The following is a 72089-nucleotide window of genomic DNA, read 5'->3' as shown; positions in this document are numbered from 1 at the left end:
GAGTCCACAGTTTGAAAAGTCAAAAAATAAACTGAAGTGTGACATTTATTCACCAAGCCTTTTTAGAACTTGCGGTTTATAGCTGTTGATTTCAATATCCTGAGCAAGTCTAATGAACTGTAAAGTATAAATCCCACTGACTGCATAAATGCTATGATTTCTTCTGAGAACAAGGAAAACTTAATTCTAAAAATATTTTAGAGTTCAAAAAAATTAAGATAGCAAAGGCATAATATTATTCTAATGTTAGTTAGAAATGAACAGCAGTATTTATGTACAGCCTAAATTCTAGAGCAAGTTTTCCTTCAGCCTGTTACCTAGTTTATGCTTAACCCCATCTGCAAAGCAGTGCCATTATTACTCTTCATAGTATTTTAATTCTGAAATCTTAATGCTGTACTTTGTGCAATCTGTTTTTGCGCACCAACTCCAAACATTTTCTAATACTTTTGCAATGATTATTCCATTGTAATACATATTTTACTATTTTATAACTACTTCCTATTTGCAGATTTGTTGTGTTATTTCATTACACTGATCATCTATTCTTCTGCAGCATTCTGAAACTTTACATTTACTTATCCACCCAATTTTCAGTAACATTACAATGGAATACAGTTACAACAGCTTAACTGATTTATCAAGGAAGACAGTTTCCAGAGCAGTCTTATGCTGCATACTATATAACATTTAGACTTTGATCTCTTTTAAGTTCCATGTAGAAATCCTGTATCATAATTATTGCATTTTACACACACTTTTTTCACTAGTAAATATCTGAAGCAACACGACTGCTGTACTGAAGGCCTCCAAAGCAGTGTGTTTTTATAGCATAAAACTACATGAAACCAAAGGTTTTAATGCATGCTTTGAGATAAACATGAGGCCACATGAAAGATTCAAGGCCTGTTGGCATAGGTTAAAAGAGCGTAGAATCAAAAATCAAATTTGTTAAAGTAAGTTCCAATAATAAGACAATATATTTCACCAAGGAAATTTTCACCTAATTGACTGCATATGACCTCAGCTGGCTAAGCTGTTCAGGAAGACTTCTTTTAACAGTTAACCAGTTCGCTCTTGAATTCCTTCAGATAGGAAGTCTGAGCACCTAACAATGTGCCTGATTAGCATTTTGAAATCTCATCGTTCTGATTTTTCTTCATCACCTTGTCATGTACAAATTCATATGCGGACCTACCAAGTCATCAAAACTTACTTCATTCTCACAAGTCCTTTTTATCTTCTGTTAAAATCATCACCTCCTGTTTTGGCCTGCTTTCCTGTCTCTGCCTGCAACCAATGCAATTGCACTTTCCCTCCTCTGCTGCTCTCCACTATTTTCTTTCACTTTTGAGGCTTTCCTTAACACACCTCATTCCACCCCTATTCTTCTCCACTTTCTCTGGATCGTGTTATTTTAAACAGTGAAAATCTTCTATGTGGTAAGGACCAGAATTCCTCTGTATTCTGTTGCTATGTGGTAAGGAAGAGAATTCCTCCATACAACCATAACTAAGTTCTGCATAGATTATGTTAGGTCTTAAGTAAGGTATCGAGATGCTTCCAGTAAATTTAAGAGGGATTTTGTTTGAGTAAAGACACCAAATTGAAACATCTACTATTGTTACCCTGTTCTTTGAAAGACGTCAGATTACTACTGATTCTCTGACATAATAGTCTTGCTAGATTTTAAACAATTAAAAAAAAAAAAGCAATATTGAAACAGATTAAATTGTTATCTTTAGACTGAAATTCACCCTTGCTTGTAAGGTAAGTGCTTATTTCCACCCCATCTGAATCTCAAGGAAAAAAAATCCATTTTAAAGAACAAAATAAAGTGTAAATTTTAAGGAATTCACTGAATTATATGGGCCTTGCATAGAAATAGGTTCTGAAAGTTAATTGAGCCTTCTTCAGTCTGAAGCCAAGTACAGAAAAGTCTACTAAGTTCTGTAAATAGCGCTTTTTTTTTAATTCTATTAAATTAGATTGCATGAATAATTTTCTTCAGACATGCTAAATAAGTTGTAGAGAATTTTTTATAGAATTTCAGAGAGCTATTTCATAAATATTCAGGATCAATAAGAAGTGTTATATGTTGAAATAATTTTGTACCTTAGTAAATAATTTTGGTTATTACAACTATTTAAAAAAATAGAAGATTAACTAGGCAGTCAAATGAGGAAGGGCTAACTAGATGACCTGAATAATGCAAACCCATACACCATAGTTGCTAACTTCTACCAGCTCATGCTAACGTTTTTTAAAATGACTGCCTTGGACCTTTTAATAACAAGTACTGGGATGAATACATGCATTAATATCATCGTCTACAGTAGTATTCCTTTATTTTCTTATTATTTCTAGATAGCAACATTGCTTGCATGCAAGCTATACGAGGAATTACTTTTTTTTTTTTTTTTTTTTTTACAAATACTCTTAATTGAAAATGTTTGCTAAACTAAACAAACCAAACTACACATATTCTCCAGCTCTTCATTCTCCAGCTCATTAAACAACAGCAAGAGTAGAATTAATTTAACACCTAAAATAAGTTTCCTTGCAGTTTGGGGAGCAGGGCGTAGCAGAGAGGAATGTGACATTCCGTTTGTGCAGAACAGCAGTCCTACTCTCTGGAGTCATGGGACTTTATGATAATCTCAGCCTTTTTAGGAAACAAAACTTTCCAATTCAATTTTGCACAAAAACATTTAAAAGGAAGCACAAGGTCTCTCTCTCTCTTTTTTTTTCTTTTTTTTTTTTTTAAGATGCAACATTTATAATTTAAAATGTCATTTGATGCATTATATTTTGGAGAGGGAAAACAGAAAGCAAGACTGATTTTGCGTTGCTCTAATGTAGTACTATTACATGTTGTACCTCATTCATTTCCAGTTGCTGATATGTTAGAAGAAGAAATCTCTGGTTTTTGAATGGGATAAAGAGTAAAAAAATAAATAAATAAATTCATGCTATCATAATATACACCCAGCCTATGGACAAAGCAAGAACCATTGTTGTAAAGTACAACACCAACTCAAACCCACAGATCTAACCATCAATAAAACACATTTTGAATTCAGTGTCAAGTTAGGCTTTGAGGAAAAAAAGTCACTCACATTTTAAATGAAAAAAGTAACATTAGACCATAGTATTTACCATAGGTACAGAAAAACACATAGGATCCCTTTATAGTCTGCAAGTATGGAATGCTAGATGAATCTGCATTTCTTTATTTGTACAAAATAACATGGCAGGCAATAGCAGAGAAGTTCAATAATTTCATCCTAAATCTTACTTATTAACAGTTATGACAAAATACACAACATCAAACTTTGTGCATATAGGTCTCAGAGTGAAAGACAAAGGTAAATTGGAGATCAAGAATGGACAGAAATCTGGGAAATCAAAGTTCCCAAATCGAGGCAGGATTTTTCCTTTTAGTCAGAATATATTTTTCCTCTAAGGAGTTGAAACCTTGCCTTACTAAGAGAGATTCCTTTTCTTTGCATGCCATCATATGTTTGAATACATGTAGTAAATCGAACTGCTTATTTGCAGTCATCTCCTTCTGCTCATGCATCAGAATTGTATATTTTCAGTATTAACTATTTTACAAGAAAGACATCTTGCTGTTCTCATGTCTTTTCTGCTAGATTAATCTTCTTTTCACCTTTGCAACTGTTATTAGCTGAGAATAAACAGGGAGCTAATTTTACATGAGACATCCAGTTCCAAGGAAAGTCTAAACCATCTGGAATGGATGTGAGAGGATTCTTGACACTCAGTTTTATTAGGCTCCCATATGGTCCTGAATTATTCTTTTTTTGCAGAATAGCAAAGTGACAATATACCACAGCAAGATTTTCTGCATCAAAGCTCATTTCCCCCAGCATTATTGTGTTGTACTATGAGGTACATGACCTACTTTGTTTATTTCACTTTATCTGGTCAGCCTGTTAATGCCACTACAGGATAAATAGGCTACTGCTAAAACAAAATGATGTAGTGTCACTTCCTGCCAGGTAAAAATGAAAATACCTCACACTGGCAGTCTCAGTTTCCCTCAAGAAATAAGGGAAGTCAAATGTAGGTCACTTAAATAAATATCCCATCACAACAAACTAATGCTATTACTATTAAACTACCAAGTCCGATCCATTAGTTCTTTTTAAAGACCTGAATAATTGGGTGGTGGAAGCATCTTCTTCCAGAGTTAACTATTTTTTCTGCTATCATTTGGAGTCACATCTTAAATTATTTTCTTCCAGCCTCTCTGCATCTTGATTTCAGGCTGATCAGTAGTAACAGATGTTTTAAAAGAACATTAGGAACAGGGATACTTTTATCTTCATCTTTTTAGAGCCTAGACTGATCTATAGTTCTACTGTTATGGTCTAGCACAAAGTGATTCAGAAAAATATCTATTAAAAGACCAATCCTCAATCCACACAATATTCTAAAGACATTTGTGTGATAAATTTTCCAAACTAGAGATCAGATATAGTAACGTCATCAGATTGCTATTTTCTTGTCCTTTGCTGTTACAGAACACACCAACCATGACAAATGAAAGCCATTCAATAGTAGAGCAGTATGTCAGGTTCCTGCTTTCCAAAATGTTTGCCATTGGGGGGGGGGGGGGGAGTTGGGGGGGAGAGAATCCTTTTACACTATACTAAAAAAAAAAAATGTGGAAATCATTTCAATGGAAAAAGCAGCTTCACTTCCACATCATCCTATCCTTATATCGCTTAATATTTCATTGCCACACCTGAATGAGCTGTATGTTTACAACAAAGACTGGAGAATTAATTATGCTTTTAGCTGAGAACAGGGAAAAAAAAAAAATGTTACCTGAAACATAATCCTAAGTAAAAGCAAAAGCTTACAAACAATAGCTTTAGTAGTACAACCGGAGATCATAAATTTCATCTCTAATGACCCTTGTTCTTTGTAATTGAGTACTGATGACTACAGGACTTACATGAAGCCCCTTGAAGGCAGAGAAAGGTTTTTCTTTCATGCACTTTAGCTCAAGCTTTTTATGTTTTATAAAAATTAAAAAAGACTGATCAGTGACAGGGCAAAGTAAAAATGGAAAAACGTATCAGACTGAAAACATTTAGAAATCTGAATCCTTCCTGCACTACCAAAAGCATTTTAAAAAGCCTGAACGAAATTCCACCATCACCACTGTGTTGCTTGCAGGAGCAGGCACCTTAACATCATTTACTGCAGGAGCAGGTTGCTCTCCTGATGCTCCCTGTCAGTCTCAAGAACCAGCAGTCTAACTTTCATCAGGATCTTTTCCTATTTAACACATGCTGTTGACACAGAAACCTGAGGGTCTACTACTTTATGTCCCATCTACGTTTTGCTTTGTTCAAGTCAGCTAGCTGCCTGGACACAATGGCTGGCTTTAATAGTACTAGGAAGTCTTGTGGAGTGTCCTCTTTCCTCTCTTATCAAAGTTCTCCCTTTTGCCACTCTGACATTTCAGACACTGTAGTTCTTAAAACTAGGTATCACATAGGACATATTGTACTGATCTCAAAGTCAGATGGCAATTGGAGCTATTACATCACCACAGCAAGCTTTGAAATGTTCTTTTATCAAAATTACAGTTGTCCTTTATGAGTCCTATTGGAACAACATGGCCTAATGGTCCTACAAAACAACGAGAAAAAAAAATTCGTTCTCTCCTGACTGCCTGTTCCTACTCCATCTCCATCTCTTGAGAAGTTTTTACGGATTGTACTCCTTCCCCTTGCTTTTCATTTAAGTTGGTATATGACTGTTCAAAAATCTTTTGTCTTGCATCAAACCTCAGACACTTGCCCCATCGCAGCAACAAGTAATAAGTGACTACATTTCACATAATTCTCCACAGTGTTTCACTCAAACTAGATGTAGAATTCTACAGAATCCAGTAGACAAGACAAAAAAAATACATAGAATTCATTGATTAGACTATGGAAATTCTTGATGAAACATGTACAGTAGTCAATAGGTTCTCTCTCTGCCACATCTATTAACATATTTGTCATAACATGGAATTATTTTGCCTTAAAGTTGAAGGAAGTTCTTGTAGTGGGGAATATATTTTTTTCTGCCAAATACTACACTTTATTTAAAAAAAAAAAATCAGACCCTTTATTGCACATAAGTGACAAACTCTAATGCATACCTTATTAAAGTCAAAGTTTTACTGAAATATAATGAATCAGACCATTAGTCCACTGCATTTTGATCAAAATTAAAGGCTTATTGAAATGGTATTTAATTTTTAGTGGGAATTTTATGCATTTGGCATTTTTGCTCTTTCAAAACTCCCATACTGTATTACCAAATCACTCTTTCTTTCTTCCCAGCATTATATACTTCCTACTACTCCATAAGGTTTCAGCATTTTTTTCATAATACAATACAATTGTATTATGTTTTAATCTATTTTATGTTTATATTAAGGTTGTCTCTAAGGATTAAACAGGGAATCGATATATATTTAGTTGCCTGCTGTATTTCCACTGCTCAATAGATGTCAAAGTACTACAGCTATATTCAATGTAGCTGAAGTTATGTATGATGCACTGAGCAGACTAATATTTCAGTAGAGGTTTTTCTGGGAGTATAAAGGAGAGGATTTTCCTTGTCCAAGGCCTTCACTAATGCATGTTCATATCATCTTATAATAATCTACAAAATCACTACAAAATAATAATGAATAAGACTTAAAACTAGTATATATTATATAATAGCATTCTAGACTTGGGGTTATTCTCATGCTGTTCAAGGTCATAGCTGGCCATTAGCCACCTTTGCAGCAAGGGCACTTTATTGGCCCCAGGTCCTTTTCTACAAGGCTGCTCTCCAGCTGGGCAGCCCCCAGCCTATACTGATGCATGAGGTTATTCCTTTCCAGGTGCACGACTTGGCACTTCCCCCCTTGTTGACTTTCATAAACATAAGGTATCCCTCAGAGGAAGCAGATTCCTTGAGGAACAAAGCTTGGCTGCGGGCAAATGTTGACAAGGGAGAAGGGTGAGTGATTCACCTTAAGGGGGAACCTTAGAAGCATTTGACTGAGTACAGAACACCCACCCCATACCCCAAGACCCTGCAGTAAGTCTCATGCACACCTTTACCATTCTCGGATCTTTAACTAAGTGACTGTTTCTATTGTAGCAAATTCTTTTAAATCATTGTGTTAATTGACTAATACTTAAATACTGACTAAGAGCTGTTAAAAATCATACAATCTGATCTTGTTATTTACCATAAAAGTATATAATAAAGCCTTAATTACTGCTACATTAAAGTTGTGTAAAATCAACAAACTCGAGGGGTAAATTATGTGTGCATTAGATATATGCTGTTCAGCCATGCCTATCTTTTAGTTAGCCTGAATCTGTCGTTTCCCAAGCCCTACTCAACAACACTTTCCCTAAGACTCAAATGCAATTAAAACCTATTTTAGGAAGGAAGAACAACTAATACTTGGCACTCACAAAAGGAATCATAATTTTGGAGGGACTGGAGGGTAAATCTCCAACAAACTTTGTTTTAAGAGCAAAATCTTTATAAAGTCAATTTTAAAATATAAAATCTTTACATTACATTCCTGAATAATCTGCTTAAAAGAATTTGTTGTTTGGTCAGTCATCACAACACAGTTACCACGGCATTTTCCTGCCTACCAAATACAGCTGAAATACCAGATTCTCAGACTAATGTCTAGTTAGACAACCCATGAAGTAGAAGACAAACTGTAAAATTCTGATATCCTGGACTGTTATATGTAAAGAAGAATTTATTATGAAGTGCCAAATTAAACACACTTTCTTGACCCTGCAAGTCCAAAAGGGCTGATATGCAACAATTACTTTGATATAGAGGCCAGAAACATTAAATCAACTCTAAGTACCTACTGGGCAGCAAAATAACTGGTCAGCTGGGAGTAATTCAGCAACTTATATATATATTTGATTAATTCACCTGAAATAATAAAACTTGTATGAGAGCTTTCCTGCATTTCAGAGAGAGTTCTGACCTGAGAGCAGTCATTGGTTTGTTGTTTCTCCACCCACAAATGCACATGCTCACACGTGCACACCAGATCAACCAGTTGACAAAGATCTACACATAAAAAAGAAGAAAGGACTTCTTTTGGCAACTCTTCTGATGCACTGTGTTGTGACACTGCTGCCTTGGAATAAGTCAAGAAGAAGAAATTTGGATGATAAATATACAGTATGGATTTATTTCTGATCTGTGAAGAAGGTGAAAACCTGTAGATTTACAAAGCTATTATGTGTAATACTACTCACAATTTTTCTGGGACTGGATACAATGGACTTGATTTGATCCTGATTTCTCTTCTTTGCTTAAAACAGAACAGGCCAAACATGAAATCACTTGTCTAGTCTTCCAAGCCTTGTTGGGTTCAAACAATTTCATTAAGATAAAATATTAGTGATAGAATAATGTCCCAGGGAAAGATCAAAAGTTCAATGTTCTGGAACTGGCACTGGGATTATGTTGCATCCTTTCATACACTGCATTTAGGCAATTGACAGTTGTGCTTCAAAGATTAAAAGTGATCTCAATTCATTGGCAATTATGCAAAGAACATGGATCAGAAAATGAAACTCTGCTACAGGATAAAAATGAACACATCGATTGAGTTTTGTTTTTTTAGTTAATTTGTTTTGTTTTCTTTTTGTTAATCTGTTTCTATTTTTAGTGTTATTTTCCTCTCTGTTCAATAATGGAGGGGAGGGGAGGGGATGTCAGCATCCAAACTTGAGCCCCTGTATGTAGAACTGACTTTCCATTGCTGCACGTTAGAAAACTGGGTGATAATTTTTTCCAGTTTTATTTAAACTTTGCCATGGGACATCTGTTCTTGTGTGCTGTGTTATATTATTAACAATTTCTGCATACTTTTACAGGACAATCATTTTGAAACAATGTTCCTGCTTTAACTTAAGTATTCTACAACGTGCGTTTTAAAAATCAAAATGCCAGCACAGCCCTCTCCCTTCATTATAGTAACAGCTGGGTTTCTATTTCTAAATTGAGGATGTAAGAAGAAACCAGATGTAGTGCTATTACTAACTGCAGTGACAAACTTAGGTACTTAACGGTCTGTTACACAGAACAAATAGGAAATACTTGCTCCCTGCTAACTCTCTGGAATTGGTGAATGATAAATGGGATCCAGTTCCAAATCATTCCAGATACTTTCTTTTAAGAGCCAAAACCCATTTGCAGCACTCTTTCCTATGGCAAGATCAGCCCTTGTTCTCCATTTTGTACAAAAGGGAGATTGGCCAAGGGTGGAAACAATCATTCCTTTTCCAATCAAATTTCAGTGAGTTTATGTAATTGAGGCTGAACTTTGGAGAGCTTTCATTTGAAGCTTTAAAATTAACACTGTAAAGACAAGCTAATCGTTTAATCCATCATACAGCATTAAGTCAATATAACATTGTATTTGTAGAGCCGGTTGTGAATTTCTAATAAAATATCTTTTCATCTGAAAATGCCATTTGCTGAAACTGAACGTTTTCCCCAGAAGCTATTTTCTGCCAAGAAAGTATCCACAGGCCGACAGCACTATTTGACAGAAGGGAGAGATTAATCCCAAAGGTAAGATTGGTTTATTTAAAGCTGTTCTTTCTGTTGGCAGAAACTTAGGTTGAAGCCTCTACTTTAATGAACATTTCCATTCTGTTTTATTTCACGGTTTAGGGGAGAGAAAAAAAAAATAGAAAGAAAAAATGATGTAAAAAAGTTTCCAGACTAACACAAATTGTGCTAAAATTTAAATCATGGTTAAAAAAAAAAAAAAAAAAAAAAAAAAAGAGCAGCTTAACCAGATTCCTAAATGCTGCTATAAAACTACAAGCATAATTCACTGAGGAAATCTAGAAGAATTGAATTAGTAGCTGAAACCCAAGGTTGTGTGCCAAATTAAATGAAATGTCCTTACCAGAATAACCACTGTAGATTTTAAAGGAAACACAATAAACACTTGAAGCATTTGCACTGTACTGTTGCCATTCATGCCAACTTCAGCACCAGAACCTTGGGCTGCTATCAAAAATACTGACTAGTGGACTAGCGCTTTTTAACACTAATTTGTCATGAGGTAACAAAACATTTGCCATCTGAATGATACTCCGAGGATTAAGAGAAGTCGTAATATTTCAGATTTTATTTTCTGAAAAAGCCTTAATGTTCAGACCAACAGAATGAATAACTGCAGAAGAAACACCATTACACTTTAAAGTAACTTTATTTTTTTTTTCCTCCAGAAAACTGAGTGGAAAATTGACCAATATTCCACTGAATTAGATTACTACCTCTTTGGCAAAAGCTCATCCTTGTTTCATGTGTTGTAATGCCTCAAGACACTATCAATAGTTACCTAAAAATGTAAAAACATACATTTCTACTACTGTGTCAGATATGATAAAAATGTGGCAGTGAAGTCAGCGCAGTATGTTGGCTTAAAGCATACATGGCTTTAAAGCACAACAGCTATTACTAATAAGCAGCCTCTGTAGACACTTATTTTAACACATTTACCAAAATGAATGTTTGGTTTTTTTTGAAGTGTCTAATGTGACTGAAAGAAAATATAGAAAGTTATTTTAAAATGTAAGGAGCAAGAAAACATTAAAGTTTTTTTTTTATTAGTTTCAAACATTTTTAACAAGTGTAAAACTAAGCAATGTACTGTATAATAATGAAATTGACTGAATTAATGCACTGTCTGGGGCTGAAGGAAGAAGAAGAGACCGGAGAACAACTGAGAACTTTGGGCCACGGATGTACAGAATGAGTGCTAATCCTCTCCACCAGATCTCTGGATTGATCAATCCAGTGTAGCAATGATACAGGGAAGGTGAAAAATGGAGTCTGACCCATAAGTCATGGGCTTGGTTATCATTCAAAATAAATTACAACTTTATGACACAAACAGCACATAGAGCTTTCTTGTGACACAAAAAATGCTAATGAGCATTCCTTATTGCACTACTTAGTTTATAGATGATTTGAACTGATTTAAAGTGGATACAGATCTAATGCAATTGAACTTACTTCATCAGAGAATACCTTTGTATTGCTCGTTACCGAAACAGTTTTATTTTAGCAACTAATACTAAAAGCAAAAGCTTGGAAAAAATTGGAAATTCTCTTACACTAAAAAAATTTTTAAAAATAAATAAGTTAAACTGTCAAACCTTACTGGACTTTGTTCACCTCTGCTACCAGTCTGAAGAATTAACATTTCCACTGGGAGACCTTCATCTGGGAGGAAAAAAATAAAGTAATCAGATATACTTTTAAACTTGCTACTATGCCAACAATCCAGCTGTGTTACTATGGCAGACAATGCAATGGGAGTGACATCCCCATCATAATAAACAGCTAAAAGAGAGACAATTTCCTTACAAACTAAAATGAACATTTTGTCAGCTGTTACTATAATACACAAATGCTGAAAATAGGGTCTCACAAATAATGATAAATATTCATTAGGACATCATTACAAGGCTATGAAAAACATGGCTCAAATTGAGCTCGCATTGCTTTCATAGCTGTATTACAAGTCATGTAACCTTCTCTTTAGATGCTAACTCTTAACTGATTCAGATAAATCATTTGCCCTAAACATCAGTAGGCTATGTAGATGTTCAGGATTTCACTGCAGAATGTTAGTGCCTTGCAGAACTGAGCTTTTTTAAAGAGTAACAAAAGGAGAAGAGTACAGGCAGATGGTAGGCAGCCAGGGAAAAGTCATGCTGGGTTGCCTGAGCAGCTAAAAAGAAACAGAGGGAGATAGTCCGGCACACTCATTGTAGAGGAGAAAAGGGGAAAACTTGGGGGGTATCGTGCACAGTTTGCTTCTGTTCCTCCTGTTCCCTGAAGTGCAAGAGGTCAGAACAGAATGAAAGTTGGCAAAGGAAAAAATGGCAGCCCTAGTCCATTCACATACCAACAGCACTTGACACAAACACCTCTTTCCTCGCTGCCGTTGTCACTGCTTGGGCTGTAAGCTTGTCTAAGTTTCTGTACTGAAGTTATTTTAGCCATTCAAGGAGTAAGCAGATAACAAAATAAAGAAGAGAAATTACTAGGCCAAGGGTGCCTTAAGAGATACTGTCTCAACACATCTCCATTTGACCAGGTATAACAATGTTCTTGAAAAGCTGTGCACGACAAGTCAACTTTCATTATAGGAGAACTGCATCTGCTGCTGTACATCTCACGTTCAATTGTTCAAGGAACTAAGACAGCATAGACCTATTCACTTATTTTGGCAAGCTATATTTCTGTCATTTTAGCTGTCTTCACTGGCTCTTGGGAGGAGAGGGTGGGTCAGAATCAGACAGCACAGTGTCAATAAGGACAAAAGCCAAGCTTCAGCATTTACAGAGAGGCAGAGGAGAGGACAGCCAGGCCTGCTTTTTCCAGTGACATGAAGTCAGCTCAGCTCTGTTACCAATCCACATCCTACATGCTGTACATGGAAACCTCATTTATCATGGTGAATTACACTGTTCAGCAGCTACCCAGAATGGAAACAAAAAAGGCCACATACCCTCACATTGTGTCAAGCTTAGCAGATATATTTCTGCTATGGACCCTCTGAGTTGCCATGATGTTAGAAAGAAATGTGGTGTCTCCAACACCCTGACTGTGCAACAACCACTTGGTTTCTAGGGGCTGCTAACGCCACCACCCACAAAGGTTTACAAGTCAACAACGGAGATATAAATCATTGTGAAGAAAACGTAGTCCAAATAATCATAACAAGAACTCTCTTAAAATATCAGTTTTACTTTGTAAATAACACGAAGCATCAAAACTATGAAAACTTTCAGCCGGTTTGTGTCTGCCATGAATTGACAAATTACAGTTTTAAGCAACTAGTACAGCCCTCCACCTGCTGGCTAAACTTAGCGTATGCAGCGTGCAAGGCCAATACAAATTTTAAGTATGAACACTCATTGTCTCAGTTTAGTCCGATTACAAGATAACACACCTTTGCTCATACTTTATTCAAGGAGATTTTTATCAGCTGGTAGATTATAAAAATTAAAGGCTCGAAGTTATAAACAACGCTGCTCCGTATAAGAAAAAAGTGCTGGAAAACTGGATAGACCCACCAATTTAAAAATCAAGACGTAAGGTACTAACAAAACTATTTGCTCTTTTCCCTATATTTTTTACATAAGCACTCTGCATTGTACCCCATTTGGTTACCAGTTTACCAAAGTAGTCTGGCAAGAAAACAAAATGAGAATACCTATTTTGAGAATATGAAATTCATAAAAGGCATATTTCTCTTGAACTGTACCTAAAAAAACACTTTAATAATAACAGGTGAAATCTGAAAAAGAGGTTAGGCAAAAATTCCCCATTATCTTGAGTGGATTAGGGAGTGAGAAAACAAGAGCCAAACAAAAACAGACCACCGCCTACAACAGGAGGTTGAATTTTTAACGATCAAGTATCTGGAATAATTTCAGGATTATTCCAGGAAACGTTACATTTCCCACTCAACCCTGGAACTTCACCTATCTAAGGGCACAGGAAAGGAGAGAATTTCTTCATAAATCAGAAATAAGAGAAACAGTGAATAAAGGCTGAGTCATCATAACCAAAACTTCAGCTTCCACCTACACCTCTTACACATGCACATACACACACAAGATGAACAGCATTGTTTATGAATACTGACACATCTTAATATCAGATGAGTCATTATAGAAGGTATTTCAGGATTCATTTTATCACAGCATGTGACAGGGATATAACAAATGGACTGCTTAAATCCAGCCTACGTATGCTTTGTCCAATGCTTCATAAGGTTACCTTTTTCCTACAGTATATATTTTTCAATAACAAGAAGATATCATTTAAACAAAAGTCCACTTCTGGAACTGAACCTGTTTTCCTAAAGTAAGTTGGACTAGTGTTCAGCGTGATCCTGTTTTCTCTACAGTGGTAATTGTAGATATAAGAAATGCAAGAGTGTATATTTTCACTTCTACCTCTAAAGTCCATCCTTAACTTTGGAAAAAAATTAAAAAGTTACATAACCAGTTAACTAAGGATTGCATCTCCCTACTAGTTCCTGTAGTTCACACCAGGATTTGATTGCAACAGTGCCTCAACTGAACATTTGGATCAGTCCTCATTCCTACTCTGTGATGCTGTGGGGAGGTGACAGCAACACCACAGGCTCCATGCCTCCTTCACAGAGTTAAATGCTGCTCATTAGAACTCCTGCACTCCTAGAACTCGTTAAAACAAAGAATACTTAGTCCTTCAGTAAAAAAACAGGATTAGCCAGGTCCAGCATTACCCCAGATAAAACATTTTTAATTCCAGGACATCATCATCTACTATAGATCCTTCTCTTGAAATTCATACTACCCCATTAGAAGTGCATGTTAGTACCTGACTTTACCAAAGCCCTAAAAAGGTTTAATAGGGACATGTGGTCTCATTAATAGGACTGAGGTTTGTTGTGCATGATTTCTTGGTAACTATGGGGTACAGTCACAGTTCATTGTCCTTTAAAGTGATGTGAATTTTATTCCCTTACCTAATCAACTAGTATGCTTGCTTTGGACACCGATGTTCTCCTGCAACACTGAAGTTTGCAGACCTTTTGATGTCTTTACACTTTCCTTCGTATTCTTTCATTATAGCACCTGTTGTAGCAGTTGATCTGCCCTTAGGCTTGTGATATTCACAATGAATCTACAGTGACTCAACTTGCCACACATTTTAACTGTTGATACAGAGCTGAAGCATTGTTATATAACCAACTCATGGATGCTACCTGAAATGTCATTTTGCTTCTGATCTCAGTAATGAACTGGGTTTCTTAACCTTGCACAGAGAAAGAGGGCTTGGATTTTTACATTCTGAAACACACAGTGATGTCTTGTCTGATTTTGCTCACATGCTGCCAGTCAAATCATACCAGGCCATGAGTGCTCCACATCAGCACTGTTCCTCTGCCAAAGGACAATTCCTTTATGGTATTCAGTGCTTCTGATGAGATGCTGAGCCTCTGCTTCTAGCTGCTTGCCCTAAAGTGGGAAATGTTCAGCCCCTCCTGTGCATGGATCTTTATTTGGTACTCATTTCAGATCCACCAGACACTGTAATTTTAATCTGACAAGATGCTTGGTAGAAAAGTTATAGTAACGGCTGGGTTATCTTTGACTTGAAACTGCCTTGCAGATAATGGAACTCATTCTCCCTTGCTTACAACTTCGTGTCTATTTTTTTCCCCCTCCCCAAAACAGGAGCATAACATGCCCCTCTGACAAACATTACATCCTCTTTTCTGTCTTTAGCATAGACAAAGCTTTGGCATAGTTCTGCTTTGAGTGGGACAATGGAGTGCTTGAGCTCCAGAGGTGCCTTCCAACCTGAAATATCCTATAATCCTAAAATACTTTTCCTATTACAGATTGTTCAGGCTGATTGGCAACCACAGATGCTACAATAGTTAATTGTAACACTGTTGTAATATAATGCATTGTATAAGTGTTTTATAGGTCCTTTTCTTTGTACATCTTTAACAAATTAAGCAGTGAAAGAGTAAAGCAAGCCATCATGCAGTGAAAGCAATTTGAGACTTGAAGCGTATTACAGTTAAGTTTCTGCACTGCAGTTCTGTTTTCAAGCCCCACCTCACTATAGGTCTTTGGCATGGAGCAGTGAGGAAAGCCAGGAATTCAAGGTATTTTCCTTCGCTTCAGAAAGGACATTAGGATTTCTTTGCACTGAAATAGCAGAAACAGCAGTCACGATCTCTTTGTTTCCCTCACACAAATTACACTCATAGCAGCAGATAAGTAACAAACAGTTCTCTTTTCCCCAATCACATCCAGACATGAGCAGCAAAAGAGAACCTACCAAGCAAGACTCAATAGTCAAGATTTCTCTTTCCAAGTATGTGTCAAAACAGCTGATGGCATTCTTCTACTGCCATATGCAAACACTAGTCTTACAATACTTGTTCTAGTCCAATATCCACATCCCAGAGCACTCTCACCTACCGAAGTTGTTTAGAATTCATCAGGTTTTAACCAAATACCATTCCCTAGGATACGCTCTTCCACAGCCACGAGCAAATAAGTTGAGATTAACGCAGCACCCTGCCCTCCCTGCCTCACCTTTGAGCAAAATACACTGGGAGTGTAATGCAGGAAACTCCACATGCTTCTCCACTAGTCATGAGCCAGATGGAGCTGGTAACTGCACACAAGGCCAAAGCAAGAGCGCAGCATTTCTCCCAATCCAAGGGCTTTGCAATGATGTTCCGCACTCAAGGCAGGCTTGATAATAGAAAAAGTACCAGCGAGTCTTTCCTTCCCTGTCGCTTCACCACCACTGGCCTAGGTGACATGGTAATACGACCCAGCAGACCATTAGTTTTTAATCTCAGCTGATCAGATTTCATGAAAACTAAGAGACCCTCTCCCAGTGCACCCACAGATTAATGCATGAAATGTGAGGGAAAGAGGGCTTCAGTTGTCCTACTTGAACAACATGAAGTCATCATCTCTGTGTTGCTTTTACGTCTCTGAAATGAAATGGAGGCCAAGCTGAACTCTCAAAGTGTTCATTCAATGTAGATACCAAGATTTCATCCTTAGAGTGATTCACTGCATGCTGAAAGGCTCTATAGGTCTGCTTTAGAGTTCAAGATTGTTATTTTTTTTCATATTCAAGTCATACTAAAGCACAGACTTTCCATGTCTTATCCAAGTTTTTCCATAAAATCATCTGTTAAGGAAAAATTAGAGTTGTCAGATGAAGAAATGATTCTGCCTAAAAACACATAGCCATCATGATTGCAGGAGCAGCTCTACTTCAAAAAAAAAAAAAAAAAAAAAAAAAAAGAAGGACACAGTGTGATAGGTTTCCTTCGTTTAGGGGTTGCTAAGGGTAAATAGTCTGTTGTTCACTGGGAGACTGGGGGAATTTATCACAGTCCTTTAAATTCTGTTTCCTTCAAGATCCCAGCAGTACCAAAAAGGCCTTTTATGCATATTCTCGAGCCTTCCAGCCCTGCTACCTTAGCTGCAAAGCACAGAGGCCCCAACATCTATAATCCAAAAGTTTAATCATACAAAAGTAAAGGATGCAGGGCTATATATCTACAGGCAAATCAGTACAGTCCAAGTTGAATTCAAGGCATTTGTATATTGTATTTAAGGGTACAGAGTCCCTCAAACGTGTGCAAGAGAAATAATTCACCCGGAAGTGGTCTGGACAGCAAGTTTCTAAGTAATTTCATTCTCTTTACTGGGAATGTTGTAGGACTACATGTAATCTAATTGTCTGTGTTGCATGTTCCTAAGACTACCCATAAAATGCAATATTATGTCTGGGTTGATGATATTTGCTTATTTATAGGTAGGTGGCTAGCAGAATGCCATTTGCCATGCTCTTGGAAATGGTCACGAAGTAATGGCCACACACTCTCAGATGAGGATGTTTCCATACTGTCCTAAAAATTACATCAAGCTCTATAGAAACCATCACTTGTAGCAAATTCCGTGGATTTTAGTGAACTGTTCCACAAAAAAAAAAATAATCCGAAAGGCAATCATAGATGGCAAAATATGATTCCCTTTAGTCCAAAGGGTGCTACAGTGTTTAACAGAAGTTCTGTACCAAGACTGATCTCGGCTGCTGTTTCACTTCTTCACTCACAGGTGTATCACTCCTGAATTGAAGTCCATTCTCTTTCCAATGTCTAAATAAGTCATATGGCTCTAAAACAGGAGTCACAACATCCTGCATAAAGGAGCACCAGATCTAGTCAGCTGCAAAACACTGTATACTTTTCCTAATAATACCTAATTTGAAAAATTCTACTAAATTAAATGTGCAGCTCTTTGTGGGCCTTGGTATTTTCCATTTGTAAGAAAGCATGACCTACCAGATCCTAACAATTTAGGATGTCTAGGCAACACTAGGATGTGAATAAATATTAGCCTTCAAAACACCACAATATGAAGTGTACGATGGGTTGTTTTTTCTGTGTTGGAGAGGAGAAGAAAGAAATACAGAAAAAAAAATACAAAAATAATTTGTTATGCACTTATGTATACCACAAAAGTCATGACTATAAACTACGTGGATATTTGCACAAAGAACAGAACTGGACACATTAATGAAATAACTGATGCTAACTACAAAACCACCCTGAAGAGACAGCATGGTGTAGGTCCGCCTCAGTTTCCTAGCAACAAGATTTTCTCTGCTTTCTCAGAGTATCATGAAGTTGTGGAATCCTCCTCCTACACATAATCTGAAGACAGGGATGACCCATCTTACAGACTAGAAGCTGAAAACACTTTCAAAGCCTACTGAAACACAGCTCAGTAACAAGCAGCATCTGTTGCTGGTTTAGCTCTATTTTACTTGCATCTTAGCCATGGTCAAATACTTAAATGTAGCAATCAGATAATCAGCCCTGGTAAGTAATAACACAATCCAACAAAACATGGAAAGAAAAAGAATGGGACATTAGAATAACTTCATTGACCACCCCAAAAATGAAAAGTAATTAAGTAATTTCCAGATAGAGTAGTAGAGGGGAAAGTGGTTTCAACTGGCAGCTGTCCACTAGCTTTCTCTAGATAGCATCAGAATGAGGTCAAACCCCCCCACCCCCCAAAAAAGTCAAAAAAATTAAAAGCCAATTCCCTCATATATCCTGTACTTTACAGTGACTCCTACAAAAAAAAACATCTTCATTTTCCCAGCGCAGAACAGAGAAAGGAGGAAGAAGATTCATGTTTTGGCTAACTGGTCTTATCCTTTAATATTATTAGAGTCTCACCTGTAATGAAATTTAAAATTACAGGTAAAATAAGCAACTAATTTATTAGAGTTTTAAAATAATAATGCCTCACTCCCTGCTCATTAAAACATGAGAAGATCATGGCCTTACTCATTGAATTTCTACACAATTTCCTCAGAAGAATTTTTCCACCAACAGAATTAATAGGTGCATTGTCACTTCTAGAAGACTGCTTTCATTTCCTCCATTGCTTAGAATTGCAAATTCTTGCATTCATAACATTGTAATCTATAGCAAATTGCATACACAATTTGCCAGCTGGGCATCCTTCTAAGCACAGGACAAATTACTATCCCCAAAAGAGTGGTAAAGTATCTTTAAAATAATAATAATCACTAAAGTAGTACAAGACTACAAAATGCTCAGGCAGTTCTAATTAATGCTCAATATGGAAAACCATATTCTACAAGCAAAATCCTATTTTCTATTTAATGGAGTAGAAAAGTAACACTCTTATGGACAAAGTCTGGACATGAACATTTATGCCATTCAGCTCTGATGGGAGTCTTGTTTCTATAAGGTGAGAGGAAACAGAATAACATATTACTTTAGGGAAGAAGGAGGTAAAAACAAAAAAGACAAAAAGCGGGCACTAATCATGTCGTGCTGGTCTCCTAACCCAAAATATAGATGTTAGTAAGCTTGCCTCCCAACTTAACTACACCTTCTTTGACCGTTGCCTTCTTTGTACTGTGTTGCATCAGCACAATGAGAAAAATACCTATTGCTCCTTCTTTCTCTCTTAGTACAAACAGTCAGAATTTGGATCAGATTTCTTAGTTAGATCAGTTTCTTACTGTTCCCAACAAGCTTTTCTTTGCTAGTTAACCCACAGTCACAGCCTATTTTAAACTGGTTAAAAATACCAACACCTGACAAAACTATCTCTTCTGATAACCTACCAAGAGTAATGCATTTCAGCATGGTTGTAAATTGGACAAGAGTACGGTTTTTTAAACCTATTTTATTTCTTTTGGGATAACTGAAGCTAAATTTCAGTCCTTGCTTTAAATTTCATACACCAAAAATATCACAGTATAGTTTAGCACCAGGCTGCAGTCTCAGTTTCTGACTGCTTCCTCAGCTCTTCTTTAAGAAAAGTCCACACCACAAAGACAGAAAGCAATTCAGCAAGTCCAATGGTTAAAAATAAATCCATATGAGAGTAACTATTCAGAACTGATGTCCTACCACCCCTTACTGTAGCCAATATATATATATATAGCCAAAATACTGCAGTATTTCATATTTATCTCCCCAACACAGGATACACTTGCACTGCCTAAATCAGATGATTCAAAAACCTAGACCTTTGAATATCTACTGGCACATGAGTTAGAACTGAAGTAATACAGACATCTCATTCATTAGTTGAATTTCAAATCACATATGAATAGCATTTGTGGGTCACCAGCAGATGTATTATTGCAAGAAAACATTATTAAAAATGCATGCAAATGTATATACACGTGTGCCCTGTCTAGCTTCTAGACTTTGGTAACATTCTCATAGCTCATGGGATGAAAAATTTGCTGACATAGAAACTACCGATCCTTGATATTGGTTATTCAAGTTTTGTCAGTAAGATGCAGATAGATTTTAGATTTTTTCCTAGTTTCTTTGTGATGTCAGCATACATGTATCTATTATATGAAGATAGCTATCACAGTACTTTTTGTGAGTACACCAGCCTGTGGGAGATGCTGCTCTGTTGAATACACACAGTATCAATAGCAATTGGTTATGAAAGACAATACCATAAATTGTGAAGCAAAACATTAGGGATCAATTTTAGAAACACTACATCCGAAGGTAGACACAATGTTTAAATAATGTTAAAAAGTGATCTGTGAGATCAAAAAATACGATCTCTATTTAGAACCAAAACAAAGATGTAATCCTACCCATGAGCATCCACAGTCTAAAACACACAGGTCAAACACAAACATGGTAGTGGAGAGGAGGGTCTGTGATTTAATAGTGGAAAGAAATGAGAGACTGCTTCATGGGATAGGCTTTAAGGCTAGTTTGAAGGAGGAAAGGATAAGTAGCAAGGCACAGAGGCAGCTTGCCAGTCTTTTACTGGGCAGAAACAGAAAACATGAGTTCAGATAGGGCTCAAGGTAGGGATCAAAATATACAGATAGAAGTCTGTGCTTCACATTTGACTTGAAAAAAAAAAAAATATAATACCATTCGTCTTATTTCACAATAGCCCTGTATGAATAAATATATTAGATACAGATGCTATCGTAGCTGGGCTACCTAAGTATTTATAATACAGTGAAACTGTATCCGTATGAACATACAAGCATAATTTACAGACAGAACAGTGAAAAAAAGCATGAAACCTAAAAGCTCTCACAGACAGATCTCCAGCACCTGGTTACAATGAGCAGGCAAAGACGGATTTCAGATAAGTTCCATATGGAATGAAGATCAAGACCAGATGGAGCTGAAATGCGAATGGAGGGGCCATACCACGATGTAGCCACTACTGACAGCGTCATGTAACTGGGAATACCCACCACGCAGGGGGCATTCCAGCCGACTATGTTACCAGCTCCCCTGGTAAGTCATATTTGTAGAGCTTTGCTGGCAAATGTATTAACTGAGTCTTGAGAAAAAAAAACATTCTCGTTTCTAAATATACTAACAATCTTTACGTCTACCCTGGTAATAAAGAAAACAGTCACAGAGCTACAGTCGGAGCTTTAGCTTATAACAATGAGTATGTAATTGCACAATTTATACTAAATGTAAAAAAAATAAAGAAAAAAAAGAAATCATGAAATGTCAACTTTCTCCATGTGGAGTTTCATTTAATATGCATCTAGCTAGTACATATATTGCTGTTAATAAAGCTTTTGTGTTCTTCTCTGCACTAGTATTGAGTGGAAACTATGAAACTCAAAGCTCCAAGCATACGGAACTTTCCAGGTCACATGTTAAGCCAAGTGCTGGACTCTGCTGGGCAGACAACATCAAGAGGGAAAAAACTGAATTCTAACCATATGTTTTGAAATGAAACAATATACTAATTCTGTTATAGCTGAAGACCTCAGTGTCTGCTTTACAGTTAGCAGCAATAAAGAGAGAAAGTAATATTGAAATAGCATTTGCTGTGGAATAGAAAGTAATTACAGCATAGAAATGAGAATGCCCAATGAATATATCACAAGTCTGATGCAATACAATATTAAGTTATACCATTTCCATCACAATATTTATTGGTTTGCTTATACAAGAGTAAAAAAAATAATAAAAAAAATGACAAGAATTAGAATATGTGGGATTCAGTTTTCACGTCAGCTATTCCAAGCCAAGATTTTCATGTTTCAGAAGATCATGAAAAACAATCTGTCCTTTTACCAACTGAACTACAATCAGAGAAGTAAGACTATTGAGAGTTTAACATTTAAGCGCAATTATAGTAAAAAGTCCACACAGAAAATTGGGTAAAGCTAGTGCCTATAATATCTTGGAAGTGCAGATACAGCTGCATTGTGCTAAGCTCATTACATGACACAGAATACATCGTACCAGGCAGCCCTCTTGGCTACTGGAGAAACAGGATGTGCTCCACTGCACACATGCCCCTGCAGCAACCATTTTGTTTTTTGCTTGCCGAATTACACTGATTGTCATTAGAAAGTCAGAATTTGTTCAGGTTGGAAATTACCATTAGAATTTCACACAACCCAAGACAGTCCAAAAAATAAATTGAATTTAAATACAAACTTACTCTTCCCATTAGACTTAAACCACCATCTTCTTTTATTGGGGAGAGATTTTAGTTTCAATTCCTACTGGTAAAAAGCAAATAAAGAAAGCAAGAGAGACACAGATTGAACTCTTTCCAGCTTTCAGATTCTGTTCTTGGTGCAGAATTTGGGATTAACTTTTGTGACTGTTAAACTGTTAAGCAGCAGGTGTTTTCCTGCTACTGTGTCATTTATATCATGCGTGTAAATTCCCTGTAATCAATACATTGTGCACAACAATTCAGATTTTGCATTTGTTCTTCCTCACAATGGAATCACAGATTCACTAAAATTTAAATGTTATTTCTCATACTAACTTATTGGATTTTAATGAGCAGTAATGCCATTTAAAATTTAATGAAAGCAATTACAAACAAAAGTCAAAGTTTGTTTCCATGGAACTGAAAACAAAGGCACTCTCTTAATACTACAGACCCAGTATCTGACAGCAACTTGCCAAGTTGTTTTACATCTACTTTCCACTCTAGACATTGAAGGTTTTTTGTCAAAATTTGCTAAATAAAAATATAAGCAAATGGAAACTAAGCCTTTTATACCAAGTTAAGTCTTGCAAACTGTCTAAATTCAAGATACCAGGGTGTATTCTAGAGCCATTCTAACCATTTTATAGTTATTCTAGAACTTTCGACGTCCCAGTGCTGAAAGTTGCGGGTGTGTTTTGTTGTTGCTTTTTTGTTTGTTTTTGTCACAGTACACACTAACAGAGAAAGTCTTTACATTTATTAAGAATGTTAGGCATAGTCTGATGACAATAGATAACTTCATACGTGCAGCTTCAAAGCAATGTCCGGGTATTACTGTCTCCAGCAACATGAAGATCTGCATGTTTTCTGGTGAGAGGAGTTACAGAGTAAAGAAAGAAAGAAGGATCTGTGGTCTACAACTACAGGAATAAGCCTCTGGTCTGCAGACTGGGGTAGTCTACAGACAGGTCACTGACTAGCTCTCATGACATGACATACCTGAGGCTCAGATAAATCTATGAGGCCTGTTTTAGGGTGACATTTAGTTCCCAGATAGAAAAGTTGTCTTGCTACTTTGCTGGGACTTTTGCATTAGAATTAAGGTAGAAAACGAAGTAGAAAGAAAAGTAAGAAGTAGAAAGAAGAGCAGCCAGGGACAGAGACCTACCCAAGCTTGTCAGAACTGACCAAGTGGCCTCAACCACCTGAATTAGGAGATGGCTCAGGGCTGTAGCAGCCTGTGGGACATGTGCAAAGTGTGTCAGGTCTAAACTATAGAGTTTTCAGACTCAGAGTTCAGAACGATCTTCCAACATAGCCTTTATTTACCAAACGTTGCCAGCAAGCAACAGCAAACTGGCAGCTCCAAAATTCACTTCAATATTCCCCTGGGCACTTGCTGAGTGCTACGTATCTGCTGGCCTCCACCGCTCTAACGACAGATTATAAAGAAAACGGAGAGATTAAGGGGAGGGAGCTGTGAAGAGAGAAAGCAATGACTGAAGGTCGGGGCTATGCCCACAGGAAAAGACAGCCCGTGTGAAGGACTGTCACTTCAGCCTTTCTCACACCCCTTAGCTCTGCCTCTGGAGCCTACCCGAGCCCACAAGGGGAGGCCACAGCCGCCGGGATGCCTCCGGGCAGCCCCACTCCATGTCCCTGAGGCGGCAGCGGGCCCGAGGCCGCGGCCACAGCGTTGAGTCCAGGGAGCCACGGGCGGCTCCAAACTTGTGTAACAGGCTGTGAGCCGAACCCGGCTCTCCGCCGCACCCCCGCTGCCTCCTCCCCTCGCCGGAGCCCGCCCGTCTCCGCTCCCCCTTGGCAGCCAATGGCACTGAGCGAGGTGGCTGCATGTGTTGGCGCCGACCCAGCGCCCGGGCTAAGAGGAGAGGAGGAGGCAGCAGGCGCTGCTGGTCGCTCGCTCCCGCCTCTCCTGACAGCGGCGGCCAGCCGCCCCCTCGGTCCCTCCGCCCCGCCGGTACCCGCAGCATGGACTCGGACTCCGGGGAGCTCAGCGAAGGCGAGCTGGTCTCACCAGCAGGTAAGGGGGGAGATGCTGCCTGCGGGACCGCTGCCGGCCGGCCCCCGGTGAGGCTGGGGCTGACTGAAGGAAGGGGTCTCCCGCCCCGCCGCCGCCGCCTCGGAGCATTTCGCACGGCAGCTGCCGCGCCGGGCTGAGGGGCTGCGCGCGAGGGAGGCGACGCCGCCGCCGTCCCGCTGTGGTGAGTGGGCGGCTGCCGCCCGGCACCAGCCACGCCAACCGCCCGACCTCTCGGGAAGGCAGGGACCGGGCAGAGGCGAGCAGCCTCCCGCCGCCCGCCAGCCCCACTCAGGAGGGGTCCGGCCCGGCTCCTCTTTGCCCCCGGCAGCCTCCTGCCCCGGGTAGGGGAGAGAGCTACCCTGCAGCTCATGCAGTTCAGGCATGTCGTGCCAGGCGGTTGAATTAGCAGCGTTGGCATCAATCTGATCCATTGTGCCTTATGTCCAGAGGCTGCAAAGTTCTCTGGGTTTGGCTAGTTTCTTGCTGCCGCTGCGGGACTCCAGCAGTTAGCCTGTGTGCAGGAGGGGGGACTGCTCCTCAGAGACCAGGCGTGCCGGGCCCCCAGGCCGCTCAGCTTCTGGTTTCAAGAGTCCTAACTTGTCACCAAAAAACCATAAAAATGCTGCTGTTCAGCTGCAGCCTGCATAGTTCTTAGATGAGACAGAAGGAGAAAATAAAAAAACATCTCTCTGCCATTTCCAAATCTCCACATTCCTAAGTCCTACGCAAAACAGCAGCAAACCGTTGCTGATGTGCTGTAATCAAAGGGTGTCCTGCGTAAGCAGTAAACGGGGCCAAACTTGCCTCAAGCCCTGTATGTATAGAAGTATATTTGTGCTACCAGCACAGCTGGCCCACTGGCAACCAGCTCAGGGCCACCCTGTACCCCTTCACGCATACCTTCAGTCGGCAGCGTTACCACCGTCGGGATGCAGGCTGCGGCGGTGTCACACGCAGCTGGACGTGACAGGCACTGGGCGAGGACGGGCGCAAGGTGCGGGAGGGACATGCATGACCCCAGCTTCCCACAGGGGAAGTCACAGGTACCTTCTCTGAAGGCGTTTAACTGGCAGGAGACAAGCAAGCGCAACTGGAATAATGTCAGGAGCTGTCCTAGAGATCATCGTAAACACAGATAGAAAGTTACTGTACTACATCATGAGATCATCTTTGAGAAAAATCTAAGCTAGCCAGATCATGGTGAAAATGTCATTTTATCCCAGCTGTCATCTCCTCCTCCTCTTCCTCATCCCCTTCCAAGAAAAGGTTTCTACACCAAACATTTTAACCAGTAAAAAAAAAAAAAAAAGTGCCAAATAATCTGTGAAATCTTTTAACTGTCCTGTTAACACAGGAGTGGTAAACAATTGAAGGAAATCATGTAGGGAACCTGCTTTTAGCAAGGGGGGTGGACTCGATCTCCAGAGGGCCCTTCCAACCCCTACGATTCTGTGATAAAATAAATAGGTGTCTTCTCGTCTAGCCTAACACAGGCTTCAGACCAATTCAGTTTTAACTACTAAAGGTGTTTATTCTTGACATTATTTTTTTTCTTACTCAAAATCTAAAGAAATTAGACTTTTAAGAGGTTGTACAGCTCCTTATGTTCATAGAGGTCGGTTATGCTGAAGGTACTAACAAAGACCACCAACAGTTGCACTTCTCATCCAAATATACAAAGCCGTGCACGGAGTGTAAATTACAAGCATTACATTTATAGAGAAATTAATGTGATATAGCTCTTGCCAACAACTTGCTCCTGTTGCAAATAGATTTTTCTTTTAAATAAATTAAAAATAACTATAGATTACCGTGCTTTTTATGTCATCACTTGCTAGCTGCCAAGAGCTGATGTTCATCGTTCTTCTCTACACCTTTTCCTTCCTTGTACTAAGAGAAGAAAAATTTGGTATTTTAACCATACATGGCACGTGCCAATGCAGTAGAATAAAACTGGAACAGAGTGAGAACTTAGTGGTTTTGTCTTAATGGCTTGCCATCAGTCTTTCCTACACTAAAGAATTATTACATGCTGTTTGTATCCCCCATCATCCTCTTCTGAGTTTTTTGTTTTGGATTTCATTTGGTCCCTTTTCTGTACTCTGCCATATGTGCAGTGCTGTATCTCTCTGGCCGTGGGTGTTCAGGCATCCTGCTGTCAGTCACTGCTGCAGTCACAGAAACAGAGGGGCTGCAGCGTGGGTTTCAGTCACCACCTTGCTCAGGGAACTGTCATACCCCACAGACCCAGTGACCAGAGGCATTCTGCCTGCAGATTAATAGGGCAAGCAGAGAGCATTGGATAAATATTCAGGATGAAGTCCTAGTAATGGTCTGATTATGGCCAGTGATTTTAGAACAGCTAGGGTTTTGTACTGAAAGTGACACGTCAACTTGAACATCTAGCTTATTCTCCTTTACCAGCCTCCACACTCAAAGAACATAAAGCAATGACTTCACCTTGCACAGCTATAAGCCTCTTATGGCCACTGCCCACTTTTCAAGTTGTCCAACTGTTCAAACCCAGCACGATAATTTCTCTCTAGGGCTTCACGATGCTAATGCAATACAGATGTTTAAAAGCACATCCCACTTAAGGGCTTGCGTTCCTCCTACAGTACGTACTGAGCCTTCTGCTCTGTCCTGCTGGAACAGCCCCTCTACCATTGCTGGGACTCGGGCAGCGTGAACAGGACAGGACAGCAAGGTTCCTTGCACACCCCCACCATCTGCCACACGTGCTTAGCTTCCAAGAGCCAGCTGGAGTCTTGCTCCGAGATCCCAGCAGCCTCATTTCCTTTAATAGCCCACTTAAAGCTGAGTCTCCAAGGAAGCAGAAGTATTTTTTCCCTGTCTTCTGAATCTGTTGTCACGATAGCATCTTTATATTTCTTTGGTGCAAGCAAAAAGCTCCTTATATGTGAGTATCTTAAGATACTAGCTGTACTTAAAAACAACACAAAACCAAAAACCCCACACCTCAGCACACAAGAACATCCAGCTCCACAACCTTGGCTTCCATCAGACCAGACTCCTCACATCCATTACTGCTTTGTATTGAGTTGGCTGCATAGTCAAAGATTACATTTTTTCCCCCACAAAAAATTACTCATGAGATAGACCCCTACTAAAAAAAAAAAAAAGCAAAATAAGAAAAAAAATATATGCTTACTAGCACTACCTTTGGTAAAGTTTCTCAAATTTTATTCTATGACAGTAGTGTTTCTTGTCCTAAAGATAAGCTTTCAGAATATGAATGAGTAATCCTAGAACAGAACATTGTTCACATTTTATGTCCACCTATTCAGAGGTGTGGGATTTCTTTTTTCCTTTTTTTTCTTTTTTTTTTTTTTAAAAAAAAAGTTCTTAAGAAGAGCAATGGATTTTTTTTTCTAGTTCTTTCACAGGCACCCTACCACATGAAAGTATGATTCTCTGTGCCATCTTTTAGACTAGCATTTCACAAAAATCCAGGTCATCTCCAGCAGCAATCATTTAGCAGTGGCTCTGAGGATTCTGCATGCAGGTGAAAGGCAACAGACCTTCATTTGGTGTGCATTGTCCTAGGTTCCTCAGCTAAAACAGGCAGGAATTCTGCCATATAGTTCTAATGCAATATTGCTTTAAGCCTTTCTACAAGCTACTAGGTCAGAACATAGGTTTTCATGCTTACTTAATGAACTATTATGCTACACTAGCATATGATATCTAGATGCTTAAGTGCCTGTATTGTCTCTGCAACAATATTGTTTATTTTTAATAAGTTTACCATATCCCAGAGAATAAACTGTTGCCGGTGCCTTCCTTCCCACTGAAGTCAAGAGAAATTTGGCCTAGGAAAGAGAGCAACTTGTGCTCCAAGTAGAGCTGTAAATTGGTGATAGGATTTTTTTTTTTGGAACATTAACACTGTGGAGCCTACAGGTTTGTGTGATGCCAGGGAGAACAAGATGAAAACAGCCTTATCACCAGCCTGGCATCCATGAAGACAGTGGGAGTTTTATATTCTTCAGCAGGGCCAAGATCTTACCCTGTGACTCCCAGCACAAAAAGATTAACACATTTTAAATTTGATAAATTATCTGAACTCTACCCTGAGGAATAAATATGCTCTTAGTAAAAACAACAACAGATTTAAATATTATTTAATGCTGTAAAACAGCCATGACAGACGTGAATAATGTTTTTGGACCTGTAATATTATTTGATTCACAATGCTTAGCAAATAATGCTTTCTGGAAATTATTTATCGTGATATATAAACTGACTGCACATTTGTGATACTAATCTTTTGAGCCTTTTGCATATTTTAACACCATTTTACACAGCTAAATGCCATTGAAGTGCTAATATACTCTTGTAAATAGAAGATTAATTAGAAAGATATAAGGTGTCCATAAGGTATGTGGCACTATGCAAAAACTGTTGAAGACATTGCATAAGTGCAAGTAGGCATTTTGTAATTCTCTTCACAGTATCTTGCTGGTCTTTTTTTTTTTTTTTAAATCATGACAAAGTATACTTTGCCCGAGGGAACGCCTGTGTCTTTGGATAGGGAGAATTTTAACAAAATGTTTCACTTTTTATGTAAAAGGTCCAAGTCACATATGCAAAAAAAATTTACTGGACTTTAGACAAGCAGGCAGAAGTGGTAGATAACAGCATGTTGTAAGTTTTGAAGCTAGAAGAAAAAACAACACTATTTTTAGTAGAAGCTGCAGACTCTACTGAATGTTTCTGAATTAAGTGCTTTCTACCAGCTAACAAAGGATTCTCCCTTCCCTTCTGCTGAAAAAGAAAAAAAGCTAGTTGAAAAGAGATGGACGGACAAGAACTAGCATGTCTGAGGGTCCCATACCCTAAACCCTCTTAAAGAGCTTGGATCAAACTGCCAACTAAGGCAAGCATAGCAGAGACACTCAGATACAAGACAGAGCAGGCAAGAGACACCTCAGGATCATAAGGCAATTCCTGCGAAAGAGCAGCGGCCAGGGCAGGCGCATGACCTGAGAGCCTGACTGGGTAAGTTTTCTCGGACCATTCTGCTCTTCCCTCCAGGAAAGACATGGGCTTTCTGGGATTTACATACAGACCCCTCCTTAGCAAAATGACCGTCAGACTGGGAGTCTTATCCAACTGAAAAAAAAAAAAAAACACTTCAAAAGGCAAGACTCCACTCGTGCTGTGTTGGTAGTACAGATCATAAATAATCCTATTTTTGTTAAGCTGAATAGACAATTTGGTTGAGTAGGTCAACCTCTTTAGGCTTCTGTTTTTTAAAATCAAGTGGAAATACGAACTTCATGAAGCACTTCACTGAAACCAAAGGTCACCTGCTTGAGCATCTGTGGACCAGACTGCTAAGCAGCAGCAGTGAATAGATAGCATATGAAATAATACCCTTTTTCAGTAGCTTTGATGTGCTCCAGTAGGGAATTTGTACCTTAAGAAAAACTCAACCTTCTTGCACTTATCAAAAATGAAAAACAAAGATCAAGATTTTCCTCCTACATTTGACAGGATGGCATATCGAACCATGTGGTCTCAGAAGAACCAGTCATCATGAAGAAGACTGACTCTCGGGCAGTGAGAACAGGCACATGAAGGATCTCATGTTATCTTACTGAATAAATATTTGAGATTCTTAATCAGATTTACTCACTTTCAGGGCAGAGCATGCTAGTGCCAAACACAAACAAATGGCAGACAAAAGCCAGCCATGACTTCACCAAATCAGAGAGCTCCTGTTTCTCAGGCACAGAAATAGACTTTACACTTAGATGAATATATGAAGGGCCCTAAACTGAGGTGTTCACACCTGAACATATGTTTCTAGCAGTCTAAACAGAAAGTCTCTACTTTAAAAAATAAAATAAGATTAGTGGATATGGACAAACCTTGGAGCAAACATTTGATGCCAGTTCATAGATGGGAATATGAAGCCATACCCTGTCACAGCAGTCAGTGATTATTCCTGTCTGCCCTGCCAAAAGCCTGGAATGACAGTGAGTTCCATTTCATAGGACATTTTGGCAATAGCATATGTGCTGTATAAAGCTATATATATGTCTCCTCAAAAATAACTCATACTTTGAAGAGATGTGTCTTTCATCTTTCTTTGCATCTACACCAAAGACTAAAAAGTCATGGCAGGAAGAGTAGGTCACTTTTTTTTTCGTAAAGAAAGTAAAAAGAACAAAGCTATAAGCCCTAGGTAAAAAGGAAGATGGTAGGCCAGGTGGATTCACAAGTACATCAGCCTAGGTGGTAGGGAGTTCTAAAGACCTGGCCTTCCTGAGAAGCCATTTTGCTGTTTGCATTTTACTCGGTATCACTTGGGGTGACAGGCCCTGCCAGGCCCCAGGAAAGCAGGTGAATCCTCTAACTTCCTAAAAGCACTTACTGTCTTTTCTAATAAGCTAAGCAAGGCCTGGCTGTGGGCCCAAGCAGCGGTACACTAAACTGTTCATCTATTAATATATATTTTGTCACTGTTCCAGCCCATGCCAGATAGCCTCCCACAAAATGTCCTGGCATGAGACAGAAGATAACAGTGGCCAGTATGAATTAAACAACATTTGCAGTGTGGGAAAGAATTCAGCTTGCATCCAGATGGCAGTACTCTGGTGTGTACAACAGGTTCTGTCCCAGTTTACTTACAGATGTAGACCCAGTGGTCAGAGCAGGCCGCAGCCTTTGCCATGACAGTGACTTCTGGTGCACCACTCGCAGGTGTCCAGGCTGGCAGGTTGCTTGTGGGTCTCTCTCAGAGCAGCTGCCTTGGGTTAAGACCAGGGTTTAGAGCCTTGCCCAGTCAGAGTTGAGTTATTTGCCGTTTCCCTGCAGAAATCTCTTTGCCAGTTAGCTTTTGGGAAGGCATCTTATAAGCTGACAGAAGTTTAGTTCAAGGAGACCTATGGAAAGCTGGGCCAAAATTGCTGTGGTAATTATGATTTGGGTCTCTGGTATAAAACTTCCTCTTGAGAAGCCAAACTGAGCTCAGGCCCTGCCTGGTAGCCAATGATTTTATACTCTTAAGGGCAGCCATCTTTTATGAAATAGACTGCAAAGAGCAAAAGTTACTTCTCTGTCCTTTCCAGTGGACATTAATCCCTCTTTGGTAGAGATTCTGCTGTCAGTCAAAGTTTGGTAGTGCTGTCTAGCCTCCCTAGCCTAGGTTTGATTAACATCTATCAACATAATAACAGATGGAAGATTATTTAAACCTATGATATGAAATAATCATTTTGCCATGAAGACATTCCTCTGGTCTTCTTACTGGTGCTGTTTAATATGAAATGTAATCTTCTGAAACACAAATACTATAAATTAGCAAAATTTACCTCATTACCACCAAAAAACATTTTATTTCTGGCATTAATTTTGTTTATCCAAGCAGCTTGTGTTACAAGGAGAAAAAAGAAAAAAAAAGAAAAAAAAAACAAGTTTTCCTCTCTTTGAAGACATATTAACACTATTACTGTGTCACTGTTTCCTCTCCAAATAGTTTTCCATTTGTTTCTACAGCATTTAATTTATGTGATGAAATCACTGACAGATGCAGATCAAAGAATTGCACGTTTCTTGGACTTTTGAAAGTGAGGTTCTTGGGGAGGTTGTTTATTTTAAAGACAACCATCTTTCAGATGATGTTTCCAATAAAAACTTTGTACCACAGTGTTATGTCAGATGAATGTCAATGCTTTTTGTTTGCTTGTGTTTAATTTTAAACTTTGTGTATTTGTGCACTATTTCTCCCTCACTCTTAAAACAGAGGGAAGTAGGCAAGAGGTATCAGGAATGACCTTTGTGGTCACTTCAAAGCAAGTTATAGTTGGTGTTGCACTATTTTGATACTTACTGCTGTTTTGATGCATCTTTTCTTTAAAAGCTTCTCCTAACAGTGGAGAATATTAACCATAGATGCAAAAATAACCAGTACAGTCATGACGTGCAGCTACTGGATTTCTTAGAAAATAAAGAATCAGCGAGGGGAAAATATTAGCTTGGATTACAGATTTAGGAATGGAATAAAAAGTTCACAAGCCTAAATATATGTGAAGACTACTTCCATGAACTCTGTGGAGTGCCAGTATGCCCTTTCTTACCAACTTGGACTAATTGGTGCCCTTTAAATATACCAGGCACTATAACAGTAAAGAAGGAAATGTTTGTTCAGCGATTGTATCCGGTCTCTATCAGAAGCCAGCTTCTACCGTGGAAAGCTAGCCAGAGAGAACTCCTAGCCAGGCTCAGGCTTTTTCCTCATCTGTATTTGTTTGTGAAAGCGTATTTCCATGTCAGTTCTTAAAGGTTGATGTCAGGTATCACCCTGCATAAGAAGGAATGACATAGCACTTTGTATCCTCAGAGCAGATACATCTGAGATTTCACTCTTGCCAGCCCCCTGCTTTCCCCAAGAAGAGACCAATATGTTCATCCAAAACAGTCACCGCTGGTATGTCTCCACAGAGTACTTCCTTTACAGAAATCATACAGAATTGAAGGAAAGCCAAGAACAAATCATCTTTTTTAAGGACAGATGAATACCAGCGTTCACCATAATTCCATGATTCAAACATTAAATTTTGGATTGAATCAGATTCCTAAGGGCTTAGAGCAGTCCCAGCACTCAGTTTTTAATCAGCCAGTACCCTCCAGACCAGGATACCTCTTGCAGCCCAGAGGACTATTTCCAAATTGTGAACTAGGTTTCTTTTTAATGGGTTTTTATCTAGCCCAACAAGCCTAAAAGAAAGTTTTGCTGATTTTTCTCAGTGCTAAGTGTTTAAAAAAGTATTAAAGAAAAGCTAGAAAGTAGCTACTTTCAGTGTTAAAGTTGCTACTTGCAATAGCTTGTACCAGTAAAAGGGGATGTTTTGACTACACTAACAACAGCGAATGGAACTGCTCCCTGGGAGGATATACAGGGCTTGAAATAAAGCTCAGTGCATGCAGCCTGCTGTGGCACGCAGAAGGGAAGGAAGGTCAAAAGCCCCCTTACACCCACCCTTTCACTGCCACATGCTACTGAAGAGGTTAAGTCCTTTGTACAAATGGAAAAACAACCTTTTGGATATTTTCTCCAACTTCTAACCTCTGGAATCTTTTTTGCTTTTCGCACATCCTTGCCTCTTGAGCTAACATTTTGTGTTCCTTCTCCAAATACCCACATCTTTCTAGCCTTACTGATCTCATTTCCCCTGTGCATCAGCCAATACACTACTTTCACAAACCTCAATTCCTCCAATCTCAATCCGATTCCTCATGCTTAACTCATTTCTTTTCAAACATTCTTGGATTTATGAGTTCTGCCACTATGAAATAGGACAAACACTGTTCCCTCCATGAAAGGGAAAACTGATGGGAGTAGGATATCGTCTTGTCTTAATTACAGGTATTAGAAACAGATCTGCTATGCCAGAACTAACCTGCCTCCTCTGGAAAACAAACAACCCAGACAGTGGGCTTGCAAATAACATAGGCATCATCCTGATTAACAAGGCACGTCAACTAAAGGAAAGTTTGATCTTGAAATATTGGAGCAGATAAATAAGATATTTGCTAGAAAATGAGAATACAATAATACCTCCACAGGAAACAGCAGCTTCTCTCTTACTTCCAGAATGCATTCTGGAACACCTACTTGGAGAAACAGCACTCCCACCCCATAAGATCAGATCACTGGGCTTGAACAGCAGGTCCAGGGGCAGAATTACATTTCTCTGCAGACAGCAGACTGTGGCTGTCACTGATCAAATGAGGTCAAAGGAGGACACTGCTTTCTAGTGACATAGCTTAATTACAAGGAATAAAGGAAGCAGAGCAGAACCCCTCCCATGTTTACCAGCATATTCTCAAGTGTTTTAATGAAAAAGTTTGAATGAATAGATATTGTGAGAGGATTCAGAAGTTACCTCCAGGAAGCAAGCAGAAACTTTCAGCAGCTGCTAAGAAGCAGTGAAGGCGAGAGATGCTTATGGAAGCAAAATTATTCTGTCATCAAGATGAGGAGAGTAAAGACAGACACAAGGGATGTATTAAGGAAAGGTGGTGTAGCGGGGAAGTTGCCAAGGAGGAGCAGGTTCACCCGAACACCAGCATAGCAGCTGCATCCACTTTTCCTCTCTACCACTGATCTGGCTGAGCTGAACCAAACTAGCATCAGCTGAATCTGTCCCTTGAAGGGCCAGCAGCCACCCTGACACCTAGTCTTTGCCTTCAGCAGAGAGGAGTCGCTCACTCTTACTTTGGAGACTGCCTTATCTTTGTGGTTTTCCTTTGCCTGAGACTGAGTTTGGAGTAGACGTGACTCCTGACAGGTTAGCAAAGTTTAGCACGCATGTACAGCACTGTCAAGCACAGAGACCAAGGAAGCTACTCTGTCTCCCACTCTTCCAACGCAAGGGTGATTTGAAACAGAGTCCTTATCTTGCACCGGGGTATCTCTCTGGATCACGTACCTCAAATGCCAGACCCACCCTCATTTTTCCTCAGTCAGGAGCATCTTGCAAGTGACCTGCCAGCACAGAGGAGGATACCTGATCCTACCCAGCAGGCAGGGAGAGCACAGCTCTGCTCTGGGGCAGCCCCACACAGCATCTCTTCCCTGTTTACATGTCCCAGCACAACACAAAGGTTGCAAAATCATATAATGTATTCATATCTTCAGATCTGTGCAGCTTCGAAACTCCCTCAAGAACCATGTCCACGCTTTCCCATCCATACACAGAAGACAAGTAACAGTTGCTCTGCCTTGCTTAGAGCTCTGTGTAATCACCTTTTGGATCTTCTCTCGGAAAATATTGCCTTAGCAACAGCTGAGCAGTACTAAGACAGCGATGTGCAGGAAGGGAGTTTAGGGTGATTGGGAAACCACTGTTCTATGAAAATGTGAAAAATATTGAATAGAGTTTAATTTCCTTGAAGTTACTGTAGTCAGTGACAAGGAAGTAAAAAGCTACACATGAAATACCTCTGGCTGTGCACCATGAAGTTTGACTAGACATACCAAATAACCAATGCAGGCAGCCATGACTATAGGAGGGTTTTTTGATTATATACTCATCACTGAAACAGCTTTTCTACATTTATAAAGTTCCTTTTTCCTCATAGCCACATTTGAAGGAAATTCAGATAGCATGTGTGCTGTTATACTAAACACTAGTTGTGGAATGTTTCATTTCTTCCCTCACTTCTACGGAAGCTAAAGCAGTAGTTATGTTTCCTAATAGGGTTTATAATTTAGGGACAGCTGACACCTCTTAGTCAGTTTATCAGTGACCAAAAGACAATTCTGTTTGCTCATATGTTATTAAAGAGGTTGAAAATGAATCCTTAAATAAGTACTTAGCTTGCTTTTAAAGCAATACCACTTCTTTACCATGAAAGTCATAAAAATACACATGACATCACAGAACTTAAAGGTTCACAACTTTGGTTGTTGAAAGCTTTACAGCTATCTGCTTTGATTCATTTGGTTTGAAACTTGGCTTGGTCTAAAATTTTTTGAGGCTAAAAACATTTTTTTATGGACAGCATGCGACAGAGTATAGCTAGGCCTTTTTTTTTTTTTTTGCCTCCCTTAGAGTGAGCAAAAGTGATTTTCTTCAACTACTGAAATGCTATATGTAGAAGAAAAACTAAATAATTCCAAGTCACGGGCTTCAATAGTTCTTTATTTTGCTTTTTACAATAAAGTCTAGAGAGGAATGCAGTAAACAATATAAAAGCAATCTCCTTCATAAAAATGCATACAGCATCAGAAGCAGCTTAGTAGTTAAAGAGAACAGTGATCTGCAAAATGGAAGCCATTCTTCTGTTGGTTCACGTTTTTTCACTCTAATAATGATCATACCCTGGGAGATGCACATCAGTAAATCAGATGTTTAAGACAAGGTTTAAGTACTTTTTAACAAGTCATTAGACCTAAATAAGGGGTAGGTTCTTCATCTCTCAAGAGGTACAGTTGGAATAACAGCTCTGGGGAAGAAGAGAATGTTACAGACCATTTTTGTGCCATCAAAATTGTACCCTTCTGGTGGGGATTAATCTCTGCCTCCCCACTCTTGCCTCTGAGGAGCCTTATGGCTGGGAAGCTGCCTTCCTGGGCAGCTTCCAGGAACACACAACACTGCTGCTATGCCACGGAAGTCCTGCACCTTGACACTTTGCAACTATTTCTCAGGCCTTGAGAGACTGAATTCTGCCAGGAGTTAAAGTAGACTCTCGTGGTGAGTTGGGTTTTTTGTTTTGTTTTGTTTTCTTATTTGGTGGCATTGTTTTGTTTTTAGCAGATAAGTATTTATACACATGCAAACGTATAATATAGGTATTTGAAATACCAAAGAAGTGGCCAGTTCTGCAATACCACAGTCAGCCACATACAGAGACATCACAGATGAAGCATTAGATGGCTACAGGTAAAGGGTGTAGGTGAGATACTCCCAGGATACACACAGATGTCAGATCTCAACAGTTGGGATGCTGATTTGTGGTTTACATAATTTAGAGTTGTTCTAGCAGAGTACACATTGATACACATGTGCAGAGTAACAGGAAAAAAAGGCAATATTTAAGAAACTCCACTGTCTTTCATTTGGAAAGAGAAGAAAATATTTATGGCCAAGATTTTCTTTTTTGTTTTTTCATCATTAAAATTGTGGCAGGATTCCTTTCTTCATGTAACATCCCAGTAGGAGTGTGTACTAATGATACTATACTCACATTAAGCCTGGACTTTAAAAAGATATTAACTGTTTGGCTACCAATTTTATGCATTGGTGGAGATAACTGTCATCTGTATATCTTCTAAAACAAGATTTGCTGCTTTAGTTTTCTAAGTAACACTTTCCTGAATTTCAGTGAAAGGGATTTGAAATTTAAATACATGTATTAACATACTGTAAAGATATCAGTATACTTTCCCTTTGAAAAGATATCATATGGGAGGTTGTGCATACGGATGATAAATTACTGGACTGACAGCAGGGTCTTAATCACACCCTTAGGGAAGTATTTCAGTTGCATCTTTCTCCTCCTATTTCTGGTCTGCTTCATCCATTTACCTTTATCCTTTTTAGGTCATAAATATTTTTTGTTATGAGTCTGTGCAGTAAGGATCCCGATGGTTTATTAAGAGCTAGTAAAAACTAATACCAGTGCAGTTCATGGTCACTGCAAGTATATTTACAGGTATCTAATGAGAAAGCTTCAGTCCCTAAGAACACCTCTGAAGTTGAAAACTTGAATATGAAAAATACATATGCATTCGACATTGTCTTCTAGAAATGTTTTATAAGAGGCTGCAGTTTGAGAATTAATTTCTTAACCACACTTGACTTTGTTATGTTAAGCAGATGACTGCAATTTTACTTTTTTTTTTTTTTCTTCAAACTAATGCTACGGCATGGCATGAGACAGTAAAGGAATGTTACAAACCAAAGTAGAAAAATCTTACTATATTTTTAGCAATTTAGCTAGAGAGAAAACACTCATGTTCTTCCTCAGCTTTTCATTGCTTCCTATTTAGACCATCTAGCTCTCTGGCAGTAAAAGCATGTGTAGAATAAAAATAGCTCCAAATTGTGGGTTCCGTTGAGTAGTAGTGTTTCTCCTCCCCCTCCTAATACATGAACCTCTTACTGAAATGAAGAAAGCCTTTCACCCAAAGAAAATTTACCAGAACAAAAGAAATCTGCCAAAATTAATGTGCTCATGACTGCTGGCATAATTTCCAGTATAATTTTTTCAAAATACAGGGTGGGATCAAGCACAAAAAAGAGATCACAATCAGCAGTGGTAGGATGTAGGCTTTCTTCCATGACTGCGATGCACACACCATGGTATAAGTCCGTAGTTCCCCCGAGAAACCCACTCTAAGTCAGAGCAAGAACTGTTTCCCAGAGCACCTAGATTCATTCTATTTTCATAACCTGAGCTCCTCACAAACAGTGTTCTACCACAGTTTGAGTGGACTTCTCATATAAAACCCAAGGTCCACCTACAGCATAATAAAAGATGAAAGAAACTTCTCTGGCCTACTGGTCTTGTCTCAGAGAAAGGAATGCATTATATGACTGATAACTTCTTTCAAGCTCACATTTCTCTGTAAAATAGATACTGAAACAATACACAGTGATTCAAAGCCTAGTTCAGCAAAGGAAACAAAGATTTTCTACACCAAACCAAATTGTTATCCTCACTTTACTTTTTATATGAGCAGACAATAAGTTTTACCAAAGATGTCCTAAACACCTCATTTTCAAAACTGGCAGCCTGTTAGATACAAGCTCCAATCTTTCTGAAAAAAGCTCACTACTCCAGTTAGTATCTATGTAGATAGCCCATCAGTCCTGACAATGGCCAAGCAACCCTTGCTGGCTTTAACTTCAGAGCTTCTGAACCTTGTTGGTTGATCAGTTGCCTGAATCACCAAATTGCAAGTGATTTTAACACAAACATTGATTTCCAAAACATAAATACAGACAGGTTATGTGCATAGGCTCATCGAGACACAGCTGAAAAGAGATTAAGGAAAACCACTTGATTCTTTTCCTCTAAACCAACCCAGAGATTTGTCTCCTCCTCTGCAGCTAGCTTGAAAGCTATAGACTGTGTTTAACTATGAAATCAAGCGTGCATCCCTTGTATCTTATGCTATCAGGCCACATTCATATGAGTTTTTAAATACATAATCCATTCTGACCTCACTAGATTCAATTGAGATTATTCCCCCTTCTCACTCCCAACACCACCTCAGATATTACTGGTTCTTAGCTGATACAGAAGGCATTGCCCTATAGACTGCCTTCACGTGTCCAGAAGCTAATGTTCCTTCAGAAAGCCAGGTGCAGCCACCTTCTGTGCCAGCTGGCTTTGGAAGCAGAAAAAGAGCTCATCTAAGTCATCAGCAAACTATACCTGGAGGTCTGTCGAAAACATCTTCTATTTGCATATTATGTAGCCTTGAGCATAAGAGCCATTATTGACAGCTAGATGAACACACACACTTTTAAATAAGAGAAGCCTATCTTTCTATAGGTAGTTGTAAATGAAAATTGCCCAGTGCCTAGAGACACTTTGTGGGTGTAAATTACACCTTTAAAAAGAGAAATGTGTTTGTCTACTCAATTAGAAGTACACCATCTATTCCAAGCCTAGAGACTGATTACATGTTGTTTTTACAGCATAACACTACAGTGAGGCCAACAGGCAAATTAATACTGAGTGCAGTTGCTGAGGAGCAGATACACTTTCTGGCAAACCTGAGAGTGTCATTTTATACATTAAACATCTGTTTTGTCTTTTTTTTTTTATGATTATTTTCATCTTGTTACAACAAAACCATATATGGTAGGAAAAAGTCTTACTAAACAGAGCTGTTCCTGAAGTGACTCAAGATGGATGGTCTGTTTAGTCTATCTTAGAAATCTGATTTTCAATGAAAAAAAGGAATGTTAGAACTTATGAATTATACGTAGCCTTACTCTTTTGTGATAGTGCTAGAAGTCTCCCCTAGAAAGGAGTCCTGTTGTGAATGCCAGCCTCATCCTGACCCATATGGGAAACACTTGGGACTCTTCAGCCTTACTCCCGCAGACTTTAGTTTCCATGCAAGTAAGGGAGGTGAGGTCTTGCAGGTGGTTGCTCAGCTGAACACTCCAGGGATCAGGCCTTGAGGTGTTCTGCTGAGTCTGTAACCAGGAATACCAAACCTTTAATTTAGTTTTTATGAAGTCAAAATATGGCAAGGCCAAGAAGGCAGCCTCTCGTAAACTCTAGACTACAGAAGGAGAAAGACACAGGCTGCCCTGGAGAGAGAGGACACCAAACCAAGTAGTCTTGCCTTCCTTTTACCTGCAAGCCACTCAATAGGTGCAAAAGATTTGGAACTTCTGAACACAAAGATTCTTAAGCTTTATCATATGAGGGGACAAGGAGGAACATACTTATCCTCTCAAAGTCAGCAGGCTACAAAGTCAACGTGGCTACGCAAGAAGAGTACCATAATTGAAATACAATGCATGAACAAGACTACTACAGAAGGCAATTGGCATGATGTTCAGCTATTCAGCTGCCAGAAATAAACTAATCAAGCCTTGATGATACTCATTTGAATACTAGGGGGGTTAGACATTCATCTGCCTCTTAAATCAAAATGAAATACCTCAACAGAAAGCAATTAAAATATTACATGACAGTACTTCAGGGAGCATTTTAGCTTACAGTACCAGGGAACATTCTTTCACTGAACACCACTCAAGCATGAAGCATGTACTTGTTTCTACTGGTTAGCGGAGCAGCTTCCTCTCTCTTACCTCTGCTTCCCCCACCACTGCTAAAGAGAACCTTCAGTTGAAAAAAAATAAAAATTAAAAAAAAAATCCTTCAAATACATAATTGAAAAGTTTAGTGGATGTGTTACCACACATAATGTCTCCAGAGGTCACTCCTTGGTTCATGCAGGACTTTGCAGAATGCCCTTCTGGATGCTGCTATCAGTTTGTAACTAAAGAATTACAGCTTGAAGTTTTTGTATGTTTAGGTTGGCTTCTTTCAGCAAAAGCAACAGCTTACATAGTCGATCGGAGCCTTTTGCAGTTCCATGAGATAATGAAACAGAGCTATACTGGCCACCCAAACACTAGCTCCACCTGTACCACTTGGCTTCTTCTTTTGACCCAAAAGCCAGAACAACATAGCCAGACCACAGAAATCCTATACACATGCACTGCTTCCCATAGCGCTGCAAAGTCACTCTGTCACAAACATTTTCAGGGCAGGCCCCAGTAGCCATTCTGGGCTGCACAGAACACACACCAAGTCAGACCAGGGCCCCCTCCAGCCCAGCACCAAACACGAGGACAGAAACAGCCCCAAGAACATCATGCTTCCTGCACAGAAACACTCACACAGTCTCCAACAACTAAGAGACCCAAAACCTCCCAGCTTAGACACCACACCAGTAGCACTAAGGACCCACACACCCACCTCACAAGTTGTGCATCCCAAGTGCAAGTCTTCCACGGCCACCTTCTCCTCCCCACTCCCACCCACCTCTTCTATTTCAGGCACCAAGTGCAGCTGTTCAGTGATGCCCTTGTTGTGCTGATGGGCAGCACCTTGTACTATGGTCGGCAGCAATCCCCTTTGGCCCAGACATCCTGCCCCACTGCAGAAAGAAAGCCCTATGGAAGATAAATGCCCTCACTGCATACTGGCCTCACTGTTCTTCCCTCTTTCTGTGGCAGAAACTCCATGAAATCGGAGTGCCAGCTGTCAGACTCTTTTTTGAATTCTGTTAATGTTTTTGAAAACTAGTCACACCATTGTTTGTCTTGCAGTGTAAAATTACTTAATATATAAAATAAGTATCTTCAGAATACAGTAAAACAATTTAAGTGCTCAAAATACTTTATTAACATCATGAGGAAAGACACAGTTACTAATTTTGCTATTAATAATTACTTTTTTCTTGTGTGGTATTGGAACAGGGCCTGACCTTGCAGTTTTACTTTGGTAAAAGTGAGCAGTTAGTGATAGACGAGTCATTATCTGAGAAGAAAGCAGAAAAATACTTTTCTAATGAAATTTTACAAGTTTTCTGGAGTGACAAGTAGCTAGCAGATATTATCATCTCAGTGGAAATTAAATTCTTAAGTGCTATCTCGGACCGTACAAGTCACACTGTTGGAGCCTGCAAGGGACATAGCAGTGGAGCAGGAAAATGGAAGTCTTAAATTAATTGACTACCACATTAGCAGGTAATCTAGGTGGAAGTTTTCAATGTGGAAATGATGCTGTTTGGGTCTCTCTTGCACATCTTTCACCATATCTTTGCTGGTTGCTAAGAAACAGCAACGTGCCGGCACAGCAATCAGTCCTCCTCCATTCTCAGTGGTGGTTAATTGGCCTCTGTGCGAAGCTGGCTTCCGAGCATGAGAAAAACTTTGTGTTTACATACAGAAAACAACTGGAGAACAGAAGGTCTGTGCTAAGTAAAATGTTCAAATGGCATAAAGCTTTGGAAAGTTCACATTTACCGGAATATTTTATAATACTTGTGTCTAACAAAGGAATCGTGATTAGCTGTGTCCCAAAATCTGTCCTTTTGCAAACTTTAATGAAAATTCCCAGCTTGAGTGTGAAATCCAGTGGCTACAAAGACAAAGATTATGTGACTGGTTAAATTAAAAATAATGGGGGGTGTTCTCTGAGGTGGATAGCAGATATAGCATAAAGAGGTTTACAGCTTAAGAGAAGTAAAAGATGCTGCTGGTATTTTTTTAAGAAAATTTGAAGGTATAGTTTTTGTATGGAAACAAAGAATCTGGTACAAATTATGTGGGGATACAACTGTTTAGGTTACATAAATATACCTGTTTATTCTTGTCATCTGCATTTCTGATTTGTTTGAATAAATGTAAACATCATGGTATTGAACAGAAGTCTTAGCTTTTTCATTTGCTAGGAAATTTTCCGCTACTGCTTTTGTTGTACATAGTTGTAATCAAAGGATTTTATCATTTGATTTCCAAGCATGAGGGATACCTTTGTATTTCGTTATGAAAGAAGAATGAACAAGTGCCTGCTATTTTAAGGCTCAGGACAGATTTCTCATTATCTTTCTAAAAAACTTGTGGCAGCAGCAGTACTACTTTTATACTAAGTCAAGTAAGGGAATTTTAAATACCTCAGAAACCGGTTGCCTTTAAAGATAACCATTAAGAAGACATATACAGTGAATCAGACTTTAGGGTCTATAACCATAATACTGCAAAAAAAATACTGAAACTTGTCTAATGAGATCCTGCTAGATCCTGCGAAGTGAATAGCTGCTTGTGGGCCAGACGGATTTCTGCCTGCAGCACCCACAATGGACTACCTGGGTGTCTCTAATGGCATCTAAAAAGAGGGATAAAGAGTGTCAGACTGCTACTGGCCAGGGAGATTACCAAATGAGAAAAGTTAGGTGTTGTACATGAATGCTTGTAAAGATAGATAACTTACTTTCTAAAGTGACTGTGGGGGAAATCCAAAATACAGGTCAGAATCACTTCATCTTGGATGTTATCTAAGGACAATCCTATAGGAAATGTTTTAATTAGGACATCACCTTTCCAATGCTTGAGAAATTGAAATGTAGAAGAGGCAGGTAGCTCTGATTCCAGCTGTGATATCAAACAAGAAATCCTGCTGTGTACGATTTTGTATGATTTTCATAACTTCTGCTTGGGGGAGGAGGGAGGTCACTTGTTTATGTTTCATTTTTCTTTTCCTAATGGGGCTATTACGGAATGACATTTCTAACACAAATGCAGTGGACTTCTCAGTTCTCACTGAGCAGAGATTCAGACTATCTAGGTGCTAAGTGTTAACATTAATAGCTGGCTAGGTCTCCACTCTGTTAGATAGCCTTCATTTTAGTGGCTATCTACTAAAGCTAACATGCTGTGTGGTGACAGCTTTTTAAGCAGGATGCATTCTGCAACCAGAAATGAAAGCTATCTGTGGTCAGTATGCTTTGAAAGCTTTCAAATTATAAAAATGTAGAAAATGTTTTAAATCCTTATTCTAAAGTTATCATTCATTATCAGTCAAGCCTCTGTTTTCTTTCCTCTCCATAAAGGTACAAAGATTGATACATCTTGTAAGAAATCAATGATTATTTCATTTTACTACTGATTGGGATGTCAAAGGGCTTTTCAGATGTATTGTAAATAAACAATTTGACAGAGGCCACATTGGCAGTGACCCAAAAAGAAACTATGATAATTTTTGGAGCTGCTGAGTGCTATTTTGGAAATCAGCTGAAAAACTAGCTGTTGTCAAAGCAGCAGAGGAAGGTAAAACCATACAATCAGTGGGATGGCTGCAGCCCTGATGTAGCAGAGAAAGATATGTTGCACAGGCCCAGCACATAATGAAATGAGTGAATTGAGCAGAACTGGGGTGAGAGGGGGATAAGGCTTTCCCTCCTCCCACTCCTTCCTCTATCTTGTCCCAGCTGTGACCACGAAATTCATAGGGGTAAAAAAGGTTCTCTGTTAGACATGCTTCAGTAAGGACCTAAGGTCCATATACTAGTAAGGGCTTAAGTTGGCCTTAAGCAATTTGAAGTTTTGCAGGGATTCTCTACATGTTCCATTACTGCCAGATAATACAGTATTAAAAATAAAAATTGAAAAAAAAAATAAAACCTTCAGTTCTACCTATAAATGACTATTTGTGGTTGATCTTGGTTGGTAAGAGTTTTATGGAAACTTGCTGGCTTGTGAGACCGCAGTTTGAAAAAGCACAGTGGATGTTCCACAAAAATCCATTTAAGGGCATGTGTTTAAACTACATAGAGATGTATTTTAATGTCATTGCCCTGTGAATGTCATTGTGGAGCTGTAGTGAGGTGTGGTGCAATTCAATGGAATGGTGGGTTTTGCTGCTGATCCCCAAACCTGTGCATCACTTGATTGTAAGGAATGTTATCTGAGGGACTGACAGCCCTAACGAGCCTAACGTAGTGGCTTTAATGTATCTTTTGTGATATTGATCTGTGAGCAAAACTAACTATGAGTCAGAGTAGCTCAGCTGCAATAATTATAGGCTCATCCACTGACTTAGTGCTAATTGGTGATACCTGACAGACCGCCTGTCTTCTGGCTTGCTCCTAAGCTCTTTTAGAGTAAGAACTACATTCGTAGGGAACAGCCACAGTTCTTGCCATCCACATGCAATATAAGGGAAAAGTAGAGATGCTCTGCACATGATCAAGATCCATGCCCCTGCTCAGGGTGCGTCCTTCATGACCATAATTCCATCAATCTCTGCAAGGCCTACCAACTTACAATCTCCGCATGGAAACAGTTGCATTTTTATGAAAGCATCAGTTCAGGTGGTAGTTCTATGCCCAGAAAACTTGAGGGACTGAAACCAACCTAAAAAGCACATGCTGAAAACAGTAGATTGCTCAGTGAGTGCCAACCCCGTAATATATGGTCCCACAGAACAGCATGAGGGTATAATTCCAGTCAGTAGGAACTGCAGTTTGGGTAAACCTGTGCGCTGCCTGCACGTCCAAGTGCTGTTGAACATTGTTTCAGGGAAGTTCTCGTAAAGGCTGGTGGAGATGTGGATGCATGACAAATGGATTTGGCTTCCTGAATCCACTGGCTAAAACTCCTACGTATGGTGCAAGCAACGATAGCCGCTGTTACAGCACATGAATTGTCATAGCAGAAAGGGAGGAGCTGGCAGGACATACAGACACTAGGCAAGGACTGCATTCCTGCATTCCCAGTGGCATTTTTTGGCAGGTCTCTGTGGTCCAGTGTTTCAGCTTTCAAAAGGAGCTTTTGGAAAAAAGGCTATGGAATAGCCACTCGGTTTCCAGACAGAAAGCAGCAGTTCAGACCCACCAATTGCAGATTCTTTTTAGAGAACAACCCTAGAAATGAGTCAGTGAAAAGCAAAGCACAGAATAAGCTGCTGTTTCAATGGACAACTGAGAAATACACTTGTGGTGGGTTATTTCTGTCATTCTTGTACAAGAATTGTTTCCATCATTTTAAATCATTTTTCCAAGTAACACAATCTGGTTTCATTTTCCAGCTAAATGGAGGAGAAACCTTTAACTCTTGAAAACAATTGTCAGTAACTAGATGCAGCTAAGTAAACGTGCCAGGTACCCACGTAAGCCTGCTATCTGCTCCAAAGTGCTGGAAAAGGGAAATAGTTATTTGAGGGGCAAACTTAAAATAGGCAAACCCAGCAATACAGACAGTCCTTATGTACTCCAGAGGAGACAAACTCCTTCAGCTAGAACAAAGATCCCTGTAGCAGCAATGACTATAGCCAGCTATGGGAAGACTGATCTGCCAAGGAGTAAACACATCCCAGTTCTCTACTGCAGTGATTTTCAATGTTATGTTTCATTTTTGCAGATTACTTAACCTTTCTTCAGCTGAGAGCATTTACATAGTAAAATTAAGCCAATAATTGGCTAGGATTTCTTAATTACCTTTTTCACTGACACCTTGGAAAAGGTTCATGAGCTGCTCTGGTCTGGGTATGTCCACTCAGGTCTACAGTCTAGGACTACCTAGGTAAGTAACTTTCTTTAATAGTTTTTACTGAGAAAATAAACCTAAACCTCTGTAGAGGGTTATGATTTTTTTTTTTTTTTTTTTTTTTACTCTGTAGAGAGCTGGTACAAGTGCTATATAGCACATGTGCTGTGATGCATAGGTGATGTAAAACCTCTCTGTAAGCATCTGAACTTCATCCAACACAAGTGGGAATGGAAGTGCTTTGTGGTTTAATGGATTTCTTTTTTTAACGTTTGGCACTTTTGTTTTTAATTAATTTGTCTTTATTCCCCTGCTAATAAATTAGGTCATGGAGTTACACCTATTTCCTTCCATAGCTTAAGCAGCGTAGGTGCTACCACAGAGGTCAGTGTTTTCTGCACTGCTCTGTTTTCTGCAGTTTTTTGAACACGGTCATTATCAAAGGCTGAACAATGCAGATATAAATGAGCCATCAGAAGTTGTAAGCTTTGAAGCTCTGTATAACTGGTCCTAACTAAAAGCAAGAACTTAAGCATTACCAGCAGCAGTTACATGGACAAGAAAGAAACCTTTTATGTAGAGAGCGCCTACAGAGAGACTCCTACTGATCACCACTGCATGAAAGAATACCAAAGAGGAGATGTGTGAGACTTCTGTTGTACAAGGTTAATACATTGTCTACTTGAATCATGAACAACAGAAGAACAAACACAGAACACTGAGAAGTTAATAAGGAAAAGTCAGTCCGATTTAATTGGAAAGCATCACTTGGCTAGCTTCTTTAGTAATTGTTGGAAGCCATCCCAACTCTTTATATATTTAGAAGTGATGTAATTCAACTCATAAATAATTTCTTAATAAGCAACAGTTCTTCCAAAGTATGTGATTTAATCTTGCAGTATTTGAGAAATAGAACTATATTTAGTGCTTCCGCCATTTAGAACATTTTATGACAACAATAATTTATCCTTTGTTTATTTTAGAATTAGGGTAACCCAATAAATGCATTTGGTATCCTATGAGGTGACAAAGGCTTTGGACAGTGGATAATAAATGCTGAAGGAATTAATACTGTCAATCCTGTGGTGGCACAGAGATGAAGTTATAATATGATTATGGAAATCTACAGAAGTGTTTGCAAGATTAGACACAGTTAAAAAGCAAAGTCTTTACACTGCTGAAAAACTGGCAAAATCTAATGGTACTATGTTCTGATTAAGAATGAAAAGTTTCCTGAGAAAATTTAAAATACACATGTGTATGTATATGTATGTACACATGGACAGCTTTGTGTGTGTGCCAGAAGGGCACTGAGTCCTCAAACCAAGGTCAATATCAGCTCTGTTAATTTGAAGAGGAGCAAAGAGCTGGATTCCCAATTGCACAACAGGAACTCACTTTTTCAGCCAAAATCTATGCAGCAAAGCTAATGCAAACAATAGGCACTGGAAGAAAGGGCTGTCTGACAGCCTGGGAGAATGACAAGAAATCCTGTGGAATTCTGTCCAAAAGACATGCATTTCCAACAATATGTCAACCCTTCCACATTTTCAAAGTAGTTTAATAAGAAAGTTCCCTGCTTATATTAAAGCTAGAGATAGCCTGTAATTTATGAATTTCCCTCCGCTCAATTGAATAAGTAGTTACAGCCATAATGTATGTCCAGTTTCAAGTCCTTTTAGGTCTGGAGTAATTACCATTCTTCAGTGAATCTATTAAAAGTCTGATGAGGGCAGTGCTCCCTCCCTTGCTATACAAATGTAGTGGTTTATCAGCAGAGATGCAAGCATGCCAGTTTACACCAGAGGACTTGGCTTCATATTTTAGGATGAGCAAACAACAGTTTCAGAGGCTGGAACTGCACCTTGGGGCAGGAGAAAAGGAAAAACTGCAAACGAATTTTGATTCAGGAGTTATGTTTTCCTACGACTTCAGTGCAAATTTCAGCAATGCTCTGACTCATCTTTGGGATATTAGTCAATATGACAATTAAACATTAGCTTGTATGAACAGAGTTACCTTTGTGCAGGCAAAAATTTAAGACACATTTGGAAGATATGGGGGGAAAACAAATCATTTTTTTTAATTCTATTTTACACTAAATTCTACTCATTTCACTCAGAGTAACCTATAAATGACTAAGCTATTTACATGAGTAAGTTTAAGCAGGGCTTGGCTGTGAAGTCCCTCGCTGTTAAAGCAGTATGTTTTGATTAGTTTCAACTTTCGGTTTAAAAAAGAAAACAAATAGTACTGAAAATCAGCGAGGTGCCAAGGCTGGAAACCTGGAGTCTCCTGAGCCACCAGTCTTTCCAGTCAGGGCACTGCTGCAGAGCAGGGTTTTAAGAGCTGTTCTCTGGCGCTGGAGAAAGAAATGGCTTTTCATTCATTTTCTTCCCACTTCGGGGGGGTTAGTCAGGACTAACGGAGTACAATACGTTCATTATTGTACCTGTTTGGAGGAGAAGGATTCTATATTTCCACGTGCAGGTGGCTTTGCTGGTGTTACTAACCTCTTGCAGTTAGTCAGGGCTGCAAAAACATCACTCCTTGGTTTGCCCCGCTCACGCTCAGCTCATTCCATTCAGTTCTGCACATCTCAATTAGGGAAAGCACACCAAACAGCTTTACTCCGCAGAACTTGGTCATTAACAGCATGCTGCTGCCGAATGTTGCAAACTCTGCAATGAATCAGAGGAATTTTTTTCCACTGAGCGTTTTAAAGGCTCCACACAGACATATCTTGCCATAAAATTGAGTTGAGCATTGTCACTTCCCCAAGTAAACATCAAGTCTGAAACATTCAGGCAGCGGTGGCCATCTTAAGCTGTAACTCCAAAAATACAGCAAAAGTCAGCAACTAGAGGTAATTGACACTTTGGGAATTGTTATAATTACAAATGCTTTTGAGGGGAAAACCACACACTCTGTGTTGCATGAGAAAGAAAGATGAAGCTGTTAGAGGAAAGTGATGACCCTTCTGCATTCAGAGCTGTACTTCCTTGTTAACCCGAGGATGGAGGTTGCATCTATAAATCTGCTGTTTCCCATGCCAACATTTCCGTACAGGTTCCTTACCAGTAAAACAAAGCATTTCCTTACTGTGACAGTGACCACGGTACAAAAGTGTACCAAGAGCCCCATTTGTTAAATTCTGTGCAGTCTCCCTATCTTATCTGAAGCAGCCAATGTATTAGTGCTTAAATGGCATAAGGAGGTCCTCATGAAAGATACCTTATTGACAAACCTCAGACTGCCCTGTATTTAGCTGCCAATTACCAAAAGCAGTCCCTGGCCACTTGAATTGACCGTGGCCCCTGGAGCAGTAGCACAGCCCACTCCTGTGGCCAGAAGAGCAGCAGCTGTGGTGTCAGAGTTGTAAGCCCACCTTGGAACTGTTTCCACCTCTGCACTACTGCTGCTCAGGTATCGGGTATCGTGGGATGAATCAAAGCTGAAGCAGGGGATTATGTGTACACTGAATAATTAATATTAAACAAGCAATCCAAAAGAACATTATTTTGTAGAAAGCCTGTGGGAAGAAGAAATCAATTTAGCTTGCATCTTTGCAGCTAAAGAAAATAAAGCAGGTATGTTTTGCAAAGGGGATGAATAAAACAAGAAATGCTTCTATTAATGCAATACAAAACGTCTATTCAACAAAGAGCAAGCTAATGCACTATGTGTTGTTCAGTACTGTCTAATCTTTCCTCATCCAAATAGGGATGGTTTTTGGTTTGTTTGCTTTTACAGTGTTCCTGGTCAAACAAATATCTGTGTGGTCGTACAATCAAGTAGGAAAATAAAAAAAAATCACATTGAACTCCCTACAAGATACTGAATTTCATAGAAATACACCCTTATTATTTGGATCATGCAAGACATTGTAAGAGGTCTCAACTAGCTTTGGCACTTTTTTTTTTGGTAAAAAAGTCCATTTTTTTTCTACAACAAAGAAAGAGGGGAGAAGATTACACAAGTAGGACTTTTAGAACAGAGTGTGATTACGGTCACCCATATTTAACCAAAACACATTAACTAGCATATGGGATAAGAATGACAGCCAAAAAATTACATAGAACTAAGAGTTCCAGAGATCTTATAAATCATGAGAGCTTGGTGGAATTACCTGATATTATTTCAAAACTTTGTTATTATGGTGTTGGGGTTGTTTTTTGGTTTGGTTTGGTTTTGTTTTGTTTTAAATCATCCACTGCAGACATTTCTTCATTTGTATCTCTCAGGCAGTTTTCTCATTTGCTGCTGTTTTGGTGACCCGTGCCTTTTGTCCCTTCGCCTTTAAAACTAAAGGAAGGACAACAACATTGAAAGTCACTCTTAATCCAGCTACTGATACAAGTGATTTATAGTCCTTATTCCAGATTAATTGCATTATAATCTTATGAAAACAAGAAGGAAGAATGAGGCAAGAACAAGCACAGTAAAATTTGATTGTTCTGTTTGAGAAGTTGTCATAGTAAAAAGTAAACATAACTAAAGGAAACCAGAAAGTCCTTCTCTGTGTTTACTGATCCAGTCCCCAGTCTGGAAGATCAGAACCCAAAGATGCCAAAGACAAGCATTTGGAATTCAGGACATTAATTCAGGCAGAAGCCACTGTGCAATGCATGGTTACCCTCTGGTAGCTGTGGGAAATTAGAATGATAACACCAAATATCTTGTACAGAGATGATAGAGTCTGAGAAATATGGTGCAGTGAATCACAAACACAAACCACACACTGGTTGAAATGCCGCCTCTTTAAATAGCAAGTTCCCTCTAAAAAAATTAGGGAAGAGCACCTGCTGGGTATTAAATCAGTCATGGATGAAAAGTAGTTGGAGTCAAGCCTGAGCACACCATGGAAAATAGGGAAGCATCCTTGGAAAAATAATCTGCCTATTATCATATATAATATCAGAATTTTACATAGCCACCTTAGGATATTACCATTGACATGAGCAAGCACTGTTTCATGAAAGACTGAATACAGCAAAACAATTCTGGTCTATGCAAAAGGAGGTGGAATGATGTCCTAAAGCTCCTTGTTAGTTTGCAGCTGTAGAATCTACAGGTATTTCAGAAGCAGATCCTCAGAAGCATTTCATCCAGCAAGTGCTGCATGATATACAAAGAAACTTTGTAAAGAAAATAAGAACAAATATTTTCTTTAAGCGTTCTGTTTTCTGTAGTTTATCTGAGCAGAAATCTAGATAACTGTGTTATCACATCTTAGCCATTTATTTCCATTTTCCTAAAATTATCTTTATAAAGAAAATGAAGGACAGCTACCTCCAGATGCATATAGTTTCATTGATTCTTATGTCAATAAATAGGACTACATAATGCTTGGGGAGTTGAGTTTTTGTTTTTAAATAAAGGTCCTTTACATGTAAATGCAAATAGGGTAACTTAGTAACACAAGAATGCATTATAGGCCTATCTAAACATTCAGGTGTATATTTTTCCAGTACTGAAATTTGCCAAATTATTTTATGGCTTTGGTCTGTTTTTTTTTTTTGTTTGTTTTACTCTGTGTTAAAGCAGGCAGCCATAGAATTGCCAAGCAGCTCTGGAAGTTTCTGGACCATACTCATCACAATGTTAGTGAGATTTATCAGCCTGCATTTGTCCAGTGTACAAAGCAATGCAATTAATGCAGCTGTCCAGATTAAGAAAATCAGTGCTGCCCCAATTAAATTCTTGGAGTATCACATTTATAGATTTGCTATAAACAGCATTGATATTTACAGTTAACCAAAAGTCACTGGGTACATCCCAAGACAGTAACTGAAGGGCGGTTTGTATCCTATGTGCAAATTCCAGGTGAAAAAAAGCGTCAGCCAACTCTGAACACAAACGTGGGCCAATACTTAAGCAAAGACAACTGACTTGGTTCTTTTTAACCCTCACCCCAAGTGACGCCGTTTGTCAGAAATCTCACAAGCTCTAACGTGCTGCTTAGATTTCACTGTGTAAGTCTCTCACCATGTAAGAGAGCACATTCTGTCATTGAGCTTTATTTCTTTGATAAAAGCTTGCCACAAGTTTTTTGCCACACGTATGTTAAAGTCAAGTGTCAACTGATGCAACATTATGCCAGCACCACTGGGCTGTGCTTAATGAGAGTTCACACAGTGGGAGGCTAGTCTGAGAGGCTCATGGGGGTGCCCATTTGCCATAAGAAAATGCGCACTTTAACATTTATCATCACATTAGGGCAGGCTGTTACGGGTAAAGCAGTGTGGAGAGCTTTGCATGCATTTTCTGTGTAAGATGGAGCGTTTAACATCTGGGGAAAGGACATTGAAAAGCAGGTAATGGTAAATTGATTGCAGGCTTTTGGCTTGAGGAAAGGCCAGACAGTCCCCCCAAGGGATGGGGGAGCACCGTCGTGGCAGCAGCACCCCAACTAGCCGTGAGACACCTGTAGCTAGGGAAGGCATGATGCTTCCAGCAGCCAAAATGCAGGTGAAACGAGCTCACCCCAAAGGCAGAGATCCTCAGCAGCTCCACCAGGCTTGGAGGAAGAGAACAGACTGCTGCAAAAAGAAATTATCTGAGTAGACTTGGAAGGTGACAGGGGGGATAAAAATAAAGCACACTAGCTCTTGAGTTTAGCAGCCAATATAGCCGGCCTCACCTTAGTGGAGCTGAGATATACTTCTGCTCAGCGCTTTGCCGTGGGAAGCCTCAAGTCTATTGCAGGGTGGGAAACAATAACATCACACTAGCAGCGCAAATTAGCAATAATTAAAATGAAGAAAAAAAGGGCTTCTATTACACACCAACATTAAACTCGTAATGTTGAATATATAGTGTGCTGTATCTGTATGAACAGGGCAGCAAACTTCTTTTTTGGCCTGTGTCATCCTAGGAAGTTTCTTTAACTTTCCTAGCAATTGTCATTCATTTAAATGATACGTTATATTTCAGGATATCAGTCAACCTGATTACTCAATAGAGTTTATTTAAATGTTACTGCTAACATTTTATTCCTTATGAGCAATATAGAAATATTTATATAAGTGGAGCACAAGAGCTGGATTATTCTTTTCCAGGATTTGTGGTACAAACAGGAAACTCTTGAGATTTTGGCATGAGAATTCATAGTGACGAATGACACCTATGTGGCCATTCCTTCTTAATGTTCCATTCATCATTTAAAAGCATACAAATATATCATTTGATTGAAGGCTCCTCAGGCGGTGACTGCTTTCTGCTCCTTGTTTATGTAATTAGATTTGCATGGCCTTGGATCACACTATGACAACCACAGGAACTACAAAGATGCTGTTTCAGGAAAAGCTGAAACCTACAAAAGCACATGAACATGGTAGTCTTCTTTCTCTAGACAGGCAAATCATATGGATCCCTAGACCCTCCTGCTAAAAAGCATCAGGCCTTTTGTCAGAATTAGGGCCCACATGGTCTGGCCTATTCTTACCTGACAAGAGTCCCCCTAGGCAGGGTGCCTGTACGCAGCAGTACAGAGCAGAACCATGAAATCCCCTCTTCAGGAAAGGCAGCAGTATTTTTCTTCATTGTAGAGAAAGTTGATTGTGAAACATGAAACTGGACAGAATCCAGTTTGTTTCTACCAGCTGGGTGAGAGATAAGAAGCAGGGCTTGCCCCACTTCTTCTGGCAGAATGAGCCCTGGAGGCAGCAGATCCTTAAGAGAACTGAGAAATGCCAGCTTAGGTCTCTAGGAAAGAAGGACTCGCCAAGTCCCAATAGCGGAAGAAACCAAGTAGTGTTTCCCTCAGATGACATCTGGGATGTCTAAGGAAGCCCCACACGGGGTGGCCACTCTGAATGCCATACCTAATCCAGCAGAGACCAGGCAGGTCAAACATACTCAGCAGCTTTCTAGGCCAGCCTCAAGGAGGTGCCTATGCTTAGAATCACCCAGGAGGAAAAGCAGCTTATCCTTGGCTCTTTAGTTTGTTTAGAAAGCCTTGGTTTCTTTAGCATGCACTGGAGAATCTAAAAATTTTGGATATTAGAAACAGCAAAATAGAACAAATACCTTCAGAGGTAGCAGTTGTTTTGCTGGAATTAATTATTTGAGAAAGCACAAACTTTAGCAGAACTGAGGAATTGTTATTCTACTTCTTAACCAGATACAGAGGCAGCAGCTCTGCTGGCATATGAAACAGCAAGATGAGAACAGCACAGGGGCTGTGCTACATTTTTCTCCTAATATTAAGCTGGGCCTCATTCAGGATATGTAGTCTCTCTAGAGACTGTTGTGACTGCTGTATTCGGAGGTAACATTCCTGCGTGATACTGGGTATTCAGCAGGATGGTTTTAGTACATGTGTAGTTATCAGCACAAATAATCTCAGTACGTGTGTACTCAGACTCCACAGAACTGAAGTCTCATGAGGGACAGCATTCTGCATAGCTGTGTTTATTAGAGGCTTGTCTGAGGATTTTCTTTGGGTAACATAATCAGTGGATTTTTCCCTCTGCAAATTGAACCCCAATTCCATATAGGTGCATTAACATATGAGAATACATAGAAAGCATCACTGTTAATTATGTTCCTCATCAGAATGAGACAGACCTCCTAAGAGCTGTCTTGAACATTTCAATACTTCTCTAGCATCTTTTCCCTTTCTGCTCTCCTGAAATAAAGGGTTGCACTTACAGTGAACCTCTCCACCATGGGTGGTACAGCTACTGCTGTTAAACTGTTATTAGAGTCTCCTTGATGACAGAGGAAGCGTCCCTGTTATCAGGATGTTCCTCCTGGCTTGATGTTTTACAACATATAGACAATGAACAAATTAAAAGCATGAAAACAGATTACCACCATTGGCATTTATCCTCTAAAGGAGCTCTGACTGTCAGATACTATTTATGTTACTTGGGTCAGTTACATAGCTGTGAAAGTATCAATGCCATGCTTATCACTTCAGTTTAAAGCTGTAACAAGAAAACCATCATCTGTAGTCTAGTTTGTCCCCCCACTTTTTCCAGTACAGCCTCAGGATTTTTCCTTCATTAGAATAAGACAAGACACTAGCTTTTGGTAGATATTATTCATGCAGATTTTGAACCAAGGAGGAACAGAATCAACATATAAATCCACCTTTTTGAGCTTTGTATCCTTCCACAGAAAATAATCTTTTGCTCTTCTTATTGTTAGATTTGGCTTTATATTCATTTGGGTATACTAAGGTTTTCATGGTGTAACAATTCACATCCTTTACATTAAAGAAAAGGCTGGATAAAACTGGTCTTTATAACAGGATTTCAGAGAACAGTTAGGAGAATTTAGCAGGTGGTCTAGTTCATGTGGATAGATACATAACAGTATACATTTCTACATGCACACCCCACAAGCCATCTCCTATTCCATTTCAGTGCTTTGTGCATCTTGACTGGGCACTTGACCCATGCTGCTGGTGAGCAGCACAGAGCAGATCACCCAGAGGACACATCGAAGTCCAGATCAGACTTCATCTAAAAGGAGAACAGGATTATAAATCACATCTGAGGCACGCAGCATTGTGGGCTTTCTTCCTACCAGTAAGTCCCCAAACGTTTGCACAAAGACTTGTAAGAGATGGAGAGTGTGATGAATCCCAGCTGCATTGCATTGACCAGTATTAATTTTTCCTTCAGGCAGAAGTTTTCCATCCAGAATCTGGGTTGGCCATCTCCCCAGCAGCTAGTCTTCTCCAGAGACAGTTTAAAAAGAAAAAAAAGTAAAGGATTCCACAAAGCCTAATATTCTGTAACAGTAAAAATACTTTTAAATAAAAAGAAAAAAATGACCAGGCAAACAGTGGAGTATTGTTTTAAGCACTAAGTAAATGGAGAAACTTCTAGATCTGTTGTCCTTTTGGGAAAGAGAGTAAACAGTCATAGCAGCTTCTCTTTAAGCATTCATGTCTTTTGACTTTTCAATTTCAGCTCTGCTGTTAAGAAATACTTTTCTAAAAGTTTCAGTCTAAAAACAAGACATTGATTTATCCCTGAGCTGACAGTATTGAAAGATTCAGTTTAGATCTTACTTTTAAAGGTATGCATAGTGCCTTGTGTGGGCAGCTATTTCAGTATAATGTGCTTAATCTGGTCTCAGCTGAAGGAAAAAAAATGAACTAAAAGGAAAAGGAATTTACTCTTAGGCTTCTCAGCCAGGATAAGCAGAGGACTTTTTTTTTTTTAAATTGCAACACTATTGGCTCATTTGTCACTATACCACTGAACTGTCATTAAAGATGAACTTTATGCTATCAATCCTGAGTAATGTAATGATGTAGCAAGCAGGTTTTGTTTCAGCACAGGGTAGAACTCTAAGTGAAACTTCAAACTTTCAATACGGGGGAAAAAACACTTAATGAGTTAAAAGAAAGCAGACCGGCCACCAGTCAAGCACTGATATTATCAGTTCTCACTCAGAGAGGGAGGGTGCCCTCAGGTCTCACAGACTTGCAAAAGCAATATTCCCATCTGGTATTGCACCTTTGTTATAAAGCTACAGCACACAACATCAGCTAATTGCTGCTGAGCAAAATAAAACTTTCTGCTTCAAATAGCAATGAAATTTCTCCGCGCAGTTTACGAGGGCAGAGCATGGGCTGATGTCTTATAGCCTATTATGGTAAAGCATAGGTTAGAGTAACCAAGGCAAAGCACCCCATCCTGCAGGCACCATGAGTGGGAAACTGGGCAAAAACCAAGAGAGGTTCTGCAACCAGGAGGGTCACTACAACAGCGAGCAGCCAATTAGCTTGGAGCACATGTTCACCCTGAAAAAAATCACATAGTTACAATAAAAAAAGCTAGAGAAGTTAAAGTCCTTTTCTCTCCCTGAATATTCCCAGACTAGGGATTAAGATTTTTGACTGCACTTATTAATACATTAAGTATCTTTGCAAACCTAGGCCTTCACATTCTTGGAAGGAAAAGCTTTTATAAATACACAGACATAGGCAGCACCCACATACCTTGTAAGTAATGATGCTGAGACATACAAAATACTATCACTAAGCATGGCTCAAGGTATAGGTTCAAAAGAATATTTTTCTTAATTGACTTACACACCTGCTGAGTCAATTCTAGCAAAGCTATTTATTTTTTTAATTAAAAAGCCACAGGAAAAACTTGACTTCAAGCTCCTTCATACCCCTAGCAAGCCTTAACACTTGCAGCAGGTTTAGCATCCTTAGTTTTCTTTAAGGATAGGTCTCATCATGAGATGTCTGTTCCAGCTGTATGACTCAACAGTTCTAAATACATTATGATCAGCCTGGAGTGTCCGCTCCTATCTTGGGAAAGTTGCCTGCTATCTTCCCCTCATTTGACTTTATTTTAAGCAGAGTTTGGAAGCATGGCTGGAGCTAATTGTGAAAAAATCAACAGTTTCTTTGGTGTTTTATTTAGAGAGCCACAGTATTTTCTCCTCAGATATACCACATCTATGCCATTATTTAATTTCCCTCTTGTCCATCACCTTCCTAATTCAAAACCTAGTTATCAAGCAGTTATGAAGGAAGTAAAACAACAGCATATGGTGTTCACAAAAACGTCTTCCTCATTCTCCAGATACGCTGATGCCATTCATTCAAATCAACCCCAAGCTGAAGCAGCTTCCCTTGGCCTCTTCCCATTTATGCACACACCAATGTTCAGTGTTCCTCCTGCCCATCTGGGGTTTGCACTGTGTCAGTGTCCTCAAAACATTTCAAGCAAACAGGACTGCCCAAATATCTTCAGTTTAAAAATAATGAATTACATTTTGCCTCCAATTGCTCCCCTTACGTGGGACAAGGTGGGCTATTTTGGATGCCTCTGACCAGCATGATGGAGGACAGTGACGAGAACCATATGCTGTGCAGAGCTGCTGCTTCAGTTCCGCAGGGACATGGTGCCATCAACGCACCCTCACCTCTCCCTGGGGAGCCTGCTTGGTCAGCAACTGCTTGGCACCTTCTGCAGTCACAGCCTATTGGGTTTTAATCAGTTATTCACTTTGACCTTGTTCAGACATACTTTTTCCCCCATTTTCTTGCAGCCTCATACCACACTACAGAGCAATGCCATCTTTGAGTTTCACAGCATACTTGGACCAGCCGTCCTTGGGGTCCTGATTGCTTGCTTTCTCACGGAATTTTGTACATCCCTAGAGCGTAGATGTAGTTATTTTTCATGCCATTCTTAATATATCAGAGTCAAAAATAGAATTACTCCATGTAAAAGGCAAGGGGGTTGTATCTCTGGAGAAGGAGCAGTTACTGCAACAAGAAACAGCTTCAAGCACAAAAATAAACCCTCAATTTTCTTCCTGAGCACATGAGAAATGGGGGAAAGAAAAATCAGTGAACCAGAACCCAATAGCCTGTTTAATCACACATACTGCAGAGGCCTCGTTTAATATTTAGAGATGATATTGCAAAGCCTTGCTCTCCTAACATATTACTATATTCCTACCGAGAATCAGTGGCTCCCGTGTGATAAAGAGACTGCTGGGGAAGGAATAAAAAGCATCTGAGCTACAGATGCTCTGCAAAGCCTACACCTCCTGTTAGCCAGGAGCTATGAGTGTGGTAATTACTGAATGCAAACACCACAAGATCCCAAATAACTCCATAGCCCTCATCTTCGCTCGCACTGCCAGTGGAGGATATTAAAGAACACGCAGGAAAGAACCTAAAGTCATTCATGAAATCGGGCTGGGCTCCCTTAAGACCCATTACAAGCACCACAGTGTTCAGAGGTGAAAGCAGGGTGTAGCTGCTCCCAGGCTCCAAATCCTCGCCTACACCAGGAAAGCAGCCAGAGGTTGAATCAGGAGGTTTGCTTCTGGGCCTCTGCAAGCAACTGCTCAGAGCAGAGACCCAAAAGGCATAAAGCACCTGCCACACTGCTCAACGCTCTCAGTCCTGGCTCCATTTCTCCTTTCCTCCTCTTGGAGGGGCAGGCTGTTTGTTTTGAAGAGATGAGTTGTCCCTGCACTCCAGCAGCAAGAATGACTGTGTATTGAACACAGAAAGCCTCGACAGCTTTAGGTGAGGTGATTCTAGCTCCTGCATCTCCCATGCTTGAATGATGCAGGCAGGTTTTCTATTTTTCAGTGCTTGCAATTTTAATTTTCCCCAAGTTTTTGCACAAAATGGAATCTGCCAGCCTGGAAACTGATCATGAAGTAGCACTGCAAGCAAGTTCTGCCAGTCATCTACAAGGAGTTGCCACAATAGTTGCATCTATGTAAAAAAAGGGCAGTTACAGATCTTGAAAGCTTTATCATGGATTATAAGAGACTCAGTGGCAAATAGTACCTTTGCAAGAAGATCTTTTCTAGGTAATCATTACATGTGTTGAAGAATATGTTGGTCATATCCTTCTAAACAAGTCTGGCGTGTTTTTTTCCCCTTAACAAGAGAATTGTCTTACTGTTCCTTATATGTAAGATGTTCTCCCAAAGAACATGTCCTGTCTAAGCAGGAAGCAGTTTCTTAGCACATAAGGAACTTATTACTGTCCTGTTATGAAAGTCACATGTCCTGACGTTAAAACAAATTTAATTTTCTATAGCAATAATTACTTGTGTAATTAGACTTTTAAAAAATAAGGTAATTTTGTGATTAACAAAAAGTACATCATCTTTAAAAAGAAGAGGGTGTAGGAATCACAGGAAATGTGATGAATTGTGGGGAAGATGCAATTAAGCACAAAATATTTCAGAGACTGTAGTAAAACGCTGAGTTGATGCCCAGAATTTACAGGATAGCATATATTAAAAAAAAAATCACAGCTTGAAGGTGAAAAAAATCCCCACTAATTCTAGATGTCCTCTACTGCCTGCACAGAGCTCTCTGCTGGTTTCCAAGCTATCCATATCTACTGAGGAACCTGCTCTTGTGTTGTGAATACATCAGCATGTTTCTCTTCTCTAAAAGGTTTTTGGTTAAAGTTACCATTTAAAGAAAAACATTGCCATTATAACCATAAATTATTTCCATCTCAAAATATAGGAATAGGATCAATGATAATTGATGATTGCCACTCCTCCTGCACAGCCAGACCTGAGCTACTCGTATGCAGGGCTGGGGTTTCCCACTAAGAGCAGTTTCCCCCTACAGTCCCCTTCCCTAAAGCTCAGCCCCAGCAAAGTCTTGGTTTGTTATGGCACCATCTGCTGCAAATACCCCCCTTATCGAAGCTTGCTGTCAGTGTGCAAATGTTTTGTCTTGCAGCATCAGCCAGAGTTAAACTTTGTTGAGTATGGATGTTCAGTCTCTTTGATGTATTTTGCACTTGCTATCAAAGTGAGTAACATTGAAAGACTTTAAACCTGTTTATAAAATATAGTGATTAGTTTATCAAAAACTTTCAGTTGTATAGCAAAGCTTAAACACCACTATTTTATTAGCACTTGTGGCAGTGAGACTTACTCATCTCTGCAATACCTGAGCATTTCCAGATAAGAAAAAGCTTGTTCATAGTCTGTGTGCAGCACCCTGAGGCTCACGCAAGACCTTTGCATTGCTTACACTTGCCAGAAGTCAGCCAGACATTTGCTGCCTTGCCACAGCTTCCCTGTGTGTCACCAAACAGGAGGCGCAGAGCTTAAACCAAGTGTTTGAAAATCAGTCCTCAAAGGTACCAACACTGCAATTAGACATTAGCAGCCTGCTTTAGATCTTGGTTCTGATATATGTTATCAGATTGGCAAAATTAAGGGTTTGGCAGCCATTCTCAGAGGTGTGACTTGGCTGCCCACATGCCTTGCTTGTCCTCTGCAGACTGCCCCCAGAGACACCCCTGCAGCAGCATGGTCACTGCAGCATCCCTCCACTTGGGACACAGCACATGAGGATGGTCCTCACTGAGCCTTTTTGTCAGGGGTTGGCTCCTGCCTCCCAAGCTATCAGGACATGACTGGGGTGAAACACCTCATTTGTCTGGAGACACAGCAGTCACAGCACCCCACCAGCTGCCGTGTAGCCAGGGCAGCTCCTGAAGGCCACCACACAAAGGCCCAGTTCCAGCCATAGGACAACACTGTTATCCAGACTCCCCTTGCCAGCTCCTGCCTTTAGACACAGCAGCACAGACTGATTCACATCCAGCTTCTGGGGGGGGGCAGCAGGAAAAGCACTTGGCCAGCCCCAGCGGATCAGGTGGAAGCAACAACTGAGCTGCTCCTCCCTGGCTGCAGCCCGGAGGCCAGGCAGAGGCGCTGGCAGCAGCTTGGCTGCTCTGTCTGCACGGCTCTTCACTGCTGAAAGAGCTCCTCAGCTCCTCTGCCAGGCACTGAAAGGCTCACTCCATTATGCAGCAACATTATATTAGTAAAGTATTTCAGCAGCTGGCTTGTGTTTTGAAAATAAGATTATCACTAGGCATCTCCAGTTCTGAGGTCCCCAGAAAGTGCCTTTTTTTTTTGTGGAGTGATTGCTGCTTGCACGAAGCAAAGTGTTCTTCCCCCCACCCCCCCCCCCATTCAGTGACATTTCCTCTGTACGGGGCTGTTGCTGCCATTTCAGCCTGACTTCAGAAGTTTGGGTACTGGTATTTGGCCCCAGGGCTGTGTAATTATCACTCCTGAACCTCCCATTCCCCTGCAGAAGTGAGCAGCCCCCTTATGCTCGTGGTAACCATTAAGAAGTGCTAAAAGTTCGAGCGCACCGGCCCCCTGTGCTTATACATGTTTAAATTGGCCCTCCCTGAAGGCTGATATATTCCATCTGGTCTATTGGATTTCTTGGCTTAAAGTTACTGGAAACACTGAATGTTTCTTCTGCAGTGATCCCGTAGCTGTCCAAGAGCAATACACACACTTACAGCCAGCGAGCTGTACTAAAACACTGTGGGAGAAGTACTTCTATACTTTTTTCCCCTGCCTGGTCTTAGAGCTATTTTGAAATCCCAAGTTCCACCATTTGCTTTTTCTAACCTATCTTACGGCGTAAGTGATACATGAAGGATAAGTACAATGCGCAAGTTTGCTGCTTGCTACTTCTAAATGTTTTATCTGATGGTTGCACACTGAGCAATAAGAGGTTTCTGTTATTTATTTTACATATTCTTCTTTCTAAAATAGCACTAGCTTGTTCTTGTGTTTATAATTTTACCTAACAGGTTAATAAAACTTCCTGCTCTTATTTTCCACAAGCATTATTTATGCTTTGTAAACTATTTATGTCAAGAAAGAGACAGGCGACCAGGCTATACTTAAACAAGCTGTCAGCAACAGCAGCAACATTTGATCAGCCATGTAGTTATCCACTGCTCGTTTAACACCCCATAGGAGTGGTATAGAATCATCTAGTTTGGGAAAGCCTTTAAGATCATCATGTCCAGCCATCACCCTGACCTACCAGGTCCCATCATTAAGCCACACCCCTCAGTGCCACACCTCCTGATACAGCCTGCACAGTGCTATGGCTTACAATACCACTGCCTCATTCATTCTCATCAGCACCTGCACTCCCTAGGCTCTGGGGCAGGTGTAGCACTAAGACACACAGATGCATTCAAACTGGGTCACATGAATCACTGAGGTCATGAACACAGCACATCCCTTTTGTGCACAGGTGGGCCCATTCCCCCAGCAGTTTCCACAATACAGATCTCTCTTACAGCAGCAGACTCAGAGGGTATATCTGTCCTTTGACTTAGTCCATCTCCCCCAGGCCCGAGCACTGCTAGCAGCTGGATGGATGCCCACATTTCCAGCAGCTTTGCTGACTCCTTGAAGCCTGCTTCTTGCTGCAGATGCTGCATTGCATTTGAAAATTGAGGATTCAGGAATATTAAAAATAATTCAGCCTCTTCATCATCTTTGTTTTCTTATGTACTTCTCTCTTGTTCAGTTCAAGGCACAGCTCTTTGCTAACTTAGAGGACAGCTACAGCACCGAGGCAGGGACCTTTCCTGACCCTCTTCTCCCCCCAGCCCCTCAATGCCCTCAGCCCCCTCCTGCAGCTTATGGCAGCCCCACTCACCTCTGTGGGACGCATGCAGGCTCACCAGGTGCCCCACAAACATGCACTTCAACACAGACCCAAAAGCACAGCACACCACCTGCTGCCAGAGGCTGGCAGTGTAACTCAGCATGGTATTATACTCCTCGTTTCAATGGGCAATAACACACACAGCTGTCACTGGCTTTAGCTGAGGTGGAGTCAGCAGCCGAGCTGATTGATGAACTGGCACAAGCTGCAGCAGGCACCGTAGTAACAATTCCCAGTGTCAGACAAGCAAACTTAACTCCACAGGTGGGACAAAACCAGATAAATTGCTTCATATCCCCTTATCTTCAAAGCAAGCCTGTTAATACACTTAGCAGAAAATCTGCAGTTGGCAAACTCTACCAAATCTGAAGATCAGCTCCTTCCCCGCAGATTTTTACCTGTGAACAAGCCCTCCCTCCAGAGCTCACAGCAATACATCTTTCAGCCTCTTGCCAGGGAGAAAATAGCCTGGCTGCAAGACTTTTTTAAGGCTTTGGCTAAGGGAGCTAAGTGAGAGTGAAATGGATTCATCTGCTCGGGGTAGTTGTTTCCACGTCCACGTCATTGCTTCCAGAAAGTCAGCCACACTCTCTCCCATGCTTGTACTGTCTCTGCTGTCATGTATATACTGGATGAATGGCTATTTACATGAAAATGCAGTCGCTGAGCATTTAGTTCTAACCATTTGTACTTGGCACAGCCATCGTTTTGAGAATATTACAGATGCTCTTGCCTTTTAATCTCAAAAACTCTGAAAATACTTATAAAACTCAGATATCCCCTCTGTAGAGTCACTGAACTCTTTCCACACTTCTGCTATTAGGCAATCCTGTTATTAGGCAAGCCTGTTATTAAGTTTAGTGGATGGAAGGCGTCCTTGTCCCGCTCGGCATTGCGTGCAGGAGCTGGTCCCAGCCAGTTGAGTTGAGCACGGTGCTGACTGTGTGCCGCCAGGCCCTGCCATGCCAGCTGTGGGGAGCCCTCCGGTCACCCCGGCTGCCCCGGCCCGGCGCCAGAAAGGGTTTGGTATCGCCGCTGTGGAAATACGGGTCTGGGGAAGTGCATTTTCTGAAGGGTGGGAGATTGCTGTGGGATCGATCCCTTCGCATGGACTTTTGGAATAGCTTTTATCATATACGACTCTTCAGATGGTTTAGAGATGAGTGCAAATCTGGAGGCAAAACCCATCCCTGCTTTAGTGAAAACTCTGGTGCCAGGATTTCTGTAACAGAGGCTAACCACTACCCAGCGAAGTGGCATGCTTAGGGGATGCATTTTCTTCTTCAGGTTTGGTGTAATGTTCCTGAAAGCTAATGGCATCTATAATGCTGTTGCTGATCTGTTTTGCTACAAAACAGAAAACAGAAGTGCTGCCTGTGGGAGGCAAAGACGTTTAAAGGGAAATGTGCTGCTGGAAGAAAAGTCTTCCACTGTAAACCTGCAGTCCACACAGAAGCTAGACCTTAATGATGTGGCTAACCGCCTGTGGGCTTTGAGAGCCCGCTGGTGGCCAGGCCACTGCTGGCCCCCCCCCATGGACGCCCTGGTATCCGTGTGTGGGGCTGGGTGCGTGTGTGGGGTCTGGCCAGGCCTTCAGGCCCTGCTTCACCTCACGCCACAGCCCAGCAGCATGTCAGCACAGCTTTCGTGCTGTGAGGGCCGAGCACGGAGGGGCCCAGCCGGGCTGGCAGCTGGGAAATACAACACAGTGGCTGAATTAGCATGAATACCAGTCAAATTAATATTATAAAAGCTTACTGCAGTTATTTGCAGGTTCTGATCAAAACAGATACTGAACAACCGCATCCACTTGATTAATAGCAAACACTTGCTACAGAAACAGACACTAATACTAATCTTCCATTTTACTGTGTTTAGCGCACATAATTATTCATCACAGATACTATTTATATACCCCTGTACTGCAAAGTGAAAGAAAGCTTTTGTCTTGTTTTTTATCATTTTGAGATTAAATCCAAGTTTTTCTATTTCCTCCAGTCAGCAGATCAGGCCCACAATTTTCTCTCCAAATGACAGGCAATTCTTTTAAGTGTGTTGAATTATTTTTTTCCAGGTGGTGGTTCAGCTGAAATTAAATGATACTCTTTTCTGTTGCTCAGTAGTACAGCTGTAGCACACAGGGAAAGATGACAACTTTAACGTGACATTCTAGCGAACGTGGAAAACAGTTTTTAAACAGAGGACTTTAAATTCTCGGTGCTACTTACTGCTGCCTCATGCGACAATGTAGGAAGCACCGAGAGGGAAGGGAGGCTGGGGTGAGAGCACAGCAGCATGAGCAAAGGTCATATAGAATGCTGTGATACAAGCACACGTGTAGAGTGCAATACCCCAGGCTCTACCACAACCACTGACGAATCCCTGCTGGACAACTGAACTGCAGCACGGCTGCTGCAGGCACGCGTTCATGCCCTGATGGCTGGAAGGAGCCTCACGAGCTCAGCCAAAAACCCACTGAGGCTCCAAAATCCAATCAGCACAGGAAGGTTTGATTTTATTTATTTTTTTTAATCTCTTAGTGGTCCAGTTCCCCAGCAGCTGGCAAAGGGCACAATTACTCCATTCCCCTCACATCAGACCAAGCTCCCCCAGCTATACTCGTCACTCGTCACTGTTTTGGTACGATGACAAAGTGCCCTTGGCTCCTACAGGGACTCCACTGCAGCAGTACTAAACTGGGTGATTATTTCATATGAGACGTTTCTGTTTCCTTTAGTCTGGCCACATAGGGTCAGTTAAAAAACTTTAAGGTGAAAAGTAGAGGAAGGTCAAATTAAGCTCTACCAGTATTTATAGAGCTTCGTTGGATAAAGTTCATTAACAGTAGCCACATGCTCCAAAGGAACTATGTGGTCAGGTTCTATCCTGAGTGGAACCTGCAAAGATACGTAAAAGAGAGAAAAATCCAAGATATTTACGTTTATTTGACAACTGTCCAGCAAATAGCTGAGGTATTTTCATCTGGCAGGAACTGCATGCACTGAAGCACCAACGTTTTGCAAAAATCACAGCCTAGAGTTTTGTAAATTGGTAATAAACTGGAACTGTGGAGATGAAAGCAAAAGAAATGCCCAGCTCCGATTTACTAGCCTTTATATGCCGCTGCTGTCTGACCACGGAGCAACAGTGTCTCCTAGTGGCCAAAAGAATAATTCTTTCAGGTTCACGCATGTGTTTGCGGGTATTGTGTTTTGCTTCTCCGTGATAGCTTATTTACCTTCATAAGCACCTCTCAACGAATCTCTCTGCCAATAAAGCTTTAACATTGAACTACGGAATAGAAAAGGCTTTGCTATTGAGCCGGTGACTAGAAAAGAGGTGGCATAGGTATCCCCCACCACAAAATCCTATTCGTCACTTGTAAGCAAAAATCCTCAATGACAAGACCTGAAACATGGATGTCTGAAAGTCCATGGATATACTTGGGAATTCAGTGTTGCAAATGTTCCTGTTACTGCAAATCATGACCATACGTAACAATCAATTAAATAAGCAACACCTCAGTTAAACACGAGTACTACTTTTCTTACCTGTTTGTGAAAATGATTCACCAAATAAAATTAACATTTTCTCTTTGCTATCCCGAAACAGGTCCTGATTGTTTCAGTTCCAAGAATCTTGCACTGCAAGCCCAGAAAAAGATCCTGAGCAAAATGGCCACTAAAACCATGGCTAACATGCTAATCGATGACACAAGCAGTGAAATCTTTGATGAGCTGTACAAGGTAACAAAGGAACACACCAGAAACAAAAAGGAAGCCCATAAAATTATGAAAGACCTGATTAAAGTGGCAATAAAAATCGGGATCCTCTATCGAAATAATCAGTTCAACCAAGAAGAAATGGAAATCGTAGACAAGTTCAGGAAGAAGCTGAACCAAACTGCCATGACAATTGTCAGTTTCTACGAGGTAGAATACACTTTTGATAGGAATGTTCTTGCAGAACTTCTGAATGAGTGTAAAGACCTTGTGCATGAACTAGTAGATCGACACCTGACACCGAGATCCCATGGGCGTATCAACCACGTCTTCAATCATTTTGCAGATGTGGAATTTCTAACTGCCCTGTACAGTCTCGATGGGGATTGTCGGCCATACCTCAAAAAGATCTGCGATGGCATCAACAAACTACTTGATGAGAAGATCCTCTGAAACTACACTCAGAAACAAGAAATCAACCAAAAACTTCTGTGTAGAACTGGCCACCCTTCATGAGCTGTGGTGAGCACGTGAGCTTCCTTTCTACTGTTCTTGCTACAGTCTCCAGCAGGAGCCTGAAGGTGCTCACTTGGCTCAAAATGAAGTGGAACACCTAAATCAGAAAGCTATCAATGTTAATGTTTTGTTCACAGATAATTGAGTCTTCTCCAAGGAGTGGCATGAACAAGGCTGCTGACGTGTGTTGTTCAGAAATAGATTGCTATACATCATGATCTTACTAGCTTTGTGGTCAAGGCTGAGCATAGGAAAGAAAGTAAGCTCCAATGCATGGCTGTGTAAAAATAAGTGATGGAAAAAGAGCAATGCATGGAATTTACCCCCCAGGCTGTCCTTGGTGTGTATGTTTTTATTATTCCCACACTAATTGAAAAGGCTTAGACAGAAGGTAGGGCTCTCATGGATTAAGCTCTCTCCTTTCGAATGGATCAGGAATCAATGTGAGAATGCATCTCTGATTTCACATGGTATTTAAGTCTACTAGGGGATAACAAATAATACAAATTGAGTAGAAGTGGTAGAAAATTTAAAGAGCTGTTCCATGAAACAATGTTCTCATTAGAGATTTTTGGTTTATACCTTCTAATAAGAGAAGATTTCATTTTAATTTTGAAAAGCAGCTCAGTGTTTCAAGCTCAAAGGTAATTAGAAAATTAGACAAAGTACTACAACATTGGTACTCCCTCTCAGATTTTGGGTATTTGGTAACATAGCTGAGTTTAGGCTGAAGGTTATGCTGCTCTTTGTGCTCTTACTGTTTTGCCTGGCAGAGCAAAACACTCAGCAAAGATTTTGAAATTGCACTTGTGAAGAAATCAGTGGATCTATAAAGCAATGTTAACATCTCATATCCTCAAAAGATAACATTCAGCCTAGGTAAAATGGTTTACCATACCCATGATGTGAATTTGTGCCTACAGTAAAACAGAATTGTGACAAAAAAGGACCTCCATCTGCTATGCTTGCAGTGCCATCTTAGTGCAGAATATCCACAGCCTTCTTAAATCCAGTGACTCTGGTGAGTTTCATAAACAAGCTATTTGTTTTGTTTTTAAATGAAATATACAGATGTCTTGAAACCAAAAACATTTTGAAAAGAGATACTGGTTTCTTGAAAGTTTTGTTGGGATAAAGGGAGAACCAGAGCAGAGCAGATACTCCAGCTTGCTGCTTGCAGGATCTCGCAGCTCAGATGATGGTGCTCCCTGTCCCTAAGTAGGGGGAGCATGGGCAGAAATCTCTCCTCTCCTTGCTTTCTGCGTCTTTTCCCACAGACTCACCTCAGTCTGCTGAGGCTTCAATGTCACATAGCATCTCCTTTACTATGACACAGAGCAGACAATCCCATTACCTAGAGAAAACACCTTTCATCTTTCATATATTATAATACAGAGACTTATGTACTTTAAAATTGACATAATGCAAGAAGCCATTCCTCTCTAAGGAAAACTTCCAAGGGTTATCACCCATTACTTCAAGATAACAAAAATTTATATTTTCCCATTAAACTCTTAAATAATGTGGTGGTAGAGAAAACTTTTCAAAATTTTATTTTCATTCTTCTCTTTCCTCATCCCAGAATAGCTGTAACTCATCTCTTGCAAAAGCAACTTTAACCATTCTACTGACTTTCATACAGGTAAGAATACACATACCTAGATCACGTATTCACTACGGTTTGGACAAGAACCGTTTTTATCTGTTCCTAGGAGAATGCATTTTGGAGCACAGGAGGAACACTAAAAATGGCAGCACGAGACATTACCAGAGCAGTTTGTAATGATGTAATTTTCCCTCATGTTTCCTTCAACCATAAAAGTATATTTAGTAGCAATTAAGGTAAACTGTTCTTTTGCAGCACAGCACAGTAATAGTGTATAAACTTTAGGGATGGAAAGTCTATTAAGATTTGCCTTACAAGGTTGCAAGTTGAGACATTTGCAGAGCCATATTTACATGCACCATTAGCTGCATTCTTTCTCAGAGCACATACTTGTCAACTGATGCTTTTGAATAGTAGTTATTATATCCAACACTCCTGTCCCAGTGCACGTCAGATTCTGCGTGTTTGTTTCTCTTGTGGCAAACAAATATAAGATGTTGTTTTTTAAAGCCAGACAAAAAGATTATTCAACATCGAAGATATCCAAAAAGAAAGGGATATCCTATGTATGTGACTTCCTTTTTGTGCATTGCAAGTATCAATATTCAAAATCTGATATTTTAGACAGGCCAGCTGAACATCTGTCATTTACGAATCTGAGTAGCCTTAATGAAATAAAATGTTTTTGAGCATTTCTCATACTTGCCTATCTGGTATATTCATTGTTTACTTTTGTACTAGTAGTGTGGTATGTAATGACATTGCTAATGGGCAATGTCCAGGTCACTTTAAGTACATGATGTATTATCATATTTGTGGATTAAAGATGTGTAATTACTGTCCTTTTTCCTTTTGATTTATTTTTCTACCATCCAATGTGAACTCAAATTAAACAATAAGAGGCAGGAATGGATGTAATCTAACTTTTGCTACCTTCAACTGTTCAACCTAAAAGGTCTACCTCCAGCAAGACAGACAGAAGGGTAATCATTGTAGGTGACTCCCTTCTCAAGGGAACAGAGGGTCTGATTTGTCAGCCTCATCCTACCCGTAGGGAAGTCTGCTGCCTCCCTGGAGCCAGGGTCAGGGATGTCGCCAGAAAGTTTCCCAACCTGGTTTGCCCCTCTGACTACTATCCGCTTTTGATAGTCCAGGCTGGCAGTGATAATATTGAAGAGAGAAGCCTGAAGGCTATCAAACGGGACTTTAGGGGACTGGAACGGTTAGTGGATGGAGCGGGAGTACAGGTGGTGTTTTCATCCATCCCTACAGTGGCAGGGAGGGGTACAGAGAGGACATGGAAAGCCCACCTGATAAACACGTGGCTCAGAGGCTGGTGCCAACACAGAAATTTTGTTTTTTTTTGACCATGGGGTGCTTTACTTGGCACCCGGCCTGATGGCCGCAGACGGGTCCCTATCTCTAAGGGGAAAATGGATTCTAGCCCAGGAGCTGGCAGGGCTCATTGAGAGGGCTTTAAACTAGGTAAGAAGGGGGATGGGGCTGAAATAAGACTTGTTAGAGGTGTGCCGGGGGAACAATGACAAGGCCGGGGGAGAAGGCAATGGCCCAACTGAAGTGCATCTACACTAATGCACGCAGCATGGGTAACAAACAAGAGGAGCTGGAAGCCATCGTGCAGCAGGCAGGCTATGACTTGGTTGCCATCACGGAAACGTGGTGGGACCACTCTCATGACTGGAGTGCTGCAATATCTGGCTATAGGCTCTTCAGAAGGGACAGGCAGCACAGAAGGGGTGGTGGTGTGGCTCTCTATATTAGAGAGTGTTTTGATGTTGTGGAACTTGAGGTTGGGAATGATAAGGTTGAGTCCCTATGGGTTAGGATCAGCAGGAAGGCCAACAAGGCAAGCATCCTGGTGGGGGTCTGTTATAGACCGCCAAACCAGGATGAGGAGACGGATGAGGAGTTCTACAGGCAGCTGGCAGAAGTTGCGAAGTCGTCAGCGCTTGTTCTCGTGGGGGACTTCAACTTCCCAGACATATCCCGGAAGCACAACACAGCCCAGAGAAAGCAGTCTGGGCGGTTTCTGGAGAGCGTGGGAGATAGCTTCCTGACGCAGCTGGTTAGTGAGCCTACCAGGGGAGATGCCCCACTAGACCTTCTGTTCACAAACAGAGAAGGACTGGTGGGAGAGGTGGTGGTCGGAAGCTGTCTTGGGCAGAGTGACCACAAAATGGTAGAGTTCTCTATTCTTGGCGAAGTCAGGAAGGGGATCAGTAAAACCGCTGTCTTGGACTTCCGGAGGGCTGACTTTGAGCTGTTCAGGACACTGGTTGGCAGAGTCCCTTGGGAGGTGGTTCTGAAGGGTAGAGGAGACCAGGAAGGCTGGGCACTCTTCAAGAAGGAAATCTTAATGGCTCAGGAGCGGTCTGTCCCCACGTGCCCAAAGACAAGCCAGCGTGGAAGAAGACCGGCCTGGCTGAACAGAGAGTTGTGGCTTGAGCTTGGGAGAAAAAAGAGGGCTTATAATCTTT

General features: G+C 40.2%; 1 protein-coding gene across 1 annotated transcript; it reads left to right on the top strand.

The window, feature by feature from the left end:
• Positions 1-23841: 23841 nt before the first annotated feature.
• Positions 23842-70433, top strand: TNFAIP8L3 (TNF alpha induced protein 8 like 3). Its single transcript, XM_083850106.1, has 2 exons — positions 23842-24708; positions 67360-70433. Exons 1-2 carry the CDS (start codon positions 24519-24521, stop codon positions 67920-67922), a joined length of 753 nt encoding a protein of 250 aa, XP_083706232.1. The 5' UTR covers positions 23842-24518; the 3' UTR covers positions 67923-70433.
• Positions 70434-72089: the final 1656 nt, after the last annotated feature.

This window comes from Anser anser (assembly GCF_964211835.1).
Source record: "Anser anser genome assembly, chromosome: 10".
Classification (NCBI taxonomy): domain Eukaryota; kingdom Metazoa; phylum Chordata; class Aves; order Anseriformes; family Anatidae; genus Anser; species Anser anser.
The sequence above is the reverse complement of the archived record's forward strand: the minus strand, read 5'-3'. Positions and strand labels throughout refer to the sequence as shown.

Bases quoted from the DNA above. Each gene is read 5' to 3' on its own strand.
- TNFAIP8L3 (XM_083850106.1), top strand. From the start codon at position 24,519: ATGTGTTGGCGCCGACCCAGCGCCCGGGCTAAGAGGAGAGGAGGAGGC. The intron at 24,709-67,359 runs GTAAGGGGGGAG...ATCCCGAAACAG, and splicing joins CGAGCTGGTCTCACCAGCAG to GTCCTGATTGTTTCAGTTCC.